The 72,089-nt window shown below is 33.3% G+C and overlaps 1 protein-coding gene across 1 annotated transcript; it reads left to right on the plus strand.

The window, feature by feature from the left end:
* The first annotated feature begins 17,169 nt into the window (after positions 1 to 17,169).
* On the plus strand, positions 17,170 to 57,415 carry LOC129227644 (UDP-GlcNAc:betaGal beta-1,3-N-acetylglucosaminyltransferase-like protein 1). The gene is made up of 12 exons (XM_054862234.1): positions 17,170 to 17,194; positions 21,358 to 21,474; positions 22,894 to 22,993; positions 24,846 to 24,910; positions 33,927 to 33,992; positions 36,279 to 36,374; positions 44,524 to 44,619; positions 47,472 to 47,596; positions 49,155 to 49,290; positions 49,422 to 49,490; positions 53,902 to 53,976; positions 56,927 to 57,415. The coding sequence occupies exons 1-12, from the start codon at positions 17,171 to 17,173 to the stop codon at positions 57,005 to 57,007; spliced, it is 1,050 nt and encodes a 349-aa protein (XP_054718209.1). The 5' UTR covers position 17,170; the 3' UTR covers positions 57,008 to 57,415.
* The last annotated feature ends 14,674 nt before the right edge of the window (positions 57,416 to 72,089 follow it).

Here is a 72,089-nt window from a genome sequence, read left to right on the forward strand (position 1 = left end):
CTGATCAGCAATGAATTTCCAATTGAAGGCTCACCTAAATTTTGGCATGAAATTAGTTAAAAACAACTATATTTCATGTTCTAATTACCTTGGAACATTGGAACAAATTTTGTCTGATGTAGAAAAATTAAAGGTTTTTGTAGATATTTTAAAATAATTTTTGCGAGCATTTTTAATGTATTTTTAAAAAATTTTCCTTTTTCACATTGTTGGATTTATGCCAAAATATTGATTAAAATTGGAGGAAACTAACAATTAAAAGAGTTGATTAATTAATTTGATTATAGAATATTGCATTGTCATCGGGTCTGAGGTCGCGTGCCAAATTTCAAAAGAATCCGATTGCAGGAAGTGGGCAAAATTTGAGCTGCAAGATTCCGTTACAAGATACATACATACATACATACATACATACAGGTGAAGCTAATAAAAGCGTGTTAAAATGATTGTGTTTAGAGACTCCCTAGTATTTTTTTTAAACACAGTTTCCAAAAATGATCTTAGATGATGTAATAGGGAAGGGGTGCGGGGATTATCCTGCGTAGATGTCCAAATTAGCTCTAAAACGTAATTCTAGATGGTTTGATATGATGTTAGAAGATAGGGGTACAGAACAGTCACTTCAAAATTTTGCAGGGGGGGGGGGGGGGCAAAGTGTTTGTACTTAAGGTAGGAGTCTTTTAGGAAAAAAGACTCGAAATACATGCAAGTTGCTTCGCTATCATATGCTTTTAAAATAAAGGAGGGGGTGTCAATCGACTCCCATGATTGCCCAAATGATGGGTCGAGAGGGCAGTTTCAAGGCACTCTCATTGAAAAATTTTCTAAACTGAAGTCGTTAAAACGAGATTGTCGGCCATTTTCGGTAACATTAGAGAATAAAATGGTGTTCAGAAGACTTTTTTTGATGGGAATTTTTTGACATTTATGTCCTAAAGCAATTGTAGGACTCTTGGCAAGAATGTGATATGCCACATGACGTGAATTTTTAGTAGACCAATTTGTAGAATTTGTCAATGGTATCACACATTCTACATTTTGCAATACTAAAATCAAATACAGGGTGATCAGCGAATATGCCCTGATTTCAAAACTAAATGTCTCTACAAACAAAGATCGATAGAATTATGCGGTAAACTCTACGTTTATTAGCAAAACTGTAAACATGACGCACAAAAGTTTAGAATCTTTAGTTACGAAAATGGTCAACATATGGCGTTCTGCGCTAAAAACTCTCTAAAAGGAGTCCACAAAAAAAAAAAAAAAAAAAAAAAAAGAACACAATAAAGTGAAGCATTCTTTGCAACCAGAATACATTTTTTTTAAAATGTTCACCGTTCGAAACGATGACGTGGCGTAAACGAACAATGAAATTTGACACGATGTCTTGCAATGTCTCATCGGAAATGGAATCATATGCAAACACCAATGAACGATTCAAGTTCATCTAGAGTAGTGGGATTGTTTCCCCAGACATTGGCTTTCAATGCGCCCAACAGAAAGAAGTCACAAGGAGACAGATCTGGATAAATATGGAAGCCAATCTATTCCTGTGTCAGTAAAACAAGTTGATACCTGGTCAATCCCCCAACATTAGTTGCTTTCTGGCAAACTGTTCCAAAAGTTTAACGTAACGTTCAGTTGAACATTGAATTGGTTTTGAAAACTGCGACGTGTTGCCGTAGGACTGTGTTGTAATCGGCGGAATTCCTGTACCAAAAACACACGTTTTTTAATGGAATACGTTTACTTCAATTTCTACGCTAGCCTCTTTTCGCTGTCCAGCCGTCGTGCTGATCGCTTTATACTTCGCAGCACAGTTTAAAGGCTATATTGATAGATCATTGTGATTACAGTGCCACCTGTTGACTATTTTTGTAACTAAATTTTCTAAACTTTTGTGCACAATGTTTACAGTTTTGCTAATTAACGTACATTTTACCGCATGATTCTATCGATCTTTGTTGTAGAGATATTTAATTTTGAAATCAGGGCATATCGCTGATCACCCTGTATGTTTTTCCTCCAAATGATATAATCCATTGCCATATTTCAATTTTAGCTAAGAGAAACAAAAATTTTGATCGAAAAGTCACTCCTTGTGGCTCGTCACATTTCTGCCTCGTGCCCCTCAATTTTTAGACGATCTTTAATGATGCTGATGGCGGGGGGTGGGGAGGAGGTCAAAGGGATGTTTTAAACCTATTATTGAGAGGAAAATAATTTTCTTTTTCTTGCAGGAAAATTTTTTTTTTTTGAGTTTTTCTCCTTCTGCGCAATTTTTTTTGGACGGGGGGGGGGGGGATCCCAGAGTTACACTACTGATACGAGCAGCCTACGGGAATGATGTTAGCAGAAAGGAAATAGTGGATTCCAAGTCGAGGGAACAAAATGTTTGTAATGGAAAAGGCAAGATTATGTCTTTTATAGCAAAAACAGTGATAGTGTCCACTGGTGGCTCGTGCTCATAAGCAAAGTGATCTCTAGAGAAAATGATTTTTTAAGAATGTCTTTCAAAGGCTCGCTGTTTCCAGTCGTCCCATCATCGCCAAGCAAATCAGTGGCATCAGCAAGTGTCTCGTTGCTTCTTTTACCTTCACAATCATTCTTCTTTCGTTAGAAGTTGAGTGATGATACAAAAAAAAGAAAAAAAGGTTAAGAACTTCCGACATTAGCACAAAATTCACAAAGAAGGGCGCAGGGTTTTCACTTCGAAAACTTCAATTCAATCTGTTTCCTTTTGCCTAAAAATATTTTAATTAGTAAGGCTTTCCCGCTCTTTCAGAAATCATTCTTGCAAATCTAGAATGCAGACCAGTCTAAAACAGCGAAACTCCAACGACGAACTCCAAAAACAGCAGCCGATTTATTTTGACCAAAACGGCAAAGCGAATCTGGTGACGACATGCGGCCCAAATCATATTTACATGGGATAGCTCACTGAGCGTGGAAAGAAAAACTTTGCCATTTCGTGGGTTCGTTGAACCTGTGTCGAGTCATTTGAAATAGACCGAAGCAAAGAAGCAAAACAGAGAATAATGGTTTGTTTTTTTCTCTCTTTGTTTGGATGTATTTTTTGCCATTCATAAGCTTTCGTTGTCCCTTTGCATAAAATATTCTTCTTTTCCTTATTTTTCTCGCACGTGTGGTTGGAATGAAAGAGGATTTTAAATTTACTTGTAAAAGATTGGCAACGATTTATGAAGCAGAATATTACGCTTCTTCCTCCCTGGCGTCTGCTTTCGCTTTGTGTTTATTTTTATCCGATGTTGAATGTCAGAATGGTCAGAATTATAACTTGACGTCGATGGGAGAATTTAAGGCAGTGGCTCATTTCAAATACAGAACTTGTACCCACCTATGCACAGGCCGACAGGGACGCCCGTCCCCTCCAAGAGCAAGGACGCACCCCCCCCCCCCCCCCGAAAAAACCACCAATTACTCCACACACCGAAGAAAACCACAAAAAACACCAAAAGCGAGAGCTGCGTCCCCCCAAAAAAGAAAAATATATCCATACAAAATAAGTCTTGATACTTACTTTCAATTCTGTCTTAGCTTTGGCCATGATTGCGATACTGCTCATGGAACTTTCTTAATAAATCAGGAATGAATCAAGCTGTAAAATTATACCTCTTAAGTTTACTCTAAAGTTCTGGAGACTCGACTAGCTTTCAACGGGAAGATTTCAGAATTTTTCAGGAGGCTTTCAGGATAATTTCAGGAAGGTTACTGAATTTTGGCGGGAAACGTTCCTGTTTTTTGCAAGAAATGTTACTGGTAAAAAATGGGCACATCAGCTGCCCATTATTTTCCAGGAACGTTTCTGAATCGCGTTTAATGTGAAAAAGCAGGTGTCCTTAAATCATGTGGTCTCTTGCATCCCAATATTGTTTGGGCGAATTTCTTTCTCCTTGTGCACTACTATCTCAGAGGTGCCCACCCACTAAGAGCATGGGCGCACCCGCCTAAACATCGAATGACCCTCCAAAAAGCAAGACACCGCTAAAAATAAGAAATATATACCCCTCAAAACAACCTCCCGTAAAAAATTTCAATGGCACAGTCTGCGCCATGACTCCTCCCCCCCCCCCTACGTGGGCACCCCTGTCTATCTTGTCCCGCACAAATCAGGAGATGGTCAGAGTTCATCATACACTGTAAAAAAATTCCGAAACGTTACTGAGTATTTCCGTGTAACGTTTCGGGATATTAGTGGTTTATATCAATTTAGTTGAAAAAATAAGTATCATAGTCAAAAAGTTTCCTGAGTTGCTACAAGTTGCACGAATGCGGATTGCTCACTGTTGTGAAAAACATTTTTAGCTCCCAGTTTAAAGATTAACTGAGCGTACTACTTATAAAGTGTATCGACCTCTGTTCGTTTACCGGCCGTCCATGCTGGTTGGCTTTGCAAGAATTGCAAGCGAGTAAAATTCTTGTTACTTGCTGCAATTATGGCTTAGCTTTGGCCTTGTTACTGTTTATGAAACTTACTTAATAAATCAGGAAGGTACCAAGCTGTTACATTATACCTACCTAAATTTACTCCACAGTTCCAGAAACACGACTGGCTTCAAACGGAAAGATTTCTGAAATTTTCAGGAAGATTCCAGGGTAATTTTAGGAAGGTTACCAAGTTTTAGAGGAAAACATTCCAGGCTTTTGTAAGATATCTTACTGGCAGGAATTAGGTACATCAGCTGCCCATTATTTTCCAGGAACGTTTCTGAATCGTTTTTACAGTGTAGTTCCGGAATGGCAGAGCAGATTGAACTCATATTGGTTTTTAGTTTCAAGAAAAAGAAAAAAGAAGCTATCAATAAAAATCCAAATACAATATTTCGTAGACTTAACTTTGATTCACGCCAGAGGTAAATATGACTGAATCAAAAGGAAATGAATTCAAAGCGCAAATGTTTTGACCCGTGCTGTGGAGTCTATGAGAAAATATTAACCAACTCCCGACTCCGACTCCAACTCCTAGAATTTTAGGGCCTTCCACTCCGACTCCAATTCCAATCCCGCAGTCTTGGCAAAAATACAGACTCGAAGGGAAAGACCGACTCCGATTCTTGGAATTGTAAGCCTACTTCGACTCCACTACTCCAATTCCGACTCCGCTGCCTGGTTTTTACTATGAAATAATGATTGTTAAGATGATTTGTTTTTATTTTCTTTTTAAAGTTATAAAATTTATTTATAAGTAGAATCCGTGTCAATTCAACCCATTGATAGTTTTGAAATTTTTTTGAATGTAACCTATGTTAAAACTGATGAAAAAGTAAGACCAGAGTAGATTTTGGTTTTGTCTAAAAAAAATCCTGGGCTGAGATACAGGGTGCCAAAAATAGCGGGCGGCCCGGGCATCCTTTCTCACTTGCGATTTTCGACAAAATCTTTTAAATTCTATATCTTAGGAACGATTTATTTTCTTTAAAAGTTACTTTATTCAATTTAAAAATAAATGCAACATTTTGAAATGCAATGCGTAAAATTTCTTTTCAGTCTTTGGAAAAAAAAATCATTTATTATTTTTTTCAAAAATGCCATCTTTTAAATTGAAAATTTTTTTTTACTGTTGACTACTACTGAGTTAACTACTGAGCACTGCATTCCTCGAAAAGGGGAAATTTCACTTCTTTGTTTAACAGGCTTCAGAGGCATTTGAAAAAGTGAGGGTCTTTCAGGTACTTCTATATGTAAAGGTAGATTTGAAAATTCAAAATTTTATTTAGCAGCAAGGGGCAAGAAAACTCTTTTAATTTAGTGATGTAACGAAATTTTTATTTTCAGTCCCACTTTGTCCTGGGTATTGATTTTAGTGAAAACAAGATGGCACTTAGCTAAACGAATTTTTTAGTATTATGTTGAAAGGTTGCGAGCGGAAAAGGTTATGATCCAGCAAATTGGCAGGAGACTGCATTATTGTTTTCATAATAAAATAAAATTATTCGATAAAATGGCAACTAAAACTGAAAATGGGGCTATATAATTCAATTGAAAGTGTCTTCTGCCCACTTGCTGCTAAATGAAATTTTGAATTTTCAAGCGTATACCTTTGCATATAATGTCCCTGAAAAATCCTCATTTTTACAAATGCCTCTAAAACTTGTTAAACGAAAAAGTGGAAGCTCTCGTAATGCAGTGCTCAGTGGTACTAATAAACAGTAAAAAATGAAAATTTTTAAAATTGCCTTTCTCTTTTGTTCAAAACACTGTGGAAAGAAAACTGAAACAAATATTTCTAAGTGTTGCGTATCTGTTGAAACAGAACTTTTTCTTTAAAATAACTTTTTAAAGAAAAAGAAATAACACCAAAATATGTTGTACAACAGTTCCTGAGAAAAAGAACTTCAATAAAGATTTTGTCGAAAATCGCAAGGGAGAAATGATACCCGGACCACCATCTTTGGCGGTCAATATCCGGCTCAGGAGTTTTTTTTTTTTTTTTTTGGAAAAAACCAATATAATACTGATCGAACTCTTTCATGTGTTTTAACATACGTATGTTACATTCAAAAAATCCCGAGATTTTCGAGGTAACGCCCTCGTTGAATTTTATATTCTTAAGTTACTTTTATTTTTGAAATTTTAAGCAACGGTGGAAAAATCAATTACGAGGCGCTTTATTTCTACCCCCCCCCCCCTCCAGAAAGGACAACAAACGATTTTTTTAAGATAAAATATATTTATTTTGATGTACTTTTTATTTTTCACTTATTTCTTTGAGGACGGTTAAAGATCTTTTTTTAAGGAAAAAATATATTAGCCACCTTGTTTAAAAGGTGCTACTACTTTATTTATTCGTTTATTTATTTTTTACAAATCTATTTCATAGGCATGCAATGTTTTTAGAAATCAACTGTATACAGGGGTGGATTAAGTTTCCCTAAGGAGGCGCCAACCTTGACTTCAAAAGGGCGCAAAAAAAAAAAAAAAAAAAAAAAAAAGGCGAGCACGTTTGAAGACGCAAATAAAGCAAAATAAAGTAATAATAATAATTATACATAAAAAACAAAAACAAACAAAACAAAGGCGCACAGCCTTGAGGGCGCAAAAGAAAAAACCGAAGTAGCTTAGGTTTGACGTCGCAAAATTAAAGAAAAAACAAAGTCGCACGGCACAAAATGAAGGGGGGGGGGAAGTCACGCAGGTTTGACAAAAAATGAAGGGAAAAAATAGGTGCAGAAGTTTGTGCGGGCGCATAAAAAAAAAAAAAAAAAAAAAAAAAACCCTCGAAGGCACGGTTTGAGGGAGGAATAGCTTTCTCAGAGAGTGTTTACCAGATGCTAGAAGTTCGATGTTGGTATACGGGAAAGTAGGCTTGTTAAGGTCTGGACGGAACTTAGTGTTTACCATATTTAAGTCTTAAATTTTCAAAATAATTTTAATACAACCTCTTAAGTGCTCGATAAAGACCTTTCTGAAAGTACACTCCTGTTTGTGAAAATTGCACACTATGAAGGAAGCATCATAGTTGAATGTAATTTAATACACAGTTGAGTGGTAATGGTACAAATAAAAGATTACGTTTTCAAACCAACCAAACAAACAATAAAAAGAGATAGAAATTAGTATTTTGTGTGGCCACCACGCGCCGCAATAAGAGCTGCTACACGACTCGGCATGAAGTGAAACAAAGTTTGAATATCTGCCTGCGGAAGAATATTCCATATTGTTTGTATGAGCAACCAAAGTTCGTCTGTCGAAGCAACAGGACGAGGATCACGAGCGAGACGCCACCCAACGAAATCCCACACATGTTCAATCGGTGTCATATCCGGGGAATATGCAGGCCAAGGAAGAAGCTGTACCTGCTGCGAATCAAGGTAGGATTTGATAGTCCTGGCGACATGTGGACGTGCATTATCATGCTGGAATACAGTCCCTGGCATTCCTTGCAGGAAAGGAATAACTTGGGGCTGTAAAACTTCGTTTATGTATCGGGTACTGTTCAAATTGCCCACAGTTCGTAGCAATTGTGATCGCCCATGATATGCTATGGCACCCCAGACCATAACTGTACGTTTTCGTCCACTGTGGCGTTCGATAATGCAGTGTGGAATGTGCCTTTCACAGACATAGCGCCTGACACGTATTTGAGCATCGTAGTGCTACAAATTGAAGCGGGATTCGTCAGAAAAGACGACCTGCTGCCAATCAGCACGCCAGCGCCTATGCACATTGGCCCATTGTAGCCGCAGGCGGCGATGGTTTTGGATGGTTTGGATGGATGGAATCCTTGCGCGCAGCCCACGCTGCAGCAGACGTCTCCGAATTGATGAAGCACACAATGAAACACCTGTAGCTGTTGACCACTGTGCTGCCCATTGTCTAGAAGAAGCTCTGCGATCCGTCAGCGCCATACGCACCAGGTGTCTGTCATAGCGAGCTGACGTCACATTTCGGGATCCACTCTCGGATTTCCGAGCTGTCCGATCCTCGTCCGTCCACTGCTTCCAAACACGCATGATTGTGCTGCTGTTACGCTGCACACGAGCGGCTACTGCACGTTGCACGATAAGACAATCCAGCTTCACGAAGGCCGACGATTCTGCTCCGTTTAAACTCCGAAATTCGCTCAAATTTCGCTTTCTTTCGTCGAAGAGGCATAGTAAAGATTCAGTTAACGTTTACTCTAGCATATAACCACCAATAATCATACACGCCTCGCTACAGCCGTCTATTTATATTCGGTTCGATCCGGCGTTCAGAGGGTGCTGCTCAGCAAACGCATGCGCTACCGGTCTGCAATTCTAATCATTTGCATATCATGCCCTACTTTACATTTCCTGCAATTTTCAGCTCACTCGCGTAAGTCCTTCGTGGTGTCGCAATTTTCACAAACAGGAGTGTAGTAGTTACGGAAGAAGGAAAAAAAAAAAGCAAATAGGGTATTCTCCGATTTGATCATGTCCTGTCTTCCTGTCCCTCCTTCCCGCAGTGATAAAATATTCTTTGAGATCTGGAAACAGTTGTGTTGGATTAATAAATTTTTAGATGCTAGCCTTATCCAATTCCAATTTCATTATCTCACGAAGATATGATCGGTAATGTTACATGTTATGATAGCCGAGTAAAAAGATAACAGAGGAACTGAAGTAAAGGAAGCTCTTGAGATAACAGTTGAATTTCTAAACAACTTAGAAATATATTTATGTATTTTTAAAACATCTTTTGTGGTGTATATAGTGATAGCAATATCGAACCAAAAATGCAATACTGGTATTAATTTCCCTCTAATATCTTGTTTTTTTTTTTTTTTTTCAGGTATTGAATTTCTAACTGACAAGGTGTTATGTTATTCTTTACTAATAATAAAGCTGAAAGTCTGTATATCTGGATCTCTGGATGTCTGTTACGCGCATAGCTCCTAGACCGTTCTTCCGATTTTTATGAAATTTGGCACAAAATTAGTCGTAGCATAGAGGTGAGCACCTCGAAGCCATTTTTGGAAAATACGAGTCTGTTCTTTTTCTATTCCAATTTTAAGAACATTTTATCGAGCAAATTATAATAACATGGACGAGTAAATTACTATAACGTAGGCGAGCAAATTAACATAGCATATTGGCGAGAAATTCATCATCCATCTTTTGTAAATATACAGGCGAACCAAATGACCTTTTAATTTTCCATTACGGGTAAAGCCGTGCGGGTACCACTAGTTAAATATAAAGAGATAAATTATAGTGTGCCGCCAAAGCTACATTTTAAACAAAAACTAGAAGCCTTGCCAGTAGAAGTAGATCAAAACTTGTTTACAAACATCGCAAAGATAACCTATTGTTATGTGACTTTAAGATGGAAAAAAAAGGGTCACATAAAATTTAAAAATATTCCTTAACAGAAACATGACGAAAAGAAACACTACTGAGATGGAGGATTTTTCTTCAGTTTCTTCGAAACGCTCTACTTCTCCGAAGACTCAGAAAGAACTTTTTGCAAGTCCTCTGATTGCGTTTCGCTTCAACGAGTTCAAGCACCTAATGGACTAAAACGAAATATTTCAAGGTGTAGCCATTAGATAGCGACTAGTTTGATACGTAAGAAATTGTTTAAGGTACTACTTGTCAAGTGAAAGATAGATTAAGCGTTTCTATCGATTTTTATGCTTGAACTATTATAGTACAGTAGAAAATCTCGAATCCGGAATCCCCAGGACTGCATGAATTCCCAATATCAGACTCTTCCAAACTTTAGTTAACGATTTTCCTCCAAAGTAAAAAAAAAAAAAATTCGCACTTGACAATCAAATGATGGACTGTATCTTTATACACTCCTGTTTGTGAAAATTGCAACACCACGAAGGATTTACCCGAGTAAGCTGAAAATTGCAGGAAATGTATAGTAGGGCATGATTTGCAAATGATTAGAATTGCAGACCGGTAGCGCATGCGTATGCTGAGCAGCGCCCTCCGAACGGCGGATCGAACCGAATATAAATGGATGGCTGTAGTGAGGCGTGTATGAATTCCTTTAACCTTTACTCTAGCATATAACCACCGATAACGGTGGTTATATGCCAGAGTAAAGGTTAACTGAATCTTTAACTATGTCTCTTCGACAAAAGAAAGCGAAATTTGAGCAAATTTCGGAGTTTGAACGAGGCAGAATCGTCGGCCTTCGTGAAGCTGGATTGTCTAGCAGCACAATCATGCGTGTTTGGAAGTAGCGGACGGACGGGGGTCGGACAGCTCGGAAATCCGGGAGTAGCCCCGAAATGTGACGTCAGCTCGCGATGGCAGACACCTGGTGCGTATGGCGCTGACGGGCAGCTTCTTCTAGACTATTGGCAGCAGAGTGGTCAACAGCTACAGGTGTTTCATTGTGTGCTTCATCAATTCGAAGGCGTCTGCTGCAGCGTGGGCTGCGCGCAAGGATTCCTTTATACAGGATTCCTCTCACGCAAAATCATCGCCGCCTGCGGCTACAATGGGCCAATAGGCATAGGAGCTGGTGTGCTGATTGGCAGCAGGTCGCCTTTTCTGGCGAATCCTGCTTCAATTTATGGCACCATGATAGCCGATTTCGTGTCAGGCGCAATGCCGGTGAGCACATTCCGGAGTGCATTATCGAACGCCACAGTGGACGAACACCCGAAGTTATGGTCTGGGGTTCCATAGCGTATCATGGATGATCACAATTGTACGAATTGTGGGCAATTTGAACAGTACCCGATACAAAAACGAAGTTTTACAGCCCCAAGCTATTCCTTTCCAGCAAGGATTGCCAGGGGCTGTATTCCAGCATGATAATGTCCGTCCACATATCGCCAGGACTGTCAAATCCTACCTTGATTCGCAGCAGGTACAGCTTCTTCCTTGGCCTGTATATTCCCCGGTTATGTTACCGATTGAACTTGTGTGGGATTTCGTTGGGCGGCGTCTCGCTCGTGATCCTCGTTTTGTTGCTTCAACAGACGAACGTTGGTTGCGCATACAAACAATATGAATACTCTTCCGCAGGCATATATTCAAACTTTGGTTGCGCTACAAACAATATGGAATACTCTTCCGCAGGCAGATATTCAAACTTTGTTTCACTCCATGCCGAGTCGTGTAGCAGCTCTTATTGCGGCGCGTGGTGGCCACACAAAATACTAATTTCTATCTCTTTTTATTGTTTGTTTGATTGGTTTGAAAATGCAATCATTTATTTGTACCATTACCACTCAACTGTGCATTAAATTTCATTCAACTATGATGCTTCCTTCTCCTTCATGGTGTTGCAATTTTCACGAACAGGAGTGTAGTATAGCAGAAAATCTCAAGTCTGGAATTTTCGGGACGCCGGTAATTCTCAATTTCAGCCTCTTCCGAATTTCAGATGCAAGCAGGCCCGCGCCAAGCCTCGTGGCGTCGTGCAAATATCTTTTGAGCGCCTTTATGCAGTGGCGTAGGACGATAATACAGTTAAGACATTTGATGAGGTTTTGTACACAAATATGGCGTGGAAAAAAAAAATACATGTCGCATTTAATTTATTTAAAAAAGAGTGTAACAATCTGTATTTTATTTTGGCTTACAGTGTATGCTTTTACTTCATATCTCGAAGTTATTGCGAGCTCAACAGCAGCTCCTCTGATATGCTAATGCGTTTTGGAAAAAGAACATATTTTAAATATCAAAGTTAACGCCTCTCAAAATATCTCTCTAATCTCTGATTGATGAATAACTAATCATTTAAGACATGACAAGAAGGTATTCATTCTATTTCTCAATTGAAGTATGGAGGATATTCCACTTTAAAATCTGAAATAGAAATCCTTTCCGGTAAAACCAATATTTCTAAAATACGAAATCATTAAAAAAGCATTGAATTATATCTAAAACAAATTCATTGCCCAAAGCTCTTTTAATACGCAAATAGTTAAAATAAAAGGGTGGGGATGGGGGATGGGAAAATCAAGTAATTATGGTCAAGTCGTTACTTTTTGGAACTAAAAAGTTACCCAACATTGATTTCTACAATATACACATTGCTAGATATACACTAGTAAAATCTATGCAAATATGCTTACAGTATTTTTTTCATGTATGACAACATGACATAGTCGAATTACCACGAACAATAGTTACAAATAAAAAAAAAGACATACTATACAAATTACAATGCACACTGTAAAAACGATTCAGAAACGTTCCTGGAAAATAATAGGCAGCTGATGTGCCCAATTTCAACCAGTAATATACCTTACAAAAACCAGGAACGTTTTCCGATAAAAGTCAGTAACCTTTCTGAAATATTGGAAATCTCCGCTGTTAAAGCCAGTTGTGAACATTTTAGACAAATTAAATAGGTTTAATGTATTTGATTAGAACCTTCCCGATATTCTGAGAAAGCTCCAGAAGCATTTGAGCAACCATGGCCAAAGCTACACGAAAAGTGCAAGCAAGACCCAAGCATGTTCCTTACCGGCATTTCTTGCTTCGCAAAAGCTGCAGCTATCCAATGATATATTCACTCCCATTGGGAGCTTAAACAATCTGGACGGACAGTAACCACGCTAAAGCCGATGCATTTAATAAACACGCTCAGTCAATCTTTAAACTGGTAGCAATAAGTATCTTTCACACCAGTGAGAAGTCTACATTCGCGCATCCTTTAGCGATTCAGGGAACTTTTTTGTGAAGATGCTTGATTTTACGGGGAAATAGATGAAAACCTCTGGAAAATAACCAGTAACGTTTCGGAATTGTTTTACAGTGCAACATAACCACCTCAAGAACCAAAATGGGGAATAGAAAATTTCTTGCGTCTCATATGCTCAGCCTTCATGGCTCCACATGAGGAAGACAATTGCCAATGTGTGCTATAACTAGCATCAAGCAGGGCCTGATTACCGCACAGGCCAACTAGGCCTGGGCCTGGGGCCCCATCTTCCTCAAGGGCCCCGATTTTTTAAAAACTTATACATAGCATTAAAAAATCATGCATTTTTGTGAAAATAATGAAAATTAATGATTTATTAATTGAAAACATACTTCTAAAATATTGTTAAACATTATTTTGCATTGACTTTATGAAATAGAATAGAGAGGGGGGCCTCCAAAGCATTGTGGGCCTTGGGCCTCACATTTAGTTAGTCGGGCCCTGGCATCAAGTGTTTTCAGTGTAAAAGATTGCACTTTTAATAGCATATTTAGGAGCGACAAGGCAATACTTCTTTATTTTAGATAGGCAGCGAGAGGACTGCTTGTTTCAGTAAGTAGTGTAATTTTTCCTTTACTATTGGTATAATCAGAGCCTGATGGAACCACGTTCCGGCAGGTCCATGGACCTGGGCACCATAATTTTAGGGATAACAAAATAGGGCAAATTTCTTTGTTTCTTCCCTTTTCCCGAAAACTTCCACATGAAAAATGTGCAGATTTTCTTGTGAGAGGAGCACCAAATTTTGCCAGGGCCTGGGCACTAGAGATGAGAGGGGCTCAGCCCGGGCCCGAAGTGGGCTCTAGCTCTAGAACCGAAAATAGGTTTCGGGCTCGGGCGGGCTCGTACTCAAGCAAAGATATTCAATCGTCAATCTCCAAACAAATTCAAAGCAAATAAACATTTTCCTACTGTGAGAAAATAAAATTAACATTTAAATCAGTTCAATCAATGTGAAAATTTACCAAAAAAAAAAAAAAAAGAAAGAAAGAAAGAAAGAAAGTAAGAAATTAACGCTTATTTATAGTGTTTTTTAACGATTACTATTGTAATATGTCATACAGTAATGCATTTGAAGTGGAGCATTATGATAAAATTTAGAAACTTCTGGTAATGAAGAACATTAATTTGACATAACATTTTTCATTAACAGAGATACCATGTCAGACTGTAGAAGACTCGGTTTTTGATACAAGAAAGTTTCCTTCGGGCTCGGGAGGGCTCGGATTTTACAGATTTTCGGGCTCGAGCCGGCCCGGGCTCTCAAAAATGAGCCCGACTCATATCTACTGGGCACCACTTTGGCTTGATCAGGGCCTGGATTTAATGAAAAGTTCAGTTTTATTTTTTTGTTAACAAATATTCTCCCCATTTTTGATTGGTAGAACTAGGCGCCTTTTTGACTCTGGCGCCGTCGCACGACCTCGCACATAGCGACGGCGCGGACCTAGATGCAAGAGTGCTCCGATGGGAGATCACGGGAGGTCACTGGGACCTCCCTAAAATTTTCTTATTCATCAACTTTTGTCTGACAATTAGCCAAAAGTATCATCATCATTCGGAAAAAGTTGGAGTTCCATTCTGCAAATTGAGAATTTCCGCCCTCTCAAGAGTTTTAGTTCGGGCGTCCCTGTTTAAATTATGTATTTTCTTTCAAAATACAGGTAGTTTATTAAGTTTTGTACTTTTGAAGCAAATGTATTTTTAAAAAAATCTGTTGAAAATGTAGACATAATTTCTTTTTTACTTCAATACTTTCCTCATTATTATTATTATTTTCAAACTGGTACAGTATTAGCTAAAGCAGTACGGGTGCTGGCACTAGCATGGTGCTAGGAGCGACCCGCCCCGAGTAACGGAGACATCTTTTTGGGGGTGCACTGTAAAAACAATTCAGAAACTTTCGTGGGAAGTAATGGGCAGCTATTGTGCCGAATATCTGATAGTAACAAATTTTGCAAAAAGCAGGAATATTTTTCTTTAAAATTCAGTTACCTTCCTGAAATTATTCTGCAATCTTTCTGAAGAATTCAGAAATCTCCCCGGTTAAAGCCAATCGTGTCTCTGATTTTGTGACCTTCAGAAAAAACGTAGGTTCATTTAATATAATAGTTTGGAACCTTCTTTATTTGCCAAGAAAGCTCCAAAAGCATTATGACTAGGCTTGCTTTACCAGAGACGGCCTGGTTTGAGCAGGAAGAGTCCAGGCTTTCAAAGAAAATCCCGGTGGTCAGGCCGGTTTACTTCACATCCCGGTAAAAGATAGATTTCATTACAGATGAATAAAAAAGCCTAAAAATAATTAGTTGTGAAGGATTATTTAAAGTAATTACTTTGTCATTTCTTTACCTCAGCCATGCAAACGTAATTATTAAAAAAAAAAACTCTGCAATTATTTACCAGTGTTATTTACCATTTTTTGCATGCGTCGGACAACCTTTTTCCCTCTCTCCTGTAAAGTAGGGATTATATGACTTACGGTAGTCTGGCTCTGAGGTCCAGATTTGTAACATTGACCTGTAAAATTAGTATCGGATTACCTTGTGAGGATTTTTATGACAAGATTAAAAACAAAACAGACTTTCAAAAAAAGTCCTGGCCAGTGCAAAAAGCATGTAAATATTGTTCAAATTTTTATGCTTTATTCAAAGTTTTTCTTTTTACTAAAGTAACTTAAAATATTAACATGTGGGAAATAAAATGTTTAAATGTTAATGCTTGCGTCATGTATTATTTATTACCCCTAGTTGAGGCGAGATTGAACTACCCTCTAGTAAAACAGTCTAAAAAACATCCAGAGGTGTGTACCTTTCTGAATATTCTCTACGCTGGTGGGGGGGGGGGGGGAGTATTTTGGTGCTCCTGAACTTTAATTTGCATCTTTTTTGACTTGTGACTCCTTGTTTGAACTCTGAACAATAGCTTTCAATTCCGATGTTTGTTGGCTCTTTTTATTAATGAAATTTTGTTTTTAAATACTCACCCCTTAAGAATTTATTGCCCCCCTTGAGGAATCAAATCGATCTTTTGGGATTATTAGGGATCACCTCCAGGTTGAGAACACTACTCTTATCAAACACGACCGTAGTAGCAGTAAAGAAGCTCGTTTCAGTTAATAATCACTTCACTGACTTATATGTACGTGATGAACATGGATGAGACGACAAGAGTATATGCCCAAAATGCTAAGAAAATAAAGAGATAATGCGAGTTCTCTCTCTCTCTCTCTCTCTCTCTCTCTCATCGATTTTCTGGTGAGGAGCTATTTAGATACTTTTTAATAGGAAAAACACAAATAAAAAGAAAGTAATTGATTCGTACTAAATTAGTTTCTCCTCAATGCCTCAGTCCCTTACAACATTTCTAAGTTACAAACTTTGAAAAGGGCCTCTTTTCTTGAAACGAATTTAAAATTTACAGGCAGCAAAAATTGTTAATTCGTACTTCCGATAAAGTATAGAGGAGCTATAGTCCCTGGCTAATGGCTGCTGAAACTAGCAACTCTAGATGAAACAACACTACATCAAAAACAGTAGTGTGGTGTGAGGTGTTGTTTCTAATATTGTTTCTAGTGTGGTGTTGGCTGAAACAGGGCGGTTAGAGCTTCTGGTTTCGGAGGGAGTCATTATTGGAAAGGGAGGGTCGAATCAGTGTAATTTTTTGCTCGAACAGGTGCTCCGAGGCGATTTTTTTTGAAAACACAGTTGTAGGAAATATTTGGTCGCTTTAGGCGTGAGGGGAAGCTTAGTTGATGACAGTAATTTTTTATTTATGGGGTTTTTTCTTTTCTATTCTTTTGAGATTACATATTACACTACAAACTGCTTGAAACTTATATTTTATTACAAAAGACGAACGTGAAATGGAATGTTTTACCTCTTTCACTAGTTTCTATTCGAACTAGACCCGTTTTGGTGATTGGGTTGAGTGAAAACTGTAACTGTAGCTAACAGTTTAAAAAACAAACAAACAAACAATCAAATCAATCAATCCTTACCCATGTGCTTTTAAAATGACGAGTAACAAGATTGATGTTGTGAGTTTTTAAGCTGAATTCAGTTTTTATTCAATTTTCTTAATGATTGTCGTGCTGTTTCACTTTTGATAGAGAGTTTGACACTTGTTATTGGTCAAAATGTTGAACTCGATTTGTTATTTATGCGCTTATAAATTGCTTGTAAATATTTTTAATTTGTTGGCAGTTTTCTATTTTGAATGGATATTTAATAGTCGCTTATTCCGTAGCTAGGATTGGACATTAAGTCAGGCATTAGATATTTTTGAAGGAGTGCTAGCAATTGAAGCATATTGTTGCCTCAGAACAACAGTAGGATATCTTGCTGTTGTTTCTGGAATTAGATGTCTTACGGTTGCTCTAAGGCGACGATATATACGTAGGCAGCCGGTCTCATTGGGTTCCATGACCATTATTAATGATAGCCTGAAAATCCTGCAAGCCAAGTAATAAGAGACTGCTTTTTACTCAAAAGTAAAATGTATATACTTTGAAATGCAAAGCAAAGCTAATATGAATTGTGCTCAAACGAAACATTTTTCTTAAACACAAACAACACTTCCAGGGATGGAATAGGAAACCTCTTGGTTTTAAATTGAACTTATTGTTGAAGACAGGATGCCTGAAACCTTGAAACTGCTATTTGTTTTCATGCTAAAAATGAGGGTTTCAATCCCGGGCCAATCTCAGTCCCCCAGGATTTCGGGATTGCAAGGAGCCACTCCCGTACATTTGACTTAATTCTTCAAAATGTTAAATTTTTATGCCGAAAAGAAAAAGTTGTGCTCTTTAGGAAGTACTGCTTTTGTTTTGTGGATTAGTCTTTATATCGAATTCCGTACACCAGTTGTAGAGTGCTGCAAAGTCATATCTCAATTAGCGATTATCGTTTGGTACACAAAAGTGTTCCTCAAAAAAGTCGAATGCTTCTTAACAAAGCATCGCTTGTATGGGATGAGAAACGGTTTTTGCACTAAAAATAATGGGCTTGATTAAAACGGGTAATGAGCCTCCACTGCAGTTGGTTTTACTGAGATTAAATAATTGTGGACATTTAGCAAAAGATCCCCATAAACTTCAACATCTTCTAAAATAGATTTTTCCATGGAGATCATGTTAAGATTTTTTGCTCATGAATTTCAAATTTTAGACAAAAACGATTATCTGTTTGATTTGTGTATTACTCTATCCAATTTACCTTGCCTTATTGCTTCATTAATGTTGGTTATTACATCAATGTATTTGATTCGTTATAGCAGATTGTGAACAATGACTGGGTCGCAGCCTCAATAAAAGTTTTTAAAAAATTTCACTTATTTTATCGCTCACTTTAAAGTGAGTAATAAAGTAACTTGAGCAGCTTAATGTACTGCACTGTCATGCAAGTCATCTAGTGTTTCATCCAAGTTTTTGCAGGGTTGGCAAAAACCCGGGGTTTTTTTAAAAAAGCCCATGGACCCAGGGTTTTTTTGGGTTTTTTTAAATAATACCCAAAAAAACCCAACTAAAGCTGGATTTTTTAAAAGAAATGTGTGTTTTTTTGTCTTTTTTTAGGAGAAAAGTGGGGTACTCGTAGCATATTGTAGCATAAGTATATGGACAAAGCACAAAAATTGTCTTGATAAAAAAAGCTGGAAAATTCAGCGTTTTCTGAAGACAGGTATAAAAGACTACAAAATTCAAAAATGGTGAAGTTTAAGATTTTTTTAGTTTCCATGATTACCAACAGTTAAGGCAAAGTTACTTCTTGAGTGATAAAATCTATTTTTATTTGTTCGTTTTTAATTTTGACATTTTTTTTTTTGTATTTTACTTTATTGTATTTCATTTTGTTATGCAAAACTACTGCAGAACCTCAAGTAGTTTAAATCCCTTTTTACTAAACTCCAGCTTATTCAAGAAATTTCTTTGAATTTTATGTTGCCTGTTTTTCTATTTCTGTATACAGAGTAAGAAATATTAAACTTTTTCGTAAGATAATGAAAATACTGTACATCCTATTCTGTTTTCTGTCCGACTTTGTAAAACCTGTTAATTTCTAAAAAATATACTTTGTTTATTCGAGATTTGTCACGTGTTGGGTTGCAGAAGATAATTCACATGAGAGCCTTTTAGCTAAAGTAGTAGGTATCCTTTGTACAATCCGCAAATATTGAGAAAATCTGACGTGACAGGACTTAGTCAAGATAATTTGAGTTTCTTATTGACCAGTTGAAGGAAAAAAGTTAAATATATTTATTTAAAATCTTTGAAGCATTTTTTAATGCCCTTAAGAGTTAAGAAATACTATTAAAGTTCAAAATTCATTTTTTTTATGTCCAATTGCCTATTGTGAAGAAGAAATAAAAAATAAGTTTAAATTGTAAGAGTATTTGAATTAATTATTTTTTAAAAAAAAGTTCTCAGAAAATTTTAAAAAACCCAAAAGTGGGCTAAATAATGGGTTTTTTGAAAAAAACCCATTGGGTCCAATCCGGCCAACCCTGAGTTTCTGTCACCTCTTTCAGAGTCGTGTCTAATATTGAAGATTGCACAGCTAATTCCTCCAACATAATTTTCAAGTTCTCACTCATATTTATATTGTTAGCTTCACAGTGACAAATACGTTGACAGGCTCTTCCTACAGGTTAGAGTGCAAAAATTCAAAATGTCAGATTTTTCATTGCTTTCTTCTTCAGTAAAACAATGCTGTGCAATTTTAGTAAGTTAAAGATTTCTAGTGCATTCCTCAAGTTTGCAGAAGCGTTCAGGCTACTCCAGCAGATTTTGTACTCTAATTAACGTTCTCAATTTCTACTAAAGCCCAATTTTCTGGGTTTCAATATTTAATGATGTTGTTTGAAAAGACTTACAATTTTTATGCATTTTCGCAATTGGTGAACATATGAACACTGAAACCTGAAACCTCCAGTGTGAATACTTTTTCATTCTCAGAAAAATATGCTCTATTTTTTTTAATGGTAAATCTACCGTTCATCATATGAGATATAAAGATTTTCTTCCTCTTCTTGCAGATAGACAGGAAGGTGATTAAAATTTCAGATGATACTTGTAAAAATATTTGTTTTATGGATGGCAAAAATTGTGAAATGTTTGCATGTAAAATCTTTGCGGGATCAAAAATCCCACAGAATTTTGCTCTTAATCCCACGGGATTAATCCTGCTAAATATCATGCAGGATCGCATGGAAATGGAATCCCTACTAAAAGTGTTATTTGCTTTATACATTGCACATTTTGATTTAAGGAAAAACTATGTACAATGTACCGACAGCCCGGTTATGCCCTCCTGAGACTGCAGTTTTGTCCTCGTTAGGACTCAACAGTCTGGATAAGGGAGTAACCGAGCTGAGAAAGATGTCATCTCATTGAAGCGGAGGGTGCCAACAAACTGGTAGATAAAGTAAATTAATCTCACCTGCAAATGTCCACAGACATGGCACGATTCAACTCTTAAATTGAAGGCAAAGCTTCAGTGTTAAGCAGTAACTTACCGCTCTTAAGCCAAAGCTAAGATAGAACTACATACAATATACCGACAGCCCAGTTATCCCATCCAAAGACTGATAATTTCATTCTTGTTACAACTCATCGATCTAGAATGGGGAATAACCGTTCTGAAAGCAGATGTCATCTCATTGAAGCTTGCTAGTGTCTGGTGTGTTAAATTTACCTTATCTACCAGTTTGCTGGCAGTCTCAGCTTCAAAGAGGTGACATCTGCGTCCAGCTTGGTTATTGTCTATTCCAGACTGATGAGTCCTAATGAGGATAAAACTGCAGTCTCTGGATGGCATAACCAGTCAGTCAGTTTATTGCATGTAAAATCCTGTTACCAAAATTGCTTTGTATTTGAAACATTGATTTTAAATGTGTTTAATTTCATCACTTATCAAGAATAAAAAAGCAAGGAGAATTTTTAGATTTTTATATTCTTTGACGCATAATTTTTTTTCTCATTATGCATTCTTAGGGGTTACAGATGTAACTGTAATATCTAAAATAGGTTTATTAAATGACGTAAGTTTTTTTTCTCCTTAAAAAATAAGAAAAATGCTGGTAAAAAGTTATTAGTAAATGTTAGGTACTTTCAAACTCTGAAATAAGTATGCAATTGAAACTTTTGTGTTTTAAAGTGTTCTGCATGTTCAATTCATAGTTTTTATTCTTGTTGTCTTCTTTCAGTCCATTATTGTACCTGTTTATAATGGAGACTTATGGTTAGAAGAATGTTTAACTTCTGTTGTGGCTCAAGATTTTCCCAGATCTTTAGAATTATCTGTTTTTAATGATGCTAGTAATGTAAGTACTCTCTGTCTGGCAACTTACTATTGAAATGAAAAGTATACTTAGTGATTTATTATTAAACTGTCATACAAAATGCAGAGCTGCCGAGAGCAGGGCCGCCTCTAGTAATTTTGCCGCCCTAAGCGATATCGACAAGTGCCCCCCCCCCCCATTGAATAATAATGATAATAATAAAAATAAAAAATAATAATTATACTAATCAAATAAAAATAATTGTAAAATGCCTAAAATTAAAGTGTTGTTTCTAGTTAAATTCAAAACTGGGCTTTGCATATCCAAACTCTGGTACCCACTTTAAATTATCTTTTTTAGCATTAAATGCTGCATCTTATGGCACTGAAACATATTAATATTTTCAGAACATTTTTAAATCACGAAATTTGCCGCCTCCAAAATTAAATTGAATTTCTAGTTAAATTACATTCTATGCCTTGAATATCCAAGCACTGGTGCACACTCTTTTTTTTTTTTCTTTTTCGCATTGAAGCTGTGAATCTTACAGCGCTGAAACAAATATTCATACTTAAAAAGAATGTTTGAACTTCGAAATGTACTGCCACTAAAATCTGCCGCCCTAGGCCACCTACTACAAGAGCCGGGCCTGGCCAAGAGCCAAGGGCCCCTTGTCGGTTTGCTTGTTAAATTTACTATTCTAATTACAAGCTATGCTTCTTTAAGGGCCCGCCTAGGGTGACATGACCTCTTGTCCGCACCGACAAAAAGTTATTACTATAAATATGATGATTGAATTTTTAATGTAATAAAATTTGACCTCCCTGAGCAACTGCTTATGTTAAGAACCCAGTGGTCAAGGACGGATCCAGAATTTTTTCAAGGGAGGGGCAATTGATTTTTATTACATACTTTTTACTATACATTCTGATTTTAAAATATTTATCACAAAGGTTTTGGACTTCAATTCCAAAACAGTTCCAAGATAGGGTCCCAAACTCAAACCTCCCATCTCCCAATATCAATGAAACTCGTCTAAATTTGCGTTTTTTGAAAAATTAAGAGTTGAGAGTCTCTCAAGGCAGGGGCTGATGTCCCTGCTTTAAGAACTTTAAGCTTGTTAAACAATTCTAATCTCTAAAAGTCAATAAATCGAGTTGTCCTGCATATTTGTCTGTGTACATTAATACAAACAAAACTTTGTATTGTATCAAGTTGCATTATTTGCATTTTCTTACTTATTACATTATTATTATGATTATAATTTTGTAATATTGATTTTCAATATTACCAAATTATTAATTTTCTAAACCCTTTATAAATTTTATTAATATTGCAATAGCTTATTCCTTCTTTAGTTTTCTTTTTTAAGAGATAGAGAAGATACATTATGCAGCATTTCAAAAATGCATCTGAATTTGCACTTTTTTAAAAATTGATTTACTGTATTGTTTTTTGTAGGATAAATCTATGGACATTTTAACATCATGGTCAAGTAAAATTATACAAAGAGGAATCAAATATACATTAGTTAATTCATTAAATTCTCATCCAAAAGGAGGTATGATGCAATTTTTTTGTAACTTTTTCTAATGCTGTGCAATTTTTTGTGTTTTGTAAATTCATTTATGTATTAGATTTTATTTGATAGATTTTCAATGAATTTTTCTGCTATATTGTTGAATATTAATTAATTTTCTTCGAATTTGCCATCTCTATGATCTATTATCAGTATTCTGTATACTTTTTAAATTATTACATAATGCCAAATTTCACCATAGTCTCCCTTCGAAGAGTAGTTATTAGCTACTTTTATATTTAGATAGTTGTTTGAAAATATTTCAAATACAGGAGAGCCTCATTTGTTGAGTCCTCCATAGTTTAGATCTCCAGATAATCTTTATCAAATATATGTAGAATTTTAAAATAATTTTATATTTGCTTAAATACATGAAACTATAAGTACTGTAAAATGAAGTGTGTCGGAACAGCAGGGTGAAATGGAACAATACTTCCTAATCATTATAAAGAAATTCCCCATAAATGTACCTTTGCATTTTTGTTATGATTTTTTTTAAATGAAAGACTAGTGGTACCCGCACGGCTTTGCCCATAATAGAAAAATTAAAAAGTCTTTTGGTTCGCCTGTATATTTACAAATAATGTATTGTGAATTTTGTCGCCAATTGGCTTGTACCCATGTTACGGTTCCACGTTATGGTAATTTTGCATCTCGCCAATTGGCTTGTGCCCATGTTACGGTTCCATGTTATGAGAATTTCGTAATTTACTCGTCCATTTTATGATAGTTTTGTTCTTAAAATTGGAATAGAAAAAGAACCACATTGAATTTTCGAAAAATCTCTTTGAGGTGCATACCCCTATGCTACAAACTAACTTTGTGCCAAATTTCATGAAAATCGGCCGAATGGTCTAGGCGCTATGTGCGTCACAGCGATCCTGACATCCAGACAGAGAGACTTTCAGCTTTATTATTAGTAAAGATAATACCATGTGGAGTTCAAAAATTAAGTTTTAAAACTCTGGAAACATAATTGACTAAATAACAAGACTATACATGTAAAAATAAATAACCTCACCTTTTCATCATTTGCAAAAGTGTAAGTACAAACCTTTACATGCTCTAAACCCAAGATAAGATTTTAATCAGGCACATGCCCGTAGTATAGTCTACAGTATTAGAACTATCAATTCTTCAAACTGCGTCACAGAAAAGTGAAGAATTCTCCCAACATCATGGGTTGAGTTTTATGGGGTGTATCAGATCCGAACACATATTTTTGATGTTTCGATTCTCTCCTCAGATTAATGTGATAGTTTATTTGATCGCACAGCAATACTTTCACCTTTTATATGAAAAAATATACAATGGCATATAGGGCCCTTCCTTGGGTGCCTATACAAGGATATAGGCACCCAAGTAAGGTGAGAGATATATTAGAGGCAAACACTAGCTTAACACCTATTGATTCTGCTTGCTGATTCTCACAAAAAAATATGTCATGGAAATTCCTGTTCTGTAAATACTTGGTACATTGTTGTAGTGGATGAGAAAATGGTGTCATAAGAAAGGACTTTTATTTTTTGAGCATATTTTAAGTTAAACATTTCTGATGAGGTATTAACTATAGCTTCCACTGAAAGTTTATTTTTGATTGCTAGTACAACCATTCCTAATTTTTCTGAACAGTTTATGACACTTTTGTACTTGTATGTGGATTTGTTTTATTTTAAGTAACTATTAAAGTTTCATAGCAATTCATTGTTTCTACTTGAGACAAATCATGTTGTAAATTCAAAAAAAAAAAAAAAAAACTTTTTTTTAAAATTAAATTAAATGTGTTTAGTTTTAATTTTTGTACTTATCAATTATATTTTCTTATTTATTCCAGTGGGCTATGCAAAAAACAAAGCTGTTGAACAAAGTACTGGAGAATACCTGTGTTTTTTGGATTGTGTAAGGCTCTTTAAGTTCTTTTTCATTCATTTATCTGTATTAATAATAAAGCTGAAAGTCGCTCTGTCTGGATATCTGTCCGGATATCTGTGACGTGCATAGGGCCTATACCATTCGGCCAATTTTCATGAAATTTGGCACAGAATTAGTTTGTAGCATGGGGGTGTGCACCTCAAAGCGATTTTTCGAAAATTCTTTTGTTCTTTTTCTGTTCCAATTTTAAGAACATTTTCCTGAGCAAAATTATCATAAGATGGATTGAGTAAATTACCAAGGTATCATAACGTGAAATCATAACGTTATGATACCTTGGTGATAAGTTATGATACATTGGCGAGAAATTCATCATACATTATTTGTAAATATACAAGCGAACCAAAAGACTTTTTAATTTCTACTACGGGCAAAGCCGTGCGGGTGCCACTAATTTTATATATATATATACTAAGTAATTTCCTCAAAAAAAGAAAAAAGAAAAATTGTTTGATAAACATTTATTATTCAGAAACATCTTGTTATATTGCTCATTCAGATACGAAGTTGCTGACTCTGGGAGTATTCTAGTGCTTAAGCTCACTCCAAGAATGTTCTTTTATTTTATAATCAAAGTATCTTTTTTTTAAATATGGAATTGTCATTTGTTGTCATTCATTATCGACAGTAAAACCTCTAATAAAATAAAGCTGGATAGCTTCCATTAAGTTTTCTGATTGAGTAAAGCATGATGCACAGTTTGGTTGCAGCATAATTTTGAAATTCAACCTCTGTTTTGAGCTCCCACCCCCCTTCAATTTTGTTTTTGAGCATCCACTCTGATTTTCATAATCTGGTGTCACTGTTTAGTCATATCAATTTTCATGATTCTTTAAAAATTAAAGGCAAAACAAAACCCATTTGCTGTTTGTAAAGATGTGTGGCTGTCGGAAGCAGAAATGTATTTCTGAAAAAAAAAAAAAAAAAAAAAAAAATCTTTAACCTAACTGAACAAAACAGTGATAATTTCTATTTGTCTGAATTCTTTTTAGATTTAATATACAACTTTGGATTCTTATTTACCTAAATGCACCAAAGATGCTTCCATTTTACTTATTGAGAACTGCTAATGATATTAGCAATTTGGTAATTGGTAATCTTAATTTTACTTTTTAAAAAAGTCATCCTAATATAAGAATAAAATTACTATTCTCCTTGATGCAGGTAACATTTACTTATCTGTCACTGAAATTGTTATAATTATGACCTCTGTCATATCACATTTGCAAATATGTTACTTTTTTGTTGTCTCCTGATGTAATGATTAGCTACTGTACTGTCACATGTAATGCACCACTGTACTGTATGTGTAGATTTTATTATCGCAAATAGCGTTTGTAACGTACATCCCCCAATAACTAAATACTTTGTAAATTTCTGCCTGTTGAGATCAGATGTTTCTTAAAATCAAATCTTTTATTGAGTGTACTATGCACAAGAGACATGAAATTTCATGGCTATGATCTTTGTAGCTGACGCTGACATAACAGCATAATCTTAGAAAGAAATCAGGGCTGGTACAAAAACCAGTTTTTTTGAAAAAAGCCAAAGAGAAAATTTTTTTTTTTGTTTAAACCAGGTTCATTTGGTTTTTATTACATTTTGTTAGAATTTTTTTTTAAAGGAAAATAATGAAGATTTTATGAATTAATTGTTAAGGAATGTTTAATATTTAGATTTGTACCAATTTCTTCGTAATTAATTAAATAATTAAAATCTTGTAATTTCATATCCTCGTACTTTGGGATTTCTATAAGAGATTATTGTTGGAAAATCTTTAACTATCATAAAAAATACATTATATAAATGGGTCTTGGTATAAATAATCAAAGAAATAATTTACTGTGATAGTTCAGACATTATTAATTACAAATAACCAAGAATAAACTATTGCAAATTATTTTCCTCATAATCGTAGCTATTTACTATAAATAAAAAAGTGAAATTAAAATCACGCATTCTTAAACATGGAAAGTATTTTGCAGTATCTACAAATTAATCATATAAGTCAGATGTATATTATACAACTTTAAAAATCAAAAGACCAACGCATATTTTGTTTAAAGATTTAAAAAAAAAGTTACAAATTGTTTAATTTATTTACCTAATGTATCAGTGACAACAATTATAGAAACAGGAGAAGTAGATTTTAAGAAAATCATTATGTTTTCCATTGTAGACATTGCTTCTCCAGGTTTGATGCATTTAGGGATACATTTTTTTTTTTAAATCAAAGAAAGAAAAATCGTTTTAATTAAAAAACTCAGTACAAACTTAAATGAAAATGCTCTTTTAACATATTTTAATAATGAAGACTCATAAAAATTTAATGTTTATTGATTATTCTATCATTCATACATGAGACTTCTTTTATTATATTGGGATCGAAAAAGTTCTTTGAAAGGCATTAAAAAATTTTCATACGAGCAGAGAAACATGAATGTTTTCTGTTTTCATGATTTATACATTTTTTTCTTTGCTCTGACTGATCGTTTATCAGAGATGCAAAAGTGTGCAGGATAAGCGCAATTTTATAACTACTCTAGGTGTTCTTGGACTTCTTTAGATATTTTTTTTCTCTTGTCATTTAAATATTCTAGTGTTAAGATATTTTTGCAAAATGCATCTCTTCAATGGTACATAATGTATCTCAGTAAATCTTAAGTAATCAAGCAAACTAGGTAGTATATGAAGTTTTGGTTGAAATATGCTTTTTAGACTATTTTGAAATGCAAAACGTAAAAAATAATGATACTTAAAAAATTATAAAAGAAGTACTTGTATTTTTTCCCCATGTAATTTTAGAAAAACTTAGTTGTTTTGCCTTGTATAAATATATGTACCTAATACGAAAGCTGCATAGATTTAAAAAAAAAAGGAAGAAAAGCTATTTAGCAAACTTGCATTACCTTAAAAAAAAATTCTAAAAAATTCTAATTCTTCTTTCTAAATTTATCAAATCTAATTTATCTATAAAGCTTTGCTATTTACTTTGCATTAAGTAGATTTTACTCTTTGCAATAATATGTAAAATTTATGAAGACATTTTGGGGGGGGGGACAATGAAATTTTTCAAAAAAAAGTTAAAAAAAATCACATGGTTTAAAAAAACCCCACTTGGTTTAAACCACGGTTTAAACCAAACAACCCTGAAAGAAATACCAAGTTTCCTTTGCTTTTTGTGGACAGTTAATTTGCATAATTCCGAGTTTTCAGTTTGTGGTTAACAGTGACATCTATCACTTTAAATATAAGAAAGAATATGAAAATGTAAAGTTTCAAATGTAAATGTACGTACGAGGAATAAATAAGTTAAATAATTCTAACAGTATGTTTTAATGATTAATCTGGTTTTCGAGAATTAGAATTTTGACCAATAGGCTTACAATATATCCTTAAAGTTAGGGATGCAGTGAATACTTGGTAATCAACCAAAATCGGTCACTTTATTGATTATTTATAATCAGCAAGTTTTCTCTGATTGATCGTTGAAAGTTTTTTTAATTTCAACTAAAATTGTTTAAAGTATGCTTAGAACTAGGAACTATGCTGAATGAGTTCATAAATAATAGAAAAAATAATTTTCTACTACAAGAGGTTACCTATTTTTTATAAACTTATAAAAGGTTGAAGCTATCATTTAAAAGCATATTTTTGAAGTTAATGCATATATTTTCAAAAATAGTAGGATGTTATGAGATATTTTCATGTGCATTTGCCCCCCCCCCCCCCCAAACATATAATAGACTCTTGTTTCAAACTTAATAAAGAAAAATTAGATACTGTGTTCACTGTTCATGCATACAAATATAAAATATGTTTCATAATTTTCTTTTAAAATCGCTACCCTTTTCATTGAAAAAAAAAAAAAAAACAAACAATATTTTGATTTTTTAAAAGTTTTATGAACACTCTGAAGAATGTATTTTTTTGAGCAATCACGATTGCTTATTGTTCTTACTTGGTGTTTAAAGTTTAGCTTTAAAGTTTTGAGAAAAATGTGTTCGAAGTTCAGATTTCAGGTAGGCTTTCATTGGAGCTTTTTTCTAAATCATGCTGTATTTCAGCACCCACCTGGACTACTAGTTCCATCTCTTGCCCCAAGACAGAGGAGAGGTTCTCCTACCATTTTTACTGGTTATTTCCAAATTTTTAATTTTAGCCCTTACATCCCTTTGCTTCTCACTGCCTCATATATACAATGCTGCCCACATTTCATGTGTTAATACTTTTTCCACACCTTACCTAAATCATTGTGCTTTAAGACTGTTTTATAATTTTTGTAAAGATATAAGGTCTGCATTGAATGGCTACTAGTAGTTAAAAAACCAATATTAGTCTAAAAATGATTATAGACAACAGTCTACTTACTAAACATTTGAAATTTCATGTCTACTTAATAACAGAATCTAATTTTATCAACAATAATAAGAAAATTAGTTTATAAAATTTCAGTCGAATTTTGAAATGTTTTTAAGAAAAATTATGGAGATGAAGGAAACCAAACCATTGCTCACAGTAAAGAGCAAACTACAGTGAAACCTTGTTGAACTGAAACTCCTTCAAAGTGGACATTCCTCATTACAGACATTATCTTTTTAGTCACGTCCATTTTATATGGTTAAACCATTAAATGTCCCCTTATTAAAGTGGACACTGATACAGATTTATTTGTCAAAAGATTCCTTTTTCTTTAAAACAGACAACTATAGATAATTTCTGCAAAACTTCTCTTGTTTCTCTTTGAAAGAAAAAAAAATATTTGGAAAAAATTCTACATTAGGGTTCACTTCCTCCATATTGAACTGGGGGTTGTTCAACACAACCCCTACGAGGATCAATGCAGCTTGGGAAAAATCAAGATAACTGTCAACAGCTGTTTTCTCAAAGCTGGATTTAAAGAAAACCTACCAGTTGCTGAGAAAATAATAGTAGATGGCGGAAGAACCCATTACTGAACTAACAAAATTAATTTGCCTCAGAACTGAAAAGGCTTTTAATGGGGATGAATTTGCTGATATTGATAGAGATGTTGAATGTTGGATAAATTCTTCAGAAATGGAGAAAATAGTTGAAAGCATAACTTTTACCGAAACCAAAAGTGAAGGAGAAGTTGATGATCCTCGGATAGTGGAAGCATCTTCAGAAGAGATGAAGATTTGAAGCTTTTGTGATGCTCAAATATACATTGATGAATTAAGACATTTTTACTTTGTAAGAAATGATAATATGGCAGGAGTAAAATTATCACATGAGCTTAAAATTTATCATGACTATATGAAGAGCAAAAATTACTCGCAATAAACCTTAATTACATTTTTTCTTACAAAACTAATATGGGTATGTTTATGTACTTTCATGGGATATTTTAAAAATTATTTTATTTCTTTTAAACCTGGAATTAAAGCATACGATAAGCGTACTCCATTTCATTATTTTTCTCCGATTAAGACAGTATCGCTTTTGATCATGAAGCAAGTTTTCTTTGAATGGGTATAACTACTTATTCTGTAATAATTCGATTATTATGAGTTAAGTTTTGTATTTACTTTTGTATCCTTAGTTTAGGTCCCTTTAAATCAGACAGTATTTATGTCCTCGTAGGTGTCTATAATATAAAGGTTTTACTGTGTAGCTAATGCTGAAAAGTCAAAATTATAACTGAAAAACAAATTAATAGCAAAATTGTAGTAAAAACCATCATCATTATAATTAATCAACAGCGAAATCCCTTTTACCAATTAATTGGTAATCTATAATTGACCAGTTTGCTTATGGGTGCATCCAGCATCCTTACAAAAAGTCTTCCAATTGTATGCATTTCAAAAAGAATTGAAATTATTTTTTGTGTTTGTTTGATAATAATCTGTTTTATATAAATTGTTATAAAAGGAGGTAAATTATTTTCCAAAAGTGTTGGCAACCTTAATTTGCATTAGTTTTTCTTCATTCGTTCTTTCCTTGTTGCAACAAGATCGCGTCAGAAGACCATGTAAATTGACAGTAGCATTTAAGCTCCCGGCACTTTGCCCCATTCTCTCCCCTTTCAATTTCAACCCAAGTCAGACTTGGTTGTTTTCTTTCGGCAGCTCAGTTGAGTCTGTCCGTTTTTGCCGATTGCTTCAGCTTACTGCTCTTGGCATGAATATCATAGCTCAGTATGTTTAACGTTTCATACTTTGACTTAGAATGTTAGCTTCAGAAGTCATTTAAAGTATAATGAGCTACTTAATATTGTAAAGAGGTAAAGAGCGTATTCTCAATATTTCCTTTAACATGTCATTGTATATTTCATAGCCATAATAAACAAGTTACTTTTTAACTTTGGCTCTTCATGATGTTGCACAAGATAAATATGTTTTTTCAAGAAGTATCATACATCCTGGTTGAGAGCTTCCACTTAAAGTTAATAAGCTGAGCACTTTTAAAAGCTCACAGTTTAACATAAATCAATAAAGTTGTTCTTTTTTCAAAACAAGTTTGAATTTTATATTTTATTGAATTATTTTTTCGTATTAGTTGAAAATGAAGCATAGAAAAAAATATATTTAAAAAGGCTACTTTAGCATTCAAAAACATAGTGTAGTTTTATCCATGTTTTAAACTGGTTTAGAGGTTTGAAATATCTGCTTCATTGTGATAATTTAAAAAATAATGTTGCTTAAAGTATGGTGATTTAAAAAACAAAACAAAAATGAGCTGAGCTCTTATACTTATTGCTGACTTAATACGGAAAAAAGAAAATCCTTTAATTCCCTCCTCTTCCCCTATTTTTCCTATATTAAACCTATAGTAGTGCTGCTTTTGAAAACAATGTCTACTTCCATGTTAAGCTTACTGCAGTAAGATACATGGAGCCATTCAACGCTGTGGATTTGAAATGCTTAAGTTTATTAAAAGTACATTTTTAAGACCAATTTTTTATGATATTGATTTCGTTTGTATTGTGTTAAACTATGAGCTTTTAAAAGTGCTCAGTCTATGAACATTTAGTGGAAGCTCAACCAGGACGTGCGATAGTTCTTGAAAAAGCATCTTATGTCAATACTTCGTGAAACATCAAGAGACAAAGTTAAAAACACTTGTTTAATATGGCTTTGATATATACAATGACATGTTTAATGAAATATTGAAAAATAAGCTATTTACAAAACTAAGTAACTCATCGTACTTTGAATGACTTCTGAAGCATACCTTCTAAGTCAATGCCTGAAACGTTATTTTAATCATTTAGAGCGACGAATTGCCGCCTGCCTTGTCTAGTGGTCAGAGAAGTCTGACTGTGACAGGAAGGTCAGGGTTCAAATCCCGGCTCAAGCATGGACATACTTTCTCTCTCCTGTCCTTGTCCTCTCTTTGTGTGAATGGTTGCCTACCCTATAAACGGGTCCTTATGGCATGTGTATACTGTAGAAGTCGGGATTCACATCAAATTATGGTGCAGTTTGAAAAGTGAAGCACCACACGCCAAATTGCCAGATTAGTTGGCACATGACAACAACAACAACAGAGCTATAAATTGCATTTAAGAACGAAAAGCCGAAGCTATCGGCTAAAACAAACAAGACTCCACTGAGCCACCGAAACAACTAATTCTGACGTGAGTTGATATTGAAAAGGAAGAGAATGAAGCAAAGTGCCGGGAGTTTAATTACTACAGGTAATTTGCTTCTTCTGCTGACAGATCTTGTTGCAAGACGGAAAGAATGAATGAAAAAAAACTAATGCCAATTAAGGTTACAAATGCTTTTTGAAAAATAATTTACCTCTATTCGTAACATATTGTTTGTAGTTATAAATAATACAGATTATTATTTTTCAATATCAAATTATTATTTTTTGATTTATATATTTTTAATAATTGTTGGAATTTTTATTTAGCCATGAAGTTTGAAACACTTTCATCTGTTTTTGAATAAAATAATTTTTACAACTTTCCATTTTATGCACGTTTTTTAGAATCTTATTTCCAAAGTGCGCAAAATGTGTTCATTTTTAACTACATTCAATTGTAAACCAGATGCTTCCCTAAAAATATTTTCATCTTTGAAAAAGGGGGCAGGATAATATCTTTTTAAAGCGTAAATTACAGTTTATTTTTGTATTGATAACTGATAATATTTTGATTTCAATGATTGAAAGGAAAAAAAAAAAAAAAAAAAAATCAGCATCCAGCAGTCATTTGAATTTTGATGTCTTGAATTCAAATGATGTTTCGCAATCACGAATCGCGATAGGACTTTCTTGTTTCTACAAATGGGGGAAAGGAATGGATGTTGCTAAGAAATTTGCCCTCATCATATTATGACTGCTGATTTTCTAAAATAGGTAGTATGAGACATGTCCATAAAAAAAGAAATGGTGATTAGGATGCGGTAATGAAGATGAAAATTTTATGGCTGATATCCACCAGTGCACTTCTCACATAGATTATTTACAACGTATAACATTATGTATTTTTCTTTCTTATCAATCTTAAATGATTGGAATTAGTAAACTGAAAATTTTATCTTTAAATGAAGTTTTGCTGTGTTTAAGTTCATTTATAAGATGTTTTTTCCTGAAAAAAAAACTAATTTTACCCCAAAAAAATTTTTTTTATAACTTTTAAGTCTACTTGAATTAAGCCCTGAAAAAATGTTTGAATAAAATCAAAAGGCATATGTTCTGAAACTATGGCGACGAAAATTTCACTCTCAAAATAAATATTATAAACTACCGCCGCAATTTGTAATCTCGGTAATCTGAAAAGTCAGAGCAACATCAACTTTGGTGATGGATAATAAGTGAGGATAATAAACAATTTGTAATTGCTCAAAAAAGGGGGGGGGGGAAGGGGGGAGAAAGTAAAGAATTTATGGAATTTTAGATTACCTTTTTCAAAATATATGTTTTCCTTTTAGATTACTATTAAAAGTATTCTCTATAACTCAAACGTTTTAGTGTTGCTTAATACTCATACATAATTCTTATTATTTTTTAGGATGATGTTATGAACAGATCAAGAATTAGGAAGCAGTATGAAGCTTGCTGTTCTAGAGATGATGCAGTAAGTAAGAGAAAAACCAGTGAAAACGGGCACATTATTTCGAATTTTTCCAGGAGGCGGGGAGGTACAAAAGGTGTATACTCATCGTAATTTTTATCGGAAAATAATTATGCCCTCTTCTGTGTAAAAGCATTATTTTTTCAAAGCTAGGGAAGCAGTTGAACTCCCCGCCCCCCAAAACCCATCTAAATAACAGGCTTGAGTGAAAACCCTCTCAGATGAATTAAGTACACATGTTGTCTTAATTGGAGAAATTCTGGATTCAGAAATAAAGATTGAAACTCAAATTACATTCAAATACTTTATTTTAAATATTTTTTTGAATATTTGTTAGAAAAATATGAAATGCTGAGCAGAGATTACAGATAGACATAAATCAAACAATATGCAGTAGAACTTCTAACTTGCTTGATTGGTAATAAACAGAAATTTGGGGGAAATCCAGTCAGTTTGGGAAATTCAAGCACAAAAAAATTACTTTTATTTGACAGATACACATATTTTCATAAATATGTAAGGTGAGCAAAGCGAAATAGTTAAGATTACTTATCTTTTAAAAAATTGAAAATTGACTTGAAAATTATAGTACATAAAGAATGAGCATTGTATTTTAGAATTAAACTTGCATTAATTTTTGCATTTTTGGCAGCTACTTTCTTGCAGGGCTGCAGAGTTGAAGAAAAATGGCCGACTCCGACTCCTGGATTTTGACATGTCCGACTCCGGCTTATTTAATTATTTATTTTTCAAATCCCCCCTCTCATGGGAAGGGGGGGGGGGAACCCCTAAACAGAGATTGAAATTTTAATTCCTTTTTATGAAATTTTCGCATTGTATTTTATTACAAACCTAAGGTGCATACAACATTAGAAGTTCAGTTGGAAAATTAAATTATCCTGTAGTTGCAATATCTAAAGTGAGATGACTTAAAAATCCCATTTTATGTAGTCAGTTCTTTAAAAATTGCAAGGAGAGTCAGTGAAAATTAAAGAAAAAAAAAGAAACCCATTTTCTCGGCATGTTTTCAAACAACTCCAACTCTTCGACTCCAACTCCACAGCCCTTCTTTCCTGTGCCAGTCTTTTGACTACAAGGGAGTTCATTGCCCTCCTTTGAAAATAAACACTTAACTTCTGTAAGAAAATTGTCTTCTGTTTAAAAGATATTTTCCATTATTTAATCATGACTGTCTGTATAAAATCAAAAACAAATTCTGATTGCTTCTATTTACAATTCCAAGTGTCAAAATTTGCTTTTCTGCTTGAGGGATTTCTCACTAAGCCTCTTTGGTTTTGGAATCTTTTTTGTTTTTTTGTTATAATAAGCATGATTCATGGACTTAAATTTTTTTTTAAAAAATGGCTCTATTAAGATGCCGAAATTAAGATTAAGTGCAGTATGTGACCCTTATTTTGGAATTCCAAAATCCTTTTTTAAAAATTTTAAGTGTTCAAATTTGTGAACATACAAGTATTAGTTATAAAAGCTCCGTACTACTTTCAGCTTATTTATACGTTTTTTCGTGTCATACGTAAATGAATTTTTAGTTGTAATTGTGCAGCAATCTCTTAGCATCCGCTTTCAGTTAGGGATAACTCTTTTTATTTTATCATCCGTAAACAACACAAAGCATGCTGAGCGAAAATGCAGAGCTATGTTTTGCATTTATTTATTGTACGGATCGTCAAATTGTGTTATGCATAGTGTTAAAAAACAACATCCGCGGATTATATACCGCTGCAAATGATCTCTGACTTTCTTTTTAACATACTAAAGTCACCTTTGATTGAGATTTATCAAGATAAAGAAGAAATTTCGCCCACACATTAGTGGAACCTGGGAAGATGTGCCAAATATCACATATTACAATAATTTTTGCTATTATTTGAGCTAGGATCTAAAATCCGGAAAATTACCTCTTCTGGAAAAGTCACGGCCCCAAGCTTTCCAAATTTAAGGTCCCATACTGTACATGTTGAGTTGTTTTGGAACAAAAAAGAAGGAATTTCTCCTTTTTCCTTCTGTTTGATTTATGAAGCCAACAATAATTGAAAATTTTAACAAATGCAAAATCAATGCTTTTTAGAGCTTTCTAATAAATTTGTTTCCCATTAAAACCGTCCTTTCTTTAGGTTGGGAAAACCATATCATGGCATAAATTTGGGGAAAAAAGGAAATATAGATGCTTATATGCAACTATTATTAGACTCAATCAATAAAAAAACTATGCAAATTCCTGTTTAATGTTTTATACCTACATATTAACATTTTATGTATTGATTGCAGATAGTTGGGTGTCAATTTCATCGAGAACCTCCCGATTCAACTCCAAGATATGTTCAATGGGCAAATAATTTAGAATCTAAGCAACTTTATATTCAGGTTTGTCTTTTTCTCCTTCTTCCATTTTTACAAATACAGTTGAACTCTCTTAATACGACCACTGTTAATATAAAACCATGTCCAACACAAACATTTTGTTCATGAAGTTTGGTTTTCAATGTAACTAAATTTAAAATTTGATGCGTAATAAGTACATTAAAATGAAAGTTTTGGCTAAAATGAACTCTAAATTCTGACCACTTCACTAAAAAATTTCATGATTGAATATTGGGAATTTCTTTTTTAGAAATTGTTCATCATTTTGAGAGGTTGTTGAAGGCTCATTATGTATCAAGAAGCAAATGTTCTGTCTTTTGTATAGACAAAAGCCTGTACACTTGTTTACCTGTACATACGTCAATTTGCTTGAAGATAAAACTGTCTATCAGCTGTTATGGATTGCAATCTTTTTTGTCATTGTTTAATCTTCTTTTTCCATTCACCCCCCCCCCAAAAAAAAACATTTAACTTTAGGAAATAAATTTTCTGAATGCACTAATGGTCATAAATTACAATGTTGCTATTTGCAATAATTAATAGCAATAATCTCAAACGTAAATTCATATTAAGATATCATTTTCTTATTCTTTCACACTGTCACTTATTCACCATTTTTTCGAATAACGGCTAATATGAACAAATTCGTGGATTTTTGGCATTTAGTATTTAAGTTCAACTGTAGTATTTTACTTCAAGAGTTCAACTAAGGGTGTAATTTTACTTTTTCATAAAAATAAAAGCAAAAATTCTCAACATGTATTTCCTCCACTTGTTATATACTGTAAATTGCTAACTTTGTTTTATGCGGCTTTGTTTAGATCAGGGCTCTCCAACCTACGGCCCGTGGGCTGGATTCGGCCCGCGAACAGACTTTTTCTGGCCCACGGAAAGCCTACAAACTTTTTTTTTCTTTCGGAACAGAGACAGTCTCGTTGGAAATATAATTGAGACATTATTTTTAATTTCCAATAATTATTTAAAATCTTTTTACCTGTTATTTTAATCGTTTTTTAATCAGTTTTTACCGTTAACTACGCGTACAGCACCCATCTCTGTTTCTGCTCTTTCCGAGAACAAATCTCTTTTCTCCGCGTCACATTCTCCTGGAAGTCCCCAGGCATTGGGCATTTCCTGGAGAGTAATGTGACCTGGGACAAAATTTTTGGAAAAATACGTGAAACCATTTCTAATTTTGGGCTTGATATTAAACACCCAAATGTGTTACTACAGATGGTAAAAAAAAATATGTGTGGTCCCAAAATCGGAGTGTTGGAAACATTTCCAATTTCATAAAAACAGTTGGAGGTGTTCAACCCTTGTTTTTTCACTGCATTATCCATCAACAAGCCTTGTGTGGGAAACACTTGAAAGTAGCTGAAGTAATGAACGTAGCTTTCAAAACAGTTAACTTCACTACAATTTCCCTCAAACAGAGTCAATTAAAAAATTTTCTTGCTGAAATTGACAGCGTTTACCCAGATGTACCGTACCATTGTGAAATTCGCTGGTTGAGCAGAGGCAATTTTTCAGGCGGTTTTTTGAACTCTGAGAAGCGATTGACATTTTTTCCTGTGTGACTGAACAGCGTCGTCTTTTACCTTAACTTTCTAACAGTGTATTTGTATGAAAACTCTCTACGTTGTTGATCTCACGACGCATATTAATTTTCTGAATTTGAAATTGTAAGGTGAAAACTCTTCGGTTTGTGACTTGTACTATCATGTCAAAGCTTTCAGACAAAAATTCATACTTTTCGAAAAGCATTTAGGATTTACTTTGAAACATGTAAAAACTTAAATGCACTATGCACTGCTACCTTTCCCAAGGATTACGTTTTGGAAGTCATGTTTCAGCTACGACATAAGTTTGAAACCCGCTTTGAAGAGATTCAACCATTTCAAAACCCTTTTAAGTGTGATATTGACAAGGTGCCTTCTGATATGCAACTGGAGATCATCGAGTTAGCAACTAAAGACTTACTCAAGAAAGCTTTGTAGAATGCCACAAGAATGGTAACCTACTTCCATTTCACAGTTCTCTACCAGAAAAAGATTTTAAGAACTGAAAAAATCATGCTAGAGCTATGTTTTCTCTTTTTGTATCCACTTACAAATGTGAACAGACATTTTCAAAATTAAGGTATACTAAATCTAAGTATAGATCTTCTTTATCAGTCGAACATTTTAAATCCCTCTTAATGATCGGGGCTATGAAGTTTGTCCCTGAATTAGACTGAAATTTTAAGCAGTAAACAAATGCAATCTTCTCGTTATTTTTTTAACGTTTTAAATATTTTAAAAGCTTTACACATATTGAGGTCTCATTTATTTCTAATTTTTTAATCTTCATTAATTCAACAAAATAAATTTGTATTACATTGCAATAATTTTGTCTTGAATCACTCACTCAGTAGCATTTTCTTTTTTTTTTAAACTTCACTTTATTTTGTGACAAAGAATCCTTTTTATTTCAGTTTTCTGTACTATTCTAAATTTTATAAGGTTTATAAGACTCCCTATCGTTATATTATTAGAGATTTACGGGCACTTAAAATATAATTTAATTTAGCGAGCAGCAAATATGTATAAGGAAATATAGCAACTTAGAAGCAAGCCCAGAAATGTTCAAAAATCACAGCTGAGCGCTTAATTAAAAAAAAAAAAATCTATATATATTCGTGATGTATCGTGGAGGAGGGGGGAGTTGCGCTAAATAGACCATCTGAGCAAAAATATTGTTGGACCGGCCCGCCTCTTATCCAAAAATTTACAATGTGGCCTGCGAGTGAAAAAGGTAGGAGACCCCTGGTCAGTGGCAGATTGGTTAAAGAAATCGGTCCTGGCATAAAGGGATGTTGAAAAAAAAGATAAAAGGGAGGAGAAGAAGTAATTTGATTGGCTAAGAATCAGTTTGGTTTGCAGCTAGAATTTTGTTTTGAAAGGACCTATAAATTGTTTTTTGATTTCCAACACTAAAGATAGCAGATCACGGTCAACTTCTCGGAGTAAAGATTGGACACCAATAATTTGAATAACTACAGTCGAGCCTCCATATATCGAACTTCCGCATATTAAAATTTTCTATCTATCGAAATCCCAGCAAATTTTAATCTTCATTACATAGAAAAATTGTTTCTATATATCGAAAAAATCTCTATATATCGAAATTTTTTTCGAGACATTCGTAGATTTCTTTTTTTTCACTTTAGACTGTTTGTCTCATGAAAAATGAAGGTTAAGGGAGAAAATTATGTTTACTAAAGGTTGCTAAGAAACTCATAAGAAATCTAGGTTTGAGGGGTGTGTAGATAGGTCGTTGTTTCGTTCTGGAGTTCTTAAATTCCCTCAAGTTTATTTTAAATCTTAGTTGTAATCAGTAACACTGTAAAATCAGTTTCAAATTATCCTATCTGTCTGTTGATTATCATTCCTAGTCTTTTTAGCTTCAGTAAAAATCATTCAAGTTAAGTAGATTGATTTTTTACTTTTCTCTCAATTACATTGTCAAAACGGAAATCCCCTCATGTTGCGAATCAAGTTAAACTGCCAAAGAATGAAGATGTATGAAGGCACAAAAATGTAATTTCTGTTAATTTTTCAGTCATTAACTTTCGTTTAATCCGATGCTCGTATAAATTATAAATTGGGTTTCATGCACAAAAATTAGCTTTAATTTTAATGTTTTAGGAGATTTTTATGATAAAATAAGATCGTTTCTATATATATCGAAATTTCTACATATCGAATTTTTTTCCGACAATTTGCTACTTCGATATATGGAGGTCCAACTGTATGTATTGCTAGATAATTATTATCAACTGAAAGTCATCAATTTCTTAATGCAAATTATAATACATACAGTCAAATCCCGTTTCAGTAAAGTGTTGCAACAAAAATCTCGTTTTACCAAAGACATTAGTAATAGTCCAATTCAAATTGCATTGGAACAATGCCAACATTCATGAAATCGGTACGATGAAATTTGGTTACAGCAAAATGATTTTGCTGGTCCCTTGGATTTCATTAAAACAGGATTTGATTGCAGTAATTTGTATTTTTTCCAAAACATTTTTAAATTATTTGTGTAAGTATTTTCTCAATTTGTTGAATTATTTTTTAATTTTTTTAATCAGCTGAACTAAAGCCATTATTTAAACCAGCTGTGTTGTTCTTTAGCTTATCCCTATCTTTACGAGCTCAGTTCATGTTCACTTCAAAGCAGGAGTATTTATAAGAACAATTTACGATTGGTGAAAATACTGGGAAAAAACAACATCCCTGTCAAGTTGCACACTAGATGAGAAATGCAGTTCGTAACGGGGGAAAAACTGTTCGTTGCTTCAGAGTATTGTACTATGAAACAAATCCTATCCCTTTTTTTTCGATGGAAGAAACAAAAAAAAAACGAATGCATTCTCAATACATCAAATGAGAATATTGAAGAAAGCGAACATTCAGAATCTGAAACTGAATTTGAGGATAACGTAGACCAAAACGAAGAAAACATTAAGAATCAAATCAAACCAATTTCAGAAAGACGGTCATCTCTTATTGAAAACTGCTAATTTTGTAGCACTAAAGCATGGGAAAACATGGTATCCCAGAAAAATAGTAGAAGTTGACCATTTGCAAGTTTAGATCAAATGCATGTCAAGAACAATTGGAATAAATAAATTTGTTTGACCGGAAAAACAAGACGAGTATTGGTATAATAGTCTAGACATGTTATGCACAATAGATCCACCTGGTACCTATATCAAAACGGGCATTTTCTATTCAAGAAAAAGACTTGCTTGCTTCCCAAAGCTGTTTATGTTATAAGGTACACACACTTCTTTGTATTAAATTAAAAATAAATATGTTCAAAAAAAAAAAAAAAAAATCTGGGTGTGAAAATATTAAATAAATAAATATAAAAAAATGCCATTATGTACTAACTTGGAACGATTATATTTCCAAAAATAATAGGAGTGACACCGATTTTTTTTTGTGCAAATGTTAGACAAACATGTTGGTTATCAACCTAATGTAGTATCAGATATCTGCTATGAGGGCGACAGTTGTAATTAGATTCTAAATATTTGTGTTTTTGTGAAATTTATCGAATAAAGTATCTTCTGGCGCCCTTATAGTGACACCGATTTTGATACATATTTTTGATGTATGTAAGTGTGGCTAGAAAATGATCTAAAAATGTTGGTGTCATCATGAAGGCGCTTTGAGAAAATTGGCCTTGAATACAGAAAAAAAATCATTTTCGGTCATTTTTAAACGGAGTTTGTGGGCGTCGCCCTCGTAGTGTCTGCGATTTGACAGCTGTAACAGTATCTAACAAGACCATATAGTAATATGGAATTAAAAAATCCATGTCATTATAAAAGTACTTCAAGCAACAAGCACATTAAAATCTGCAAATTTGAAAAACCGGCAAAAATGTGCCACGCCCCCTAAACAAAAGAAATTGTTTTCTCAAAAACGGTGAGTCTGACAAAGCTCTAATTTCGGATTTACATTACATTTAAGATAAGGAACAACATATGTGAAAAGAAAAAAAATTAAAAATGTCAACAATTACAAATGCTTTAAACTGCCTGATTCTTACAGACAATGGCTCTTAAGTAATAAAAATTTTAGATGGGTAAAACTGATGTTGCTGTGACCCTTGATTACGGTGCAACCATCTAGTGTTATCAGAATGAATTTTATGAGCCAGTCGGTATTTACCAGGCAGTGGTGGAAGGTTTTGAACAGTCAATGAAATCAGCAGGCGTTTCATGTTCATTTGAATTTTAATAAGGCTTGTGACAAAACCTTTACTAGACAATTTAAATGTATACCAAATGAGATATTGCCAGTTGACAAAATTATCTGCTTTTTATGTGACAGAAGTCTGTAGTTTGCAATGAAGAGTGAATGAAAGTTAAGGAAAATAAATTCTGTTTCTTTTGAGAGAATGAACTTTTGTTCCGAAAAAGTTTTGCCTGATAATACCTCATCGCAGGTTCCTTGCCTGCAATGTCAGTATTTTCATTACCAATTTTAATCAACAGTGTTTAGTGAGAATGAGGGGGGAGGGAGCAGTTTACTCAACACAAATTTCTTCATGTTAAAAAATTATTTTGAAAAAAAAAAAATCGAACATATTGACATATTTTACAAGAAGCAAACATGATTTGTGAATAAAATATGACAACGTATATAAAGTACAAATTCAAAATGAAAAAAGGTTAAAAAACCAGCAAACAGCTGTTTCGGCACTCTAAAATACAAGTGCCATCATCAGTGCAATTAAAAACGAAGACAGGTTCAACCCGACTAAAACACAGTCGAGGCGAACATTGGAATGAGAGACGAGTTGTAAAAGATATGAGAGCAGTACCGGAAACGATGACGTCAAGGTTACGTCAGAACTACAGAGGACAGTTGCACTCAGGAGAAAACGTCACGGACAAAAAATAAATCAAATAACAGATTTCCAAACATTAGGAAAAGGGGGAGTGCAAGAGTAGACAAATCATTGACGATTAAATTAGCATTTTTCCATATGTAATATGACTCCCAAAAATCTAAATCATGAATGGACGAACACTCGTGAATAACTTTGGCGGAAGAAAAAATAAAATTATGGTCACAAGACCAACAATGTTGAGCAATAGAGGAGCGTTTGAGATCCTGTTTTTTGACATAATTTTCGTGTTCTTTTATCCGGAATTTGAGGGATCGTCGAGTATGCCCAATGTAGGCTAATTTGCACTGGCAGGAAACACTATAAATGCCCCATTTGTCAAGGTTCTGAACATCACTTTTCCGATTTTGAGATCAATGAATTATGCATTTTAACACGTTCTTGCTTAAAACTAAACACGTTTGTTTTCGACGGTAATTTTTTCCGTATGACTGAAGGTCTTGCTATGGGCAACCCTTTGAGTCCAATTCTAAGTGATTTGTACATGCACTATTTCGAACTTAAATTATTTAAAATTATACAATTTGATTTTTACGTCAGGTACGTTGACGACATTTTTGTGCTTTTGGACTCGTCGGTCAGTAACCTTGATAACCTTTTATCCATCCTAAATACTATTGACCCACATATTCAATTTACTGTTGAATTGGAATCTGGAAATCATATTTCTTTTCTTGATGTGTCCATCACTCGTCATAACAATATATTTACAACTACTGTTTTCCGTAAATCCTTTGCTGCTTCTCTTCCTCCCCACAAGTTATCCGTTCACCCTCCTAAACAAAAATTGGCTGCTTTCAGATCTTTTATTTACCGTGCTTTAGCCATTTGTTCAAATTCCAATTTACTTTCATCAGAACTGAATTACCTACGAGGTATTTATAGTGTTTCCTGCCAGTGCAAATTAGCCTACATTGGGCAGACTCGACGATCCCTCAAATTCCGGATAAAAGAACACGAAAATTACGTCAAAAAACAGGATCTCAAACGCTCCTCTATTGCTCAACATTGTTGGTCTTGTGACCATAATTTTATTTTTTCTTCCGCCAAAGATATTCACGAGTGTTCGTCCATTCATGATTTAGATTTTTGGGAGTCATATTACATATGGAAAAATGCTAATTTAATCGTCAATGATTTGTCTAGCACTCCCCCTTTTCCTAATGTTTGGAAGTCTGTTATTTGATTTATTTTTTGTCCGTGACGTTTTCTCCTGAGTGCAACTGTCCTCTGTAGTTCTGACGTAACCTTGACGTCATTGTTTCCGGTACTGCTCTCATATCTTTTACAACTCGTCTCTCATTCCAATGTTCGCCTCGACTGTGTTTTAGTCGGGTTGAACCTGTCTTCGTTTTTAATTGCACTGATGATGGCACTTGTATTTTAGAGTGCCGAAACAGCTGTTTGCTGGTTTTTTAACCTTTTTTCATTTTGAATTTGTACTTTATATACGTTGTCATATTTTATTCACTATGCAGTACAAAGTTTTCGACTACTTTTTATGTACAAACATGATTTGTTTTGATCATTTTTAAAACATGCTCATAACTGCTGAATGATTTGAAGTTTTATGATTTTGTATCTCAAAATATTGTATTTTTATGCTCCTTTGTTCAGTATTTTATATTTTATTTTCAGTATGTCCCATTAAAGTAGTTTCAATACAATGAACATCTTTCTTTAGATTTATACTTCATTTGGGCCCACAATTGTCATGCCAACATGGTTCTGCCATCGTAGTGTGTTCAAGAAAGTGAAAGGGTTTAGTGAAAAGGGAAAAGTAAGTGATAGTGTGATAAGTAATTCAGTATTTATAATTACTATTGTAAAAAGGAGTCAGATAAGTTTATGATTTCTTGTAGTGTTTCATGTAATTTCCTATCATTATTAGATTGCTGAGCCTTGAACATTTGTTGCAGAAATTGAATTTAAGTCTAAGTTATTGAAAAAAAAAGCATGCACATTTTTAAAACATTTATGAGTATATTTTTGGGAAAAGATTTATCTTTTTTAAAAATCTAATACAGTGAAACCCCATCACAACAAACTCTAAGAGAACAATTAAATATTGCATATTATGGAATCATGTTAAACTCTCTTTATTTTTATAAAAGTGTTAATGTTGCAAAGTTACTCTAATTTAGTTAAATCTGCAACATTTACCGTTACTAACAAGCTAAAATATAATTAAACACATTATTTATTCTGAAAAAAAAAAGAAAAATATTGAACACTGACCTTTTATTCATTCATCGTCTTCACAAAAAAGTTATTTTCTTTTGTACGAGAGATTTGGTCTCTGAGGACATTATAAAAGATTCTAATTTATGAATGTCACTTATACTGACAACAAGCAAAGCTGATATCTTGCTGATCCCTTTGTAAATTTGCAGGTTGCCTCAAATTTGATGCACAGAAATCGATTGTGCATGACAAGCTTTTGTTGCCACACATTAGCTTACATTTCAGAATGAGGGGATTTCTATCTTGAATGGCTGTGTTTCGAAAGTACAAGCAGAGTTTTCACGTTACGATTTTTATTTTCCAAAAAGTGTTAAGCAAAAAATTTTTAAACTGACGTTAAGAAAAGACATTTTGTTGTAACAAATTTTTGAAAAAATTTGTTTCGTGAGACGAGCTATTTTATAAACAGTGATGTTCCCATCATCTTTTCTGAGGGTATACTCCCAGTAATACAATATGCACAATATGTGTACGCGTTCATTTCCATAATGTGTCATAATATGAAAATTTTTTGAAGCTTGAGGGTATACGCTATGTGTCTGAAAAATGTTTGAGAGTATACGCCATATATGGAGTATACCCTATGGGAACACCATTGTTCATACATTATCTTAATGGGTTTTAAAATGAGACTGAATGTTTTGTTCATTGCAACAGATATTTCGTTGCATCGTTATTCGTTGTAACAGGATTTCACTGTAGATTTATTTCCAAAAACCAAAGCAAAAAAAAAAAAAAAAAATAGATGCAAAACTAAATGAAACATATGTATATATTTTTTTTTTGTTGAGGCAATACTGCACAGTAGCATGTATTCACATAGCATGTAAATCAATTTCCAATACCATTGAAAGAGAGACTAGTAACTTAATTATGTTAATCAAAACGTAAAATTCATTCAAAAATTTTGTAAATTTCTTGCACACATTTTTTTTTTTTTTACTTAACTTTCAATTTAAAGAAAATTGCATTCTTGAAAGTTATATCAATGTTTTGAGGTTTCTGGGAATGAATGTACCCGTAGTGCAAGGTGAAAAAGAGTTAGGATTCAGAGCAGAACTGGTCACACTGGAACTTTTAGCTCATTATAAGTAATAGAATATGTCAGGATGCCTTCTTCACTTCAGGTTTTTTATTTTTTTGGGGGGGGGGGGCACTGGAAAGTAAGCACAGTGAAGCACCGTTTATATATTTTTGAAGGGACTGTATGAAAAAAGCGTACAAACGAAAAAATGTATAATAGGTATAGGTTAATGTGTATTAGACTTTGCAGGGACCAATTTTAAAAATGTATAATTGATAAAAGCGCATAAAAGAGAAACATATAAACAGTGCTTCACTGTATTTTGTTTTTGTAGACATGTGCAAGCGCATTAGAAGTATTCTAGTTATCTAAAAACAAACCAGAGGTAAAATAATACAGTCAAACTTGCTTATAACAAGCACATATATTTATTCTCCTTATAACGGAGTGCTTGCTAAAAATGTGTTTGTGAAAAAATCATAAAATTTCATACATGTGTTTTTTTTTAAATGTATCTGTACACTACCGAAAATGTTTATTCATTTCCATTGAACTGTCTTATTGTCTCTTTCTTGTGTTGTTAGCTCAAAACACATCTTCATTTTCGCTCCTGGCTTTGAAAAATGTTCAAAGTTTATCTGTACTTCAAAAGCAATCAAGTCTGTTGAGGGTAGTTTACTTCACAAATTTGGCTTCATTATTTTTTCATGTCTATTAACTGGAATTTGAGTTACAATTTCCTCAAAAATGATGACATTCACTTAAACAAATATTCAATTTTCAAATGCTTTTTACTCCACAATTTTTTTTTTATTTTTTTAAGACAGCCATCACTTTTTTCCAAGACTCATCACTAACCTTCAGTTGACGTTCCAAAAAAGTAGAAACTGAGCTAGAACTCAATAAAAATTTAATGTATTCCAAAAATGTTGCTTACTTTTAGCGCCTTTTGCTCGTTCAAAGCAAATTACGCTTCCATAGACTTAACATTGTACTACTCAAGTATTTCTGATACTCTCGATCTTGTTAAATCAGGGCTCACTATAAAAGAGTTTGACTACTAATTCTCTACACTAACATAATGCATATTTATGGTAATTTTCAATGTTGCATAAATATTACATACTTTAACTCATCTCCTAAGCTTTAAAACATTAAATTGAGATTCATTTGTTCCTCGAAATTCTAAACATTTATCAAATATATTTTCCTCATGAAATTTACTTTTAAGTTCTTTTGACTGTCTTTGAATGCTTTAAAATATTTATTAAACTGGCATGATTTATAAAAATCAATATGTCTTGAATAATTTTTGTCAGTTTATTGCTAAAAGGTAGCCAATAATGACCTTTATTTTATTTTAGGGGACACCAGAAGATCTTTTATTTTTTTATGAACACTTAAGACTAGGAGGTAATTTGCTGAGAGTTGAAGAAGATTTACTTTTATACAGATATCATCTTGCTGCGACTACATTTTCAGTTACAGAGTACTATATAACTATAGTTTCTTTGTTTTTTAAGAAAATTGTTTAGACATGTCAATATTTAAATCCTTTAAAAATGCAGACGCTGATTTGTACTTGCATAGATGATACATACAGTGACTCCAAATTATCCATGGGTGGATTACCCATTTTACAACTTATCCATGATCTTTTACACTTTCAGCCTTTTCTTTCTTTGCTGAGATAATTTACTGAACATAGACAAATGCATGCATTTTAACTTAACACAAGTACCAAACCTATATATTTCTTTCTTCCCCCTCTCTTCAATGAGATCAAACCTTCCAAGGTCATTAATACCTGACTAGTTGGTGGTAGCTAGTCAGGTATTAACGAGGAACAGCCCCCGTCCCCTATGAGTCGCCTATGCGTTTAAACTTTCTGCACTCATGCATGAGGATAATTCTTTGTTAGTTTTAACAAAGTTAGTTAGTGTTGATGAAAAGAATGCCCAGCACTTGCCATTGTATTTTGTAGTTTAAAAAGAAGTTTGACACAGATTCAGTAATAACTCATTATATTTATTATTTAACATGTATTGCAGTATGTCTGGTTTGTTTTTAAATCCTTTTCATTTAGAGTAAAATATAGTAGCAAATCAATGTTAATTTAGATCTGTGTTATAAAACTTTACAAAGTTGTTGAAATTTTTTTTCCAAGGTTTTTTATCAGTAGAGATTAATTTAAAATCAGAGATAATATTACATATATTTTTTAATCTGTTGCCTATTTGTACCACATCATTCCAGTTTATTTGGGTGGGATCGTCACAAGTTCCTCGAATCAAATAACAGAAGTTCATTAAGAATAATTTGTAGAATGTCAAAATTCATGGATCAACAACAACAATGATGACAAGTAAATGCATTTTTCATCATACTGACCATGATAAGAACACTGTCAAGTTTTCATGTGCAAGAGTAAGAGTACGTAAGTTTAGTTCTCTCTTTGCTCTGGTGTGTAGCATCCACTGCACCCCTGATGGCTCGCACTGTGTTCAACTGATATTACTTGCACATGTTTATGGCTTAACTATTACATATTCACAAGGTATGAAAGTGAGGTATAGACATCTTCCTTTGACAAGGGTTGCTTGTTAAGCGCCAAGTGACATCATATCTCTGATACATTATTGTTTTGCATCTGTTAACAACTTATTCCTATTGACAGTATTTAATATCAATAATTTTGCTCCAGTGTTAACACAGGTTTATTTTTTATTTCTCATTGCTAACTTTTGCCATTCTTTCAAAGGTACTCATTTTTAAAAATGCATTTAATATGATTCTTTTTTTTTCTGCAAGGAAAAAACTTTTACACATTGAAAAGTTTTAAGGACAACTTATTATTATATTTATAATATGTTGAAAATGTAAATATGATTCATTTATGTTATTTCTAGGAATTTTGTACTTGCAGTTCTGATGTTTTACAAAAAAATTTTAATTTCTGTAAATCTATTATTAATGCTTTAAAAAAAGTTTAATATGACATTTTATCATAAAATTAATTAAAAATATTGTAATGATTTTTTTTACAGGGAAACTCTATGGGAAATAAGAATGCAGGAACTGGAGAGAAATGTTCTCACAAAATGGAAAAAATTTACGATATGGAATGCAGGAAAACAAGGCCGGAAGTTTTTCCGATCTCTTTCACAAGTTAATCGATTGAAAGTTAGTTATTTTTTCAAGTATTAAAAAAATACTTTAAAAAAATCTAATATCTACCTGTGTTTTGACATAATTTATGTACTGTTTTATGTATTAAAAACCAGGGTTGGGAATTTTAATAAATTTACTTTTAGGTACAAGCCTTTTGTGATGTTGACTTTAAGAAGTTAGAAAAGGGAGTTTACATCCATGAAGAAAGTAAGGTAGGTCATGTATCAAAATTTGATGAAGGTTGAAAACTTTTCAAACTTATGTCATGATCATTTTAGTTTTTATCAAAATGTGACATAATTCTAGTAAAAAAGTTCAATATCTTCCTTTAACCTTTGCTTTATGACACAGTCAAACTAATTACAAGAACCAAGTGTATAAATGAGAGCAGGAGCGCTTTAAACCTAAATGCTTGGAGAGACTCAATTTCTTTACTAATGATAAAGCTGAAAGTCTGTCTCTGGATGTCTGTTACGCACATGGCGCCTAGATCGTGTGACTGATTTTCATGAAATTTGGCACAGAATTATTTCGTAGCATAATTGTGAGCACCTAGAAGTGATTTTTCGAAAATTCGATTTTGTTCTTTTTCCATTCTAATTTCAAAAACATTTTACCGAGAAAATTATCATAATGGGAATGAACAAATTACCATAACGTGGACGAGCAAACTACCATATGCTACCATGGGCAAGCAAATGAACATAGTAAATTGGTGAGAAATTCATCATCCATTATTTATAAATATACAGGCTAACCAAATGATTAATTTTCTACTACGGACAAAGCCGTGCAGGTATTGCTAGTACTGAATAAAACTCCTAACTTTATTGAATGATTTGGAAAAAAAAACCAGAAAAAGATAAAAATTACAATAGTGTCACCAAATTTTACAAATCATCAGGCCAAATTTACTGAATAAGGAAGTTCTTTGGGAGGTCATGGTGACCTCTCATGGGGAGCCAGGTAAAAATTTTAGGCATAAAACAATTTTCTCAGAGTTTGTAGGATAATGCAGTGACAAAATCCCTGAAATATATTGCTCTTAAAACATAGGTTCTCAAACTGGTTGCTGTGTCATCCTAGGGTGATGCAAGAATTGTCGAGGGAAGCCGTGAGGTGTCCAGGTTTTGAGTCAGTTCTATCCATGGCTTGATAGGCTTTTTGAAGAAACATATTATAAAAACAGCAACAACATTGACTTTACTGGAGAAATAAACTACAAGTTTTGTTTCCCAAATGTTCAATGCATAAAACTTTTGTTATGCGGCAGGTATCAAGTTTTTAGGCTAATTCTTGTCACTCTCTGTAACATGTCATGAGCAATGGTGGCTCGTTTTTCAATAAGATGGAAAAACCCCATTGCCTAAGAGACGTTCTCCATTTTCTGAATAATAACAACCTTCCTAGTTGTTGGATTTAACAAGGTTCTTATGACGACAATCACTTTCCATAGCCACCCTACTCTCTGAACCTAACTGAAGCGATTTTTTTGTGGTGTTACATTAAAGATCGGGATTTTGTGCTTCAAGGACCACATGGTTTCCAAGATTACACCAAAAAATCACTACCACTTTTTTGACTTGGTATCTGCCGCAATATGAAAAGTCAATTTTTCGAACATTTGGAAAACAAAATTTGTACAGTTGACATTGTTGCTGCATTGGTAATATATTTGTTTTGATTACGCTTCCAAACCACGGAAGAAATTTTGACATGTATATGTATATAGTAGAAATAGACTAGGTTGCCGTAAGAAAATTCTAGTTCTTCAAAGGGTGTCGCTAGTGGAAAAGCATATGTGGATTTAGGACTGAGTTCCTGGGGGGGGGGGGGGGGGGCAGGATTTTTTTTAGCAATATTAGTTATAATCAAGGCTGGTTTAATTTCCGTGACCCTAAGCTTTTTCAGGTTTTGGGTCTGTTTTGTAGCCTGCACAACTTTTACCTACCAACAACTTACCCAATTTTAAGGGGTCCGCCCGTGGAGAAATTTTTGTAAAATAGATATAAAATTCTACATTTTGAAGCCTTATAAGGGGCAGTCTTGCATAATATAGGCGAACGCGCGTGTTCGCAGAAAAATTTTGACTCTGCAGAAATTTTTTTTCAACTGCTAACATTTTTTTTAAAAAGGGAATGTCAAAAATAACCCCAGTTTATTTCTATTAAATCCTTTCTCCAAAAGCCTTTCAAAGCACATGTGTGAAAAAAAATAATGGTTTTGGCAGTTTTCTTCAGTTGGTAAAAATAAGTACAAACTTTATATGTTATTGCAAAAAAAAAAAAAAAAAAATTAAAGTGCTTTTTTTTTTTGTCTCTTTCATATTTGAATATAAATTTTATTCTTTATTCAAGTGTAAGTTAGGCAAAATAATTATTTGCAGAAAATTTTACAGTTAGGATTTATGTTCGCAGAAAGCTTTTAATTTTATCTAAGTCTGATAAGGGGTAGTTAGGACTACCAAAATCTCAGAAAAAATAGCAAGATGCTGTTTTGTGAACTACGATAACAAACAGCAAAAAACTGTCTTCGGGTTGACAAAACTGACAGCAGTCCTTTGAGAGAAAAAGCGAGGGAGCTACCCATTTGAACAATTTATAATTTATACAATTGATAAGAAATAAAATTGAAGCACCCTTTTGCTTAGGAATTTCAAAGACTCATCAAATCCGTTTCAAGGACTCGAGAACAATTAAAATTATTTAAGGCACTTCATTTGCCCTTTTCCAGTCTGTGAAATTTTGTACCAGATTGTACAGTTTCTCCCTAAGCTATAGTTTGTTTAGTTTATAGGTAAATCCGTTTTTTTTTTTTAAATCTTTGTTTGTTACTAATTTGTTGAAATAATCGTTGATTATTTTAAGTATTGTAGTTGAATACATAGCTCGTTTAGTGGATATTTTCATTTATATACTTGCCCTAATAGCTTTCAGTTCAAAGTAGTCGTTTTCAACACATTTCTGCATCCCAGTTACTACTTGTGATACAATGTACGGTGCCCCCCCCCCAGTAAAGGACAGTCGCTATTCTCTTCATTTTCTCTTCTGAACTATTCAAAAAAGAAAAAAATATATGAATTTTTCTTTTAAGGTTTTGGAAGGTGTTTGTTACTATGTATAAAGTTCTCCCAAGATCGGAGGGGGACATTGCCCCCCTCTCCCCCATAAATCCCCCCCCCCCAACTTTTCCAGGAAAAGTTTGGAAACCCCAGTCTTAAAAAACTAGTCACAAAGGTATTTTTTAAGTCATCCTGAAGATAAGAATCCTGGAAGGTATATTTCAAGCTGCAGTCTGAAATTATGTCTGTCAAACATTCATATTCCCGATTACAACAGACTGATCGGTTCAGCGACCTATGTATGACCTTGCAGCATAGTACCTCGTCTCTCTGCCTTGTGCAGCATTTCTCAACCACTTTTGACTTTACACGTTAAAAATTTGAAAACTTGGAAGTTTTTTTTCCTTTTTTACAAAAAAAAAAAAAAAAAAAAACACTACACATTAAAGATAAGTTTTTTTCTTAAGACTTAATTACAATTTTCTTTCAATTTTATTCGTATTCCGTTTTTAGTGTTTTTCTAGGAAAACTTAACTGTTTTTCCATTCTTTAATGATTCTCCCTTTTTTCTGTTACATGATTTTATACCTCCCGTTTCTATAAATTTACTTCCAGTTATAAGTCAGAGTGTGTACTTTTAGTTTATTCATTTTTCAACATAACTTCTCCATTTTCAATGAATGTATTTTTTTTTCTTTGGTATTGATACTCATTTTAATGGAAAAAGTTTGCATCAATTAAGAAACGCTTGATTTACAGGTTTGGGGATCCTTTTACCTATCATGAAACTATAAAACATTTATCATGTGCAATTTCATATCCCCTTGGCACTTATGGTCGTGGGGGTTCCTCACAAGTACATTAGGGTAAATACGTCACTGAAACATACTTTTTTCTTTTTTACATTGTTTGTTTATATTTTAATTCAGTGTTTATCTGAATAGCATTGGATCTTTACCAATTCTGAACATTGAGATTTTGATTTTATTACACTTACCTTTTGTACGGAAAATATCAACAACCTGATCTTTCCTCTTTCTGTTGCATCTATTAGTTTTATGTTTAAAAATATATAAGAAATCGGTAACATCAGCTAAAAAAAGTAAGAGAAAAATGATAGATCAAAGTGTGTTTTGCACATTCAAATGCACTTCTTGAAAGCGTTATGCTTTTGATTCAGAAACTTTTTGAGTAATAATGCAATAAGTCAAGAACAAAAAAAAAAAAAAAAAAAAAAAAAGTCCCAGTATCCGACAGGATTGTTGGGTTTTCAGAAACAGTTGCCTTAGTTAAGACTAGAAATAGTTGTTCCGAACTTGTATTTGTCTTTTTTATTGATTTTATATTACACAGTTCACCTTACTTGTATAAGTATCAAATTGAAGATTTGAAAATTCATGGCAAATTGATGGACTCCTAGATAATGGATAGCCCTAGTGTCTGCTATTTGGGAGTTTACTATGTTTGGGAAATTGTTAATTACTTGTCAAATGTATGACAAGTACTTCAGTGTACATTTGAAAACAGTATCTGCTTTTCTAATATTTTATATTTTATTACAGCTTCTTCCTAAACCCAAAATTCCTATAGTTCATTTCACAAAAGCTGATCCTCCATTTATACTTTGCATCAAAATTGTAAGTTATCATTTCTTTCTTATCCTTTAGGAAATTTTTTTAAGTTTTTTAAAGCAATCACAAAGCTCACATTTCTTTTGAATAAGTGATGAAATAAGTAATGTAAAAGGGTTCTAATTCTTAAAAATTCAACCAACTTGGACAATAAGTCTGAAGAATATGGTTTTTTTTTCTTTCAAAAAAGAATTGCAGTAAATATTTTTTAAACAATACATATTTTTTGCTGCTATCAAGATTCTGAAGTCTCAATCTATAGAATAAATTGTAAACTTGAGGGGCATATGTCCCACAACATTCCTTAAAGGGTTAACAGTATGAAAGTTAGATTACAGGATGGTAATAAACTACTGTTTTTACCCTACTGTTCAAAACTTAACCTTACTCCTAGATAAGCCAAATTTAAATCTGCTGCATAACAGATTTACAACATGTGTTGCATCGTGCACTGCCGTATCAGTGCTCTGAAACCAGGGGCTCCCTGATGAGAGGGTCACTGTGACCTCCCATTAAAATTTTTATTTGACAAATTTGGGGACATGATTGGAATTTTTAAATGCCTGAATGTCCCTTTGCATTAGATGAATTGTTCGGGACACCCCCGTATGAAACAACTTAGTATTTTTTTTGTTCTTAGTATTTATACATGACAAATGGATTGTATACAGTATGCAAAATGTTTGGTTTTGCATAAATTATAAGAATATGTTGAGCCATTAAATATTAAGCATCAAGGTCATTATATGTGTGCAACACTCTTTAAAATTTAAGTAATTATTGTATCCCGAGCCTAAGGATGGTAAATTATCCATTGTAAGGAAGGTTCCAGCATCTATCCCCTGGAAAATTTCAAGGAATCTCTTTGAAAATAAAGCACTTTATTAGAATATTATTCATTAGTACAGTAAAACCTTGTTTATATACCGACTATCTGGGACCAAAGGCATTCTGGGTAGTATAGAAAATAAGCAAAACAAATCCTTAACTAAGCAGATATACCTTTAATTACAGTTAAGAAACAATGCTAAAATTATCTAGGACTGTTTCACACAATCCACTTTGTCATTTATATTATTCAAACATCAATTTATAGTCCAGCTACAGTGGTGATGGACTGATGCTCCAAGTACGCTATGATACTTGTTAGATTGTTGTAATTCATTGTGTGATCTACATTTAATTTGCATAAAACCGGCTGATAGTTCATCTACCATAATTTGAAACAATCATTTGTGTAAATATAAAACTTTTTAAAACTCTACAAATTTGAATCAGATAAACTAGGTTCTACTGTTACCCCAAAACAATTTTAATCTTTCTTTGTATACTGTATGCAATTCACTTTTTTTTATTTAACAAGAAATAAAGCACATGACTGTTTTCCTAAGATGTCAGCATTAGATTATGATAACAAATGGTGATTTTTTTTTGTTGACCTGTGTTAATATTCATAAGCATGTAGGGCTGCAGTTAGAGTCTGGGGCAAAAGGCTTTAAAAATCTATGAGTCAGAGTCTATCCTTTACTCTTCAACTCTGCAGCCCTGGCCAGAGCTTGGGTTTTGGGCTTCATTGATGAAAACATTAAATAATAAGATAAAACATAATAATCCCACTAAAATATAATTTTTTGGCTACAACAACTAGGATAGAGGTTATTTTCATGCACTTGCTGTGACTGTAGAAAAAGATTGCACCAAGACACACACACACACACACAAAAAAAAAAAAAAAAAACCAACAAAAAAACCTTGCTCTACACCTGTATGTCATTTTCTTGTTTGATTTGCAAAATTCCATCAAAACACAACTAGAACTTTTTTTTTTGCAGATGATTTTACCCAATTTTTTAAAGAAATTGTTCCAAAGAAAAAATAATCAGAAATCAATTTTAGTATTTATTAGCATAGCATGTTTTTTTAAAAACTTTTTATTGCTTTTAACATCTGACCATCTACTACAATGGTAGCAATTACTAAAGAGTGAATAAAATTTAAGAATTATTAGTTGCATGATTTTGGGTTTTTTGCTTGGCTCTTTGGAATTTCATTAGCTCATTCTTGGGGTTCTGCAAAAAATCCTCATGGCAGCCCTGCACATAACTATAAATGATATATGACAGTTCCCCAGTTCAAATATTCAGTGACAAACAGAAGACTTGTGCAATATTAACCATGTATTATATAATATGATTTTGCTTTAACTTACATATACTTCAAAATTTGTATGAGCAACAATGTTCTTATTAGTTCCATACTTGGTCTTATAGATTACAGATCTAGATTTTGACTGTTCAACAAATTAGTATTGACTATGTTCTGTAGTTTGACACATGTTAATATGTCAAACTACATGTAGAATGTTAAAACTGCAATAGATTGACAATGTATTTTAATGCAATTTTTTGACTTTTCTTAATGGAAAAATTCCATAATTGAAAAAAAAAAAGGGAAGAGTGAATATAAAATCCTTTCAACTACAGTAATATAAAGTTGACCATATTTGTTAAGTACAGAATGAGCCCTATACAGGGCCGGATTTGGAAGTGTGGAGGCCCCTAATCAGGGTTCAAAAAGATCATCATATTTTCGAAAATATCCGAATATTTTCTGATATTTATGTATATATCCGATATTTTCAGTACCTTAATAGTAAATGCATCCTGAAGTTACTGCTATTGATATTTTTATATTATCGTTATAATTTATAGGGGAGAAAAAACATAAAATTTGCTGAACCGTGAAAGTTAGGATATATGTAAAAAAATTATTGTGGGGCCCCCGGGGCTGTAGCCCGCCTGCCCTGGTTCTATATCATATTATCAACCTCTTAACTTACACAGGTTTTACTGTATAAGATATTATTTAAAGCTGTTCTTCCCTAAAATGTCTTTGAAAATTGTTACATGTTATTTTCTTAAAAATCAATATACATATATTTTTTTTTCTTTCACAGGATATGACTGGTGGAAATTTTGAGAAAAATTTGACATCTTTGAACTTAACAGAAGGAATAGACTACTACCATTTTAGTTAATATTTTGAGTCTAGATTAGTATAAAACAATTTAAGATTTCAAACGTTTTAGTTTGATTTTTGTTAACAGTACTGAAATAACTAATTTTACTATATTTGCAATATCAAGAAATATTTCTGCTATATTACTGAAACAAAAAGCTTTATACAGTCAACTCTTGATAACTCAGAGCCTTAAACCTGAATATTCCCTTTTCTCCAGTTTATCATTAGGGCCCTAACTCTTTAAAGGCTTTGGGAACTTTCCTTAAGTCTAAGGTTGTAACCGGTACCCTGGGACTTCGAGCTATCAATAGTTGACTGTATTGCAATTTAAATTTGAAACCTAGAAAATTTTGTAAGCACAACAGTTCAAAAATTTTATGTTAAAGAAAATTTAGTATACAATTTATTGTATATGAAGTATGTAAATAAATTTTTTTTTAATGAATGGTATAAACTTTTAAAATCTTATCCCCTTGAGTAAGAACAGGATGGCTTTCCGCATTAGGCTTTGGAGGGAAGCATGGACAATTCAGGGAGACGCACAGATATGAAACAATAACTTATGTGGAAAAAAGCATTGTATCTCCACTCCCATGCAATACATAAGAACGTTTTATTACTCTTGTAATGATATAATTATCTTTCATGTACTGTAGGGCAAAGCTTATTTTTTAAGTTTAAAAAGATCTTCTTACCCTTTAACTGAATCGTTTATTTCAGAAACCACCTTAGGGACAAAATATCAAAAAATGTGCTTTTGGTGGTACTGTACACTTTAAAGGTAAATACATCTTTTAGTGCAGAAATAAGCTCAGCAATGCTATTTGGCATCCTTGAAAATAATCCGTTTATTTCACACAACCCAAGCGCCATCGCTTAGGTTCTTTCTGCGGTAAATTTCACTCATGACGGTTGGCATCACCTGTTTTGTGACTCGCTCTTTTGTTTGATTCAAAGGTTACCTAACATTGACTGGTTAGTACTATGTGAGGTTTTGGTGAAAATTAGGTGTTATTTTGTTGTTTATTTTTCATTATATAGTTATAAAACCATGTTGGATAGTTCAGATGATGAATCTAATTCCAAGCGTAAGCAAAATACAAACGGAACATTGTTTGGAATGCTTGGCTCAAAGGACTGCAGTACATCACATACAAAGGACAAGTTTCCAGCAATGCCCCGCTGAATGATGTAAAGAAATTTTTAAACTTATCTGGTTTTGCACAACGAGATTTTTGGTTTTAGGTCCCAATCAACAACAAAAAAGATAGACAATAGGGCAATTCCATAAAAAGTGAAACCAGTAGGTCAAAATTTCAAATTGCAGTTATTTTGCTATATTATACATCATTGTAGAGCTTGAAATGTGTATTTTCAGAATATTACATTGCTTTTTTAATAAAAATTAAATAATAAATTTTTTCATTGTTGGAAGTATGATAGTCAGGTCTTCAAAACAGAAAAAAATACCCCATTTTCAAACGCTTATTTCTAATAGCAAAATAAAAATAAACAAAATTAATTGCAGTACAGCTTAAACTATTAACATAATACTATAATAACATGCATTTATTTTAATTTTTTTTTAGAAAATAAAATTATTCAATTTATATTAAATAAAATAAAGTTCAATGTTACGTCTGTAACAAAAATTTAGCAAAAGTTGTCGTTACTTCCTAAAAAATCAAAATTAAAAGAAATCCTTTTTTGTCCTTTTAGCAATTCATCAGAGTAATTGTTTACCATAGTTTAAAACATTAGAATTTCTTTAGTTTTTAAAAAAAATGGTGTTACAGACGTAACATTTTTTTGTTACGGACGTAACAAAAAGCAGTACATTACGTCCGTAACACATGCATATTTCCAGAAAAAAAGTACAGGATGGGCAATGAAAATATAGGGTATGACATGTAATATGATAAATCAAAACTTCTGATGCTGTGATTTTCAAAATTTTACAAATATTAGTGGATATTTAATTTCATTTTTTAAAATTATTGAAATACACATCGTCGCCGCAGAGCAACATTAAGACATCTCATCCTAGGAATAACACTAAGATATCCTACTGTTGCTCAGAGGTGTTCCTCTCAAGGTAAGATTTTTTGTCCTCCAAATCATGCAATAAATTCAATTGGTGTTAATAATTCTAGATTAGCAATTAATTCTTAATAACATGCATAAAAATATTCTAGAGGGTTCCTTAATTTCTCATTATTTGCTTCATCAATGCACTATGACACAAAAAAATAGTGTTCTCCAAGTAGACAGATTTTTGTGAAAATTGCTTGATCATTTAACGAGATGAAATCCAAAGCATTTTTGCTTAATTTTCATTAATATTTTTTTTTCTTTTTTCAAAAAAATTTATATTACGGATATTAATTAGAGTTTTTCTCTTCAAACTTCTATAATTCTGAAAGCATAGCCAAATTGATATTACTTCTTATTTAAAAACTCACTTAGAGATAAGAATTTGTTCTGTTTAATAGTTTAAACCAAAGTTACTGAGAGTTACTTTTTATTGTTATTTACTCTTCACAAAAAAATAATACTTAGGTTACTGTTTCATTGATGCGTTGAATATTTTAGTTTTAAAACTTAAATTAAAAAGCATAATTAGATTAGAGTTAAAAGTACTAAATATTAAACTAGCTACATCTGATCCTCAGATAAAGCACATTTGAAGCAAGATTTAGATTACGTAGGCAAATGTTGGCCAAAATGCATTTTTCCGATGTGTTTCGACCTTTTTTTCCACCTTTGGCAAAAACGTGCCAATTCTATTAAAAAGTGATCGAAATCAAAGGCAAGTGTTAAACTTTAAAAGAAATTTGGCAGTTAATATGTGTTGAGAGATAAAGAAAATCATCGAAAATTCTCAAACTGTAAAAGTACTCCCTTGTAGAAGCCCCCCCCCCCCCTGTTCATGTTAAAAATTTGAAAAATTAATTTGTAACTGAATAATTCAACTTTTGTTTTGCTTAATTTCCCCTTGGATAATTTTACTTTTTAAGATGCAGCAATTTATATTTTATATTTATTTACATGGCAGTATATGCACGGGGGCTGCTCCCTACCTCCCCAAATCTTTAAAAACTATTAAAGTGTAACTTAAAAGGTCAAAATAATGTGTTAATCTAGACCATTGCACTCTCTTAACAAAAACTATTAGTATACATAAGCTTTTATTTGCTTTGTGCAATTATTGGCACATCAGACATGTTACGTCCGGAACAAATATATAAATTTCTATCAAATTTTACAATGTCCATGAAAACTTTATGGTTTTAGAAAGCTTGGAATCTCTAGAACAAGTATTTCAAACAAAATTTTAGAAATCTATGAATAATTCACAGGATTATTGGCAGATGTATGACATTTTGCAACTTTCTGAGTTACGTCCGTAACACAGTTTTCAATTTTTGTTACTTTTTGTAATAAAGCAATCTGCACCCAAACTTTTGATAGCATTAATAACACTAAACTATACAACAGAAAAAAAAATTGTAGCTTTTCATGAAACCAAATTGAAATTATGCGTGTTTAAATCTGTGATTGTTACGTCCGTAACGGTGGAATTGCCCAATATAAAAAGTTGATGGAATACACTGTTAGATATGAACCCTTCTATGACACTATCCTTCAATGACCAACAACCAGGGCTGTGGAGTCGGAGTCGGAGTCGAAGAGTCGGAGTCGGACTGATTTTGGGGTAAAGGAGTTGGAGTCGGAGTCGTTAGAAAACATGCCGACTCCGCCTCCGACTCCGGGTTTCTTTTTTTTTTTCCTTTTCCCTGACTCTCCTTGCATTTTTTAAAAACGGACTACCAATTGGTTCGATTACATGTATAAAAAGATACTAATAAGGAAATAACTGCCATTATGGCAATCATCTAGCTTGAGTGCTTATCGAACTTTCTGTAGCTGTCCCCTAGTTTGCTTGCTTTTTAACTTAACTAATAGCAACTGTCAGCAAACGGTTTTGTTGCCTAACATTTTCAAGTAATCACTTTCAAATAAAAATAGAAATATAGTGTTTTGTTCGATCTCAATTATAAAATAGTAAAAGAAACGTAACAAATTAGTAAATTGAGGCCAGTAGCTAAGGTTGAAGCGTTTAAGGGTAAACGGCAAATTCAAAGAAGTTCTGGCGCGAAAGTACGAATCCAAAAGATTCGATGAAATAATCGAATGTTTTTTTTTTTATTAAGACTATTTCTATAAGCTTGGTTCTCACTAAAAAGTATGGAACAAAATAAGTGTAAATGATTTCTTGATTACAACACTCAATAATTGCAGTTAATCTTAAAATCTTCATATTAAGGTTAATTCAAAGCAGCCAATAAAATTTAAATTAAAAATTTAGCGAAGAAGAAACATAGGTATAGTAACCGCTATTCGTACAAATTTATATACCGCCGCATTTTGTGTAAAATTAGCTCCTGACGTATATGTGCCCTATTTTCGTTGAAATTTTATTGATAAAATATAATTTAAAATACATTCGCAAAAATTTTCAGAATTAAAGTATTTGTATTTTTTATAAACTCTGAAATTAACTTTGGGTGTCATCTACCAGATGGGTGTCACCCGGGGCGAACCGCCCGCTCTCAAGAACTTGGATTTAGAAAAAAAGCTTTTTTTCTCTCAAGTTACAGCTTTAAAAAATTGAAAGCACACGATTTGATCAATATCTATTTGCTAAACATTAAAGGGGGGCAAATTACAGATAATCCTTTTCAAATTTTTTAAAAGGGATTTAAGTCATCTCACTTTTTAACTCGTAACTATTGGAAAATTTGATCTTTAAATTGAATTTCTAGCGTTGTACGCGTCTTAGGTTTACAATAAAAAACAAAATGCGAAATTTTCATAAAAAGGAATTAATATTTCATCTCTGTTTAGAGGTTTTCCCCCTTCCCCTGAAGAGAGCGAGGGAGTTGAAAAAATACAATTATTTTTTTTTTAATCCGGAGTCGGAGTCGGAGTTGGAGTCGGAGTCGGGCGTTTCAAAATCCAGGAGTCGGAGTCGGTCATTTTCCTTCCGACTCCGCAGCCCTGCCAACAACTGACAAGGAGTTACCAAAAGACTTACCAGAAGCTGAATAAGGCCAGATCTTTGTATATAGACATACTTACTTACCTTTGATTCCAAAACAGGTAAAAACTATTGGTTTGAATTAATTTCAATAATAATTTTTAAAAACTTACTTTGGATACTCTCATTTATTGCAGAAATCACTTAAGTGCTATTTTCTCAAAAAGTTAAAGGAAATTTTTTTAAAAAAAGATTATCCTAATAGCATATTTTTGATTTGGTAAAAAAAATATTTGAATGAGAGTTTTTTTTAGTTTTCCCAAAAGTTGAAGAAAGCACACTTAGGTGGTTTCTGAAATAAACAAATGCGTCATTATGAGGCCTAAATTTTAATTCTAAAATTGGTAAATAGTACGAATAATACCTATGAAGTAAAACATTCAATTTTTTTTTCTGCATCCTTAATACCAGAAAAAACACTTCCACTCAAGTACTTAAAAGTATGGTTTAACACTTTTCAATATTACTTTTAACCTAATTTTTTGGATACTTATGCATGCTAAGTAGGATAAAAAATGAAGTATCTGTGTACACTACCAGGGGCTAATCGGGGATTTTTTTCCCACTACCTATTTTTGTGAAAGTATTGCATCATTCTATTTTTGTGAAAGTTTATTTTATCAGCATTGTTTTTGTGAAATTTTAGGGGCATCCTAATTTTTGTAAAAGAGAAGTAAAACAAGTGAAATTTTAGTTCGAAAAGTGTAAATGTCATCTAGTATTATTTTTAACAGATTTCATTTTTTGGGGAGGGGAAGCTAAAAACCTAAGAAGTATGAAAAATACCATCGTAATTTCAGCTTAATAGGCTATGTACTGAGTACAATATAGGAAATTATGAGAAAAACGGTTTCCCAAAACAGTTGTTGAAAGATTGCGATAATATTGCATCAATACACTTAGGTGAGAAACAGCTAAAAATTAGTTAAAATACTACAAAAAGGTTTCTATTTAAGCGATTGTTCATATAAACCTGCTTAGAATTTTATTTTATGAGTAAATTTTGTTTTAAATAGAGAAACAAATTTTATATTTTAAAATGCTAATTTTTGTGAAATTTTCTATGTTTTTATGAAGCTACTGATTTTATTACTTGATTTTTCTGTAAGTACCGATTTCAAAACAAGATTTTTGTGAAGGTACCGAAAAACGGTAGCAAAATCAGCCTGTATTGGGCCCTGACTACTCAAAACTTTCTGCTAATTTATAATACTGCTGTAGACAGCTAAAAAAATTAGTTTTTGAGGCATTTGAAGAAACATGTTTTTCATTTCTCATTAACACACAAGTTTGATGTCTCTTTGCCGTGCAAACTCATAGAACGTGTCTACCTATAGAACAAGTATAATGGATTTTGTAGAAAACAGAACTAAGAGGGAAAATACGTGGGAATAAGTGTTTAAATTTCTGAATGACGAATTTCCTCCACTTTTTAACGCATATATTGAGGTGCACCATATTAACTTTGGAAAAAAAAAAAAAAGCTTTAATAAATAAATAGTGTGACAACAGAACCTAGAAATCAGGTAAAAGTCGGGGAACTTTACTGATCAGGGAGATATCAGAAAATTAAAAAAGTAACAAAAGTTCAGGGAAAATTGATTAAAAGAAAAAAAAAAGTCTTTGATTAGAAAAATTAGGTAATGTAATACACTGTTTACAAGATTTCATAGTTCTTTTCCCCCAATGAAGTTCATTACATAAGTTTTTCTACAATTACTTCTTCAATTAAAAATAACAGCATCTTTAAAAAATTTATTAACAGCTTATAGCTCTTGAAATAGTCAAACCTACATATATCAAACTTACACATATTGAATTTTTTATATATCGAAATTCTAGCAAATGATGAATTCCGTTGTAACGGACGTTACATTCACACACAAAATCAATTATAAAAAGATTGTGAGATGCATATAAATGCTTCCAAATAGAAGCAAGTTATTTTTTCTTGATAAAACCAAGACTGAAGATTACTTTGATCAAGTTTCAAAATTTATTTTTGTATTTAAGCTGCAAAAAATAAATAATATTTAACTGTAAAGGACATTACATAAAGTGGAACATCATTTGTGCTATGGCATGATCAGATTAAAAAGTCTGTGAATTCATTATGTAAATTTGTTCAAATCGTTTTGATTTAACATCACAAAACATGCCTCCAATTTATCAGAACCTTGGTATTAAAATTCAGTAATTCTTTTTTTGTGATAAAATTTTTTAAAATCTCTGTAACGGACGTTACGCGCGGGCTGTAACGTATGTTACACTGTATGACACCATGGGTGCAAGTTTGGTGATGTGTTCAAGACGGAAATATATTTTGAACCCCCCCCTCCCCCCGCTTGCGTTTTTTTAAAAAAACTTTTATGAGCATAAATGTTGTAGATTTTAACTATGGCAGTTTTGGAATTTGTGTTTATTTTGAATTTTTCGCTTTTGACTTTTCTAACAACATGGACCTAATTTAAATTGTAATATTTAGGCGTTTTGATATCCTAGTTCCAAAAACCACCAATAACGGGGGTCTGGGGGCTCTCCCCCAGAATTTTTTTTTAATTGAAGTCCAAAAAACGAAATGATAGGCCATTTTGGCAAACTTTAGGGACTCTCTTACATCAATTTTTCAGACTGATAGAACCAAAATCACAATATTGGGCTATCTTCAAGGGCGCCCATATGGGGGGGGGGGGGGCTCAAGCTCTCCACCTTTGAAATTAGAACATCTTTGCTTTTAGTACTTTTATCTTGGCAAAAATGTAAAAAAATTTCTTCTCCAGCAATTAATGAATAAGTTATTAAAAATGTCAAATTTTAACAACTCTAATCAGTACTGAAATTGGTTTCTATGGGTAAAATATCTGAGCACCCGCCCCCTTAAAATTTTGCCTGTGGGCGCCCTTGGCGATCTTCAAAAATATTATAGAAAAAGGGGAGGGGTCTGGCTCTCCCCGAAATTGAAGCTTTAAAAACGAAATTGTACTCCATCTTTCACAACATTTAATACGCTTTTTGAATGCATTATCGAAGGGATGGAGTTCAAAAACTCTCCTTCGGCAATGTTTCGAAATTGAAGCTCCAAAAACGCAATTTTAGACGATGTTGGATGACGTTAGAGGTAAAAGCGTTTGGGGCTCCAAATCATTAGTTTTTTGCCGATTGTAAACCTTTTTATTGCAGCAATAAAATTGCTTTGGACATAAGATTTTCACTTTTGCAACATAAATCAGTTCTGATCGAAAAGTCTAGCGTTAAGCGTTTTAAATATTTCAGCATCGAAAAATTTTAGGAAGAGAACTCCCGAACCCCTTCCTCTAAGTTCACCACAAATATCCTTAATTTGAGTTTTAAGGCTTAAGTTTCTAGATCGTTTTTAATTGACAGTATCCCCTTTACCTATATACATGATTTATGACCGCCTAAAAGTTTTAATACTTCAATTCGGAAAATTTTTGACAGAAGCTTCCGACTCCCTTCCCATTCAAGTCATCCAAAGATAGCACAAAACAGAGTTCTTAAAACCTCAGAAATGAAAATTTTTCGGGCTGGGCGGCGGAATACCTCTCTCTCTCCTTGTGTGAAGCAGGCACACTAAAGGCAGTGTAAGTTTGTGTTTAAGATTTATTTTTCCATCGAAAGAGCAACATTCCCCACATCGGCAAAGACAACCCAAAGTTTTAAGAACCCCACCCTTTATGTTCATTAAAGATGGTTTAAAGTTGCGTTTTTAAGTCTCTAGTTTCGGAATTTCACTTAAAGAGACACCCCCCCCCCCTCTTGACATTGCCAAAGACAGCCTAAAAGTTTTAAGACTTCAATTACAAGCATTTTCGGGAGAGGGTTCCAAACACCCTTTCTCTTAAGTCATTTTAGGGAACAAATCTGATATACCCCCCTCTTGGCGACTTTTTCCTGTTGGCGCCAAAAAAGCGTCGCCAAGAAAACTATGTATGACGTCATATGTCATACATCGTTCTTAGCGATGCTTTTTTAGCGCCAACAGGAAAAATTCAAATTATGTCATTAATTATTTAATGAAATTAATGCATTAATTTTTTTCTGTTGTTTCTCCGGGATACGAGCCCTCGGTCTCATAGTACTTTCGTAATGAGACCCCTGCCTCGGTCTCATTACGAAAGTACTATGAGACCTCGGGCTCGCCAGGACCTCGCTGCCGCTCGGTCCGTTATCCCTCCGACTTTTAATATACATCACAGTCGGATATAAGTCACAGATCTCCTCCGTTCAGTATACAATAAAGTCACAGATTTTATGTGAAATTAACACCATTTTTGTGCTACAAAAATGCCAACCAGACCAAAATACAAACTACCAGAAACACACTAAAAACACAATAATTCAAAATATGTTCACTTACCTTTTTTACTTTTCTTTTACTTCCTCACGTGAGGCAGTGCACATATGTTCCGCTCTTAGGGAAATTATCCCATTTTTTATTATCATTACTTTACAAAAATATTTAAATTATGTTTGTTTTGACAAAAAAAATTCCAAAAAAAAAACAACCTTATTTTACTTGTATTTTGTACTCCACCCAATTAATTTCGCGAATTATTTCCAAAAACTTTACAAACATATCCTCATTTTTGTATTCACAATTTTTTTTGTGTAAATAATAAGCTAAATAAAATTTAAAATCCCCTAATCTATTATATGTTGGTAGAGTACTTTTAACGTGTCTCCATGTGGATTCAATTGTGTTAGTGTGACATTTAGTTTCTGGATCTACAAAATTAAGTTTATGGTTGACTGTTAAATGCTCCTCCCCCTCCTCCCCCAATGTATCATATGCCCTCCAACAATCGGAGTGCACCGTCGTGCCTGGTAGTATCCACTGCTTAATTGCCAAAAATAGAGTTTCCCTACCCCTATCCCCAACAGCAACCAAAAAAGTTTTCCCCGAACCCCGTTCAACCCCCCCAAAAACCCATTAACCCTCAACTGCATGTCCCCGATTATATTTTCTTTTCCCAAATTTAGATTCATCAACTTCAATAACTTTCCCAACCCCCCCCTATTTGTTCGGATTTTAATTCAATGTAATTTAATATTTCTTCATTAATATAATTTCGCCAATCGGCTAAAGTTTGTGATGAAAAAAAATATTGACTTTCAATATCAGCAGTTTTGGTCCCAATTAAAATCTCATATGTTATCAAAAAAATCTCCTCTATTTTCAACTTGCTAGAACTAAACCATGACCCACTCCTGATCGTTGCTTCTTTTCCACAAACAACACCCCCAATAACCTTTCTACAAAAAAAAATTAACCCATCTGAACATTTTTTAGTTTTTTTAATTTTCATAACAGAATTATATCTATAACATAACATTTCATTCTTAAGTAAACCAATTTCCCTTAAAAATTCTAAAAAAACCTCTTTATTTTCAATTAGTTTAAATATAAAAAATCTATTTAGGACTCCGGTACGTCCAAACGTTGGACGACCTGACGAAAAAGAAAAAGAAGATTCATTCAAAAATTTCAATTGATACATTTGGACAACATCACAAACCGAACTCATAATTAAAATAGAAAATTCAACTAAATTAACATTAAAAAACAACAAGAAAAAGAATACTCTAAAATAAAGTTTGAATTGAAACTTTATTTTAGAGTATTCAACTTAAAATCTCCCTAAGAGCGGAACATATGAGCACCTACCTCCTACCACACAGACACGTGCAAAAAGACAGACTTCGAGAAACTACTTTCCAGCGTTCAAGTTGCAAAACCAGGGTTGCCAAGTTATCGCCTTATTGGCGATTTTCGTATCGAGCGAAAAATTAAAATCTCGCCAAGAGGGGGGCATATCAGAGGAGAGCCCATTTTAGTATAAGCCTCAAATAGTTATTAATGCATCAGCTACAAAACATTCTTAGGTTGGAACACCGAAACCATCTCTCATCAATTCACTAAAGATTGCCTAGATTAGTGTTTTTAAGACTCCAGTTTCCGACTTTTCTTAAAACCTCATCCTCCCCACTTTTACATTATTAAAGACAGCCTAAAAAATTTTGACCTCTTTTTTAGTTTCCAGAGGAGAAATTCCAAACCACTCCTAGCTTCAAAAATGGCTTAAAAATTAGTTTTTCGATTTTGTATTCTGGAGTCCTTGAGTACCCCCCTCCCTCTTAGATTCTCCAAAATATAAATGTGTTAGGACTTCAGTATTGCGGACTCGCCCTCTTTGCAAGAGCAGCATTTTTTCGCAAACTCGTGTTGCCGTTATTTTTCTTTTTTTGCTTCCTTTCTCTCCTTCTCCCCCAATTTCCATTTTAGCGAGTGTTAGATTGAAAGTCATTGGAGTTCAGTGATTCTTTAAGTCTAAGAATATTTTATCAGAAACATGCCAAAGATGCAGGAACAGTTGCACATCGGTGTTTCAAACTAGTTTGGAATTTGCCTCCGATTCTTTCCACAATTCCCATTTTCATTAAAAATCTTCAAAATCCCTGATAGTTCCCATTTTACAAAGTATGTGGATGCCCTTTGACGTGGCGTAAACATTTCATCCCGCCAGCAATCACACTCAACCGGTGGTTCAGATTCAACTCTAAGACAATTTAAGAGAGCACATAATTTTCATTTATGCGTAAGTTTGCAAAAAAAAAAAAAAAAAAAAAAACGCTAATGAGAACAAAAAAACGAAAGGATGCTCGAAAATAGCAAGTGAAAACGAAATACGAAAGGCCATCAATTCGATAAATTAGCGAGCAACTCCTCGGTCTGCAATGCAGTGAGTTGGAAAAACCAACATTACAAAAAAAAGTCTAAAATTGGGTCAGAATTTCAATGTAAAAACATTTCCAGGGAAAGAGAATTTTAAACGTTGTCCTTTTCCTACCTCAAAGATGGTCCCTACAATTGCGTTTTTAGAGCTTCAATTCTAAAGATGTGATTGGGGAGAGCTCTCACACCTCCCTTTCCATAGCATCATATTTAAAATTATCTAAAATCTTGTTTTTAGTGTTTCAATATCAAGAAGTGCTTGAGGAAGAGATCACAAATTTGTCTCCTTGACACTACCAAAGATGGCCAACCATCATGATTTAAGACTTCAGTTTAAAAAAATTCCGGATAAGAGCCTAAGAAATTCCCTTCCCCTGCCTAATATCATCAAAGATCATCGCAAGCTGTTTTCAGAAATAAAATTTTGCAAAATTTAGCTAAGGCTTAGAGCCCCTTAGCACCCTACTTATGAAAGAAAATTAAACCGCTTAATCAAATATTGAATACGTCACTATTTATCTTCAAACTGTATTTATAATTTTAATCTTTCTAATGACCTTTCTCTCTGCTATTTCATCACATTTGATACGAAAGCTGGTAAAAAGAGATGCCATCTTGATATTGCATATTTTCTTACAAGGAAAAAAAGTACCATTGAGGATCTAAATGATTGTTAGAAATAGTTCCGAGTCCACAAATGAATCAATCGGTGAACAATTTGAGTAGAACCAAAATACTGGTAAAAATTCTTTTTTTCCACATTCTTTTTACTTGAAACACTTCTAATTACAACCCCTTTAATCAGGATTTAAAAAATGAGGCGTACCTCAAATCTTACACATTTTTATTTTTCGTTTTATATTAATTTGTCATTAGCCATTCGCTCCCCAAAAATGATTGTCTATACCCCCCCCCCCCCCATTGGCATGTGCCTGTTTCAGGACCCAGTCCAACCCTGGCTACATGTTGGCAAACATGGACTTTATGAATTGTTTGATGTGTTGAATACATTTTTATTTTTGCATTTAAAAATGTGTAATGGATGTTACATTCAAGTTGTAACGTCCGTTACATGCCTGTTTCTGCATGGTTTTTATTATAATCATATAAATTTTGGGAATTATAGTTTCTTCAACCTAAAAATAAAGAAAATAATTAAGAACAAAACTTTTTAAAAACTGTTTCACAATGTAAGGAGAATTAATTTACCTTTATGTAACGGACGTTACATATAATACATGATGTTGTAATTATGCCCCTAATTAGACTATTTGTGTTCGAAACAAGTCCTAACATGGTTTTATTTTACTTTTATAGTTTTTATATCAATATTAAATTTACTCCATTTAAATTGAGAATCATAATTTGCATTACTAATAAGGTACAAAAATAATCATTTTACTTGCTAAAAAACAAAAAATAGACATTGTATCATCTCTTCCTCCACTAAATAAACATAATATGAGAAAAAAGCAACACTAGATTCTTGTTCTAGGGGTTATAAGCTTTCCAATGATATATAACTCTTAGAGATTTGTTTAAATTGATTTTCGGACCTCTTGGTTTCATGTTAGCTGGAATTCACTAAATTTCCATGTCCATTACAAAAAAAAAAAAAAAAGTTTCTATACATCGAAATTGAGACATTTGTAGATTTATTCCCCCACTTTAGACTCAGAAGAAACCTCGGGTTGAGGGGTATGTAGATAGGTCGTTGTTCCGCTCTGGAGTTCTTAAATTCCTACAAGTTTATTTTAAATCGAAGTTCTAAACAGTAAAATCAGTTTCAAGTTACCCCTTTTGTCTGTTGATTATCATTCCTAGCTTCAGTGAAAATCATTCAAATCAAGTAGATTAATTTTTTACATTTCTCTTGATTCACTGTCAAAACGAAAATCCCTTAATGCGGATCAAGTTGAATTGCCGAAAAATGAAGATGTATGAAGGCGCAAAAATGTCATTCCTGGTAAAATTAATATTCCCACAAGCAGAGTGCTAGCTATTATGAAAAATCGGTAAGCCGTAATAAAAGTACTACTGAAACTAACAGAAAACTTGAACTCAAAAATATGAAACGACATTACAGTTGGTTTTTTAGAAACAATGCAGTGCCTAGTAAATGTTTCATTTAATTTTTAACTTTCATTTAATTTGGTGCTCGTATAAATTAGAAATTGGGTTTCATACACGAAAATTAGCTTTAATTTTAATGTTTCAGGAGATTTTTTATGAAAAACTAAGATTGTTTCTACATATCGAATATTTTTCGGCAATGTTTTAGGATACTTTTATGATAAAATAAGATCGTTTCCATATATCGAAATTTCTATACATCGAATTTTTTTCCGGCAATTTGCTACTTCGATATATGGAGGTCCGACTGTGCTACATATATGAACATACAATGGTTTAAGAGCAAAGAGATGCAACCATTATCATTCGTAACGTAAATCAGAAAACTTTGGTAGACTTAAATCTGTGATTTTTTTTCACAACTCCTGTCGCCACCCTGATATAATAACAACAAAGACTAGATTTTGATATGTGCAGTAAAAGTAACACTTTTAAAAGATTTTTTAGTTAAAGTTCTCATTTTCATGGTCTGATGTGTTGCAAAGAAAAAATATTGTAATAGCGCTTTTCCGCAACCCCATCGCGAAAAAGTGACGGGATCGCGAAAATTGAAACCTTGTAATTTTTTTAATCTTATTTATGAAATAAATTTTTACTGTACATACAAAATTCATAAAATTCTGAGCTTACAAAATCACTGACAGCTTCATTTTCTTAGAAAATTACTGCTCCTGAAAATAAGAGCTTTTGTAGTGTTTTTAGTTATTGGAATTTTATTTGTTTTTTTAAAGTCAGGAGGGTCTATTTACTGTTAATTTGTGACACTATATGTTCTTTGAATGCAGATAAACTTATCTTTAACTCGGAAAATAAGTTGGTAATCCCTCTTCCCCTTTCTCTTAATTTTGCAAAAAAAGTTGCAGTACTGTTTCTTTGTTTTTTTCTGTAGAGACAAGTAAAGTCAGAGTTTGTTAAATTGCGCAGCCATTATAATAGTGCAAGCGCTCTACTGTCTTGAAATGAAGTGCATCGGGAAATAACCAGTTTGGAGAAACGACATCGGTATAGTGGAAAAACAGTGCAATAGATGACATAACGTAAACGTATGCCACTTTAAAAAGTCTTCTTTCAACTAAAATTAACTTTTTTTATTCATGCTGGGAATTCCGT

This window comes from Uloborus diversus, chromosome 8 (genome assembly GCF_026930045.1).
Source record: "Uloborus diversus isolate 005 chromosome 8, Udiv.v.3.1, whole genome shotgun sequence".
Classification (NCBI taxonomy): domain Eukaryota; kingdom Metazoa; phylum Arthropoda; class Arachnida; order Araneae; family Uloboridae; genus Uloborus; species Uloborus diversus.

Excerpts from the sequence above, each read along its gene's own strand:
- LOC129227644 (XM_054862234.1), top strand. The coding sequence starts at position 17,171 with ATGACGAGTAACAAGATTGATGTT. Across the intron at positions 24,911-33,926 it reads ACCTGTGTTTTTTGGATTGT|GATGATGTTATGAACAGATC; the intron begins GTAAGGCTCTTT and ends ATTATTTTTTAG. Across the intron at positions 53,977-56,926 it reads TTATACTTTGCATCAAAATT|GATATGACTGGTGGAAATTT; the intron begins GTAAGTTATCAT and ends TTTCTTTCACAG.